Below are 72,089 nucleotides of genomic sequence, written 5' to 3' on the forward strand. Positions count from 1 at the left end.
AGAGAGAGAGAGTAGGTAGTGGGAGAGGGAGGATGGGAGTGTGTGTGAAAGACCTAGAGAGTAGGGCATGGGAGAGGAGATAGGGTGATAGAGAGAGACTAGGTAGTGGGAGAGGGAGAGTGAGAGAGAGTAGGGGATGAGAGAGGGGAGAGAGAGAGAGAGAGTAGGGGATGGGAGAGGGGAGAGAGAGAGAGTAGGGAATGGGAGAGGGGAGAGAGAGAGTAGGGGATGGGAGAGAGTAGGCGATGGGAGAGGGAGTAGGAGAGGGAGAGTGAGAGAGAGTAGGTGGTGGGAGAGGGAGAGTGAGAGAGAGAGTAGGGGATGGGAGAGGAGAGAGAGATTGAGAGAGAGTAGGGAGAGAGAGAGTTGGTGGGATAGAGAGGGATGTGTTTTGACATAGTGCATACGCACTATGTGAAATCACCCAAAAACGGTCAAAAACCAACTTTGGGGCCCATTTCATCCATTCTCTACTTTTGGTCTATTGTGCATTCTGTTATTTTGACAGAAATCATGGGTTTCAACATAGCAAACACTATTTGAAGACTTTTTGAAGGTAGCAAACACCAAATTCAATCATTGGATATGCGATTTGAAGACTTTTTGAATATTCCTTGTATAGAAAAGGTTAGTGCAATCATTTTTAAATATTTTTTGTTGATATATAGATACAATAACCTCTCTCACTTTTTAGAGATCATACTCCGTTTTGATTTTGCGACACCATCTCAGGTGATGTTGAAACTTGTAGTACTGGCTAGTACAAAGTTGCCAGCTACCAAATCTCTCTCACCTTTTGTCGTGGGATCAAACTATCTACTCTATTAGCTTTGGGTGGCCAGGTAAACCCTATCCCCAACCTTTTCCCATCCCATTGAGTGCTCAAACGTTCTCGAGCATGTCAAACCAGAACGTCCCTAAGGGTCACTAAATGCCATAGAGCTATGATCTTTGATGGGGCATATCTTGGAGCTCGTGCGAGGTATGGATGTGATTCTAGTTCCTATAGGACCATGTTGTAGAGACCTATAATAACCTCTCTCACTTTTTAGAGATCATACTCCATTTTGATTTTGCAATGCCATCTCAGGTGATGCTGAAACTTGTAGTGTTGGCCAGTACAAAGTTGCCAGCTGCCAAATCTCTCTCACCTTTCATCATGGGATCAAACTATCTACTGCATTAGCTTTGGGTGGCCGAGTAAACCCTATCCCTAACCTTGTCCCATCCCATTGAGCACTCGAACATTCTTGAGCACGCTGAACTAGAACATCCCTAAGGGTCACTAAATGCCATAGAGCTGCGATCTTTGATGGGACATATCTAGGAGCTTGTGTGAGGTATGAATGCAATTCTCATTCCTATAGGACCGTGTTGCGAAGACCTACAATAACCTCTCTCACTTTTAGAGATCATACTCTATTTTGATTTTGCGATGCCATCTCGGGTGATGCTGAAACTTGTAGTGTTGGTCAGTACAAAGTTGCCAACTGCCAAATCTCTCTCACCTTTCATCATGGGATTGAAATGTCTACTCTTTTAGCTCTCGGTGGCCGGGTAAACCCTATCCCCAGCCTCCTGATGTCCCGTTTAGTACTCAAACATTCTCAGGCACGCCGAACTAGAACGTCCTTAAGGGTCACTAAATGCCATAGAGTTGCGATCTTTGACAAGGCATATCTCGAAGCATAAAACATGGTAGAAGACTTGGAATAGTGCATGATTTGGGATTTGCAATATTTGGTTTGTGTTGTGACGATTGCTAGCATGTGGCATATAGATTACTGCTTTTAGGAGCTAACGGGATGGTGTAGTGTATTGTTTGGATTGGCGAGTGTTAATTGATAAGTAGGAATCCAATGAGTCCTAAGTGTTCTATTCATTCTCATGAGAGATGGGTTCATGCAAACCGCTACTCATGCAACAAGGGTCAATGAATTTGACTTAGAAACAACATAGTTGAATCTTGATAGAAATATCACAATTTTATATGTTGTGGAATATATATGTTACTTATCAGTTAACAAGCTTAAGGGGATTACTAATTAATGGTTCATCAAGCACAACACTTGATGAAGCTTTTACAAATGGAGTTGCAAGAAGAGTGGTTTTAACCATGGGGGAAACTTTTTAGTTAAGCGCACTTGAGTTGGATTAGTACTAGGATGGGTGACCTCCCAAGAAGTATTGGTACTTCACCTCTCTAATCATCAATTAGATTCAATATGTGTTAAGTGTTCTATTCATTATCATGAGAAATCAGTTCGTGTAAACCACTAGTCATGAAACATGGGTCAATGAATTTGTCTCAAATACCACATAGTTCAATATTGCACTTCGAGTTCTTGTAGAAATGTCTCCTACTTATCAATCAATGAGCTTAAGGGGAATTCTAATGAATGGTTCATAAGGCACAACACTTGGTGAAGGTTTTGCAAATTGTGTTGCAGGAAGAGTGGGTTTAACCATAGAGGAAACTTTATAGTTAAGTGTGCTCAAGCGAGAGTAGTACTGGGATTTGATTGTTTCCTTGTCTCTTATGTTTTGACAAGATTATCTTATGCATTTGATCTACTTTACGGAATTTGCACAAATGAGTTGGCATTACCATGTGACAACTCTGCTGCATTATGGAATTTGCTAATTTGCATGCCTCAGGGTTTGAACCAGCAAGTGAAACTTTGAAATCTACCTTCCCTTGTCCTAACCTAATCATTGGATGCATTGGTTTGGTCTTTCTCACTAGATTTTTGGTACTTCCTTTGTTAAGTTGACCTAATAGGGGCAATTAGGCTTGTATAACAGTCCAGTTTTGGAAGGCTTGTAAATGGCTTCAGCACTTTCCCCTTTGAGGATATAAAAAACTCAATAAAGGGTACTTGGAATACTAATTAGTTCCTAAGGTATTTTGGAAGATATGGTACTTGTTGCCTAATTTGACTTTGGAAGGGCTAGTAGCCTAGATGCTGCATTATGAGGACAAAGTTATGAAATTCATGTTTGGGTTGCTATTTGGCCATGGTTCCTCGGTTTTAGTGTTGGGATGAACCCCTTAACATGTTGATCAACCTTATTTGTGAGAATCCACCATTCATGGGTGTGAAGCCAAGTTTGCTAGTGTAAAGTTGTATGGATTAATGACGATCCCTTTGTGTTATTGTTGTGTCAAGGTGTAGAAGTTTGGGTGTATAATTTGTCTTGTTGGATTGACATCAGCATTGTGCTTATTGTACCCTAACCTCTACATCATTCTACCTATAAAATTCTATCTTCTATAAGGTACAACATTGACCAATTGTGCATATAAGAAAATATATGCATTGGAATACATGTGAGTGCCCATTACAATTGGTATTCTATGATGGCAGATCTAACATATGGAATTAATGAAACATTGAGAATTCTATTAGGCTCTGCATCATAACTAAACCTTGGAATTAACGTAATGTATTGTTTTCAGTTTCAGATTTGTTATATGTTTGTAATAATAATTTATGATAAATGTTTAGATGCATAACATAGAAGGCAGGCTTTAAACATGAACAAGAAGATCATAAATCAATATGACAATGACATAAGTTGAAAATGATAAATTTTTGGCTATATGTAATCATTTATGTTTTGAATTGAATTTTTTTTTTGACTCCTAAACTATGATTATTTCTAATATATATATTGATGCAGAGTGGCACAGTGGAAGGATACAATTCCTTTACCCTTTAGGCAACTAGGTTTAAATCACCAACAATCTCCTTAAAGAATCACCAAGAGTTCTAACACTTAGACGTGTTTTCTAGGGCTTCTCCCAACCTCTAGGACCTCAAACCAATCCTTTCAACACAACCCACAATTTAGAATGGTGACCAAACAATAACTTTGCAAAAATAGGGCTACTGGGTAAAACATGAAATTTTAAGGTTTTCACTTGAACAATCTATGCAATCACTGAAGGTATAGTTAATTTTGGTGAGGTTTAATACCCCTAACAACATATCCCAAGACCAAAACTTGATCCACTCCAACACTCCAAGGATCCACCAAAGTACACAAACCTAATAGGGCCCTAAAAGGCTTGGTTTTCAAAGGAGGACCAAAAGAATGGGTTCATGAATCAGGTGCATGGATTATGATTTCTTCTAGGGACTATTTAAACTCCAAATCCACCTTTACTTAGTTTATTTCCTTCACCCACAACTCTAACAACTCAAATTTCTACAATTTAGGACCAAATACATGCAAATATTTGGCCTAGGGCTTGCAAGTAAAATTACCTTCCCTTGATTTTTCAACTCCAACTTTTTGATTCTATAAGAACACTCCCATGGCTTTCATTTCCATTGGGTTTTGTTCCATTTGAACTGTATAGTTTAAAGCTATAGGTCCATTTGCACAAAACCCTCCTAACCCTAGGGTTTCTGGACTGATTTTAGAAAAAATGCTCTAACTTTGCTTAGAAAACACCAATAAACCTCAAATAAAGTGTATGGGATAGATGAATCAATAAATTTTCTCCTTTGACAATTCAACCTCCTATCCCAATCTGTACAGCATGTGTGGAAGTGAGAATGTAACAAATATGAGCCAAAAAACTAGTAAATTTTATTAAAACTTGCAAAAATTTGTACATTAGACCAACCTGTTCTTTTGGGAAGGTTGGGTGTTACATTTAAATGCTTCTTGACCGATTAAATTCCATATAAATAGTTGGAATCAGTTCAAACTTCTTCCTCCCTAATTAGCAACTTTTGAGAAAAAATTGCTTAGAAACTTTTGTTGCATTTTTGCAATTTTCAAACCAAGAAGTCCTAAGACATTCAAACCCACCTAAGACTTACCTAAACCTATTCTAAGGACTTTTCAACCTTCTTTGGAGTATATTCCTTATTCTAAACCTATTTTTTCCCTTATAGGTCTCTAAGGATTCATGGTTTATATGAACACCAAATGAACCTTGAGCCTTTACAAATGGGCTTGTTATGAAATGATCTTATTCCCAATACCTAAAAACCTTATCAACTTGTTGAAGAGACACCTAGAAAGGTAGTATGATGTAGAGTCCTTGAAAATGCTTCATGAAGACCTTGAGTGCCTTGAGTAACCTAATATATATATATATATATATATATATATATATATATATATATATATATATATATATATATATATATATATATATATATATATATATATATATATATATATATATATATATATATATATATATATATATATATATATATATATATATATATATATATATATATATATATATATATATATATATATAAGTTATTTAAAATGTAAAATAGACTAGTAGTAAATTTAACTTGCTTGTAAGTTTTGTGGCCTATCTACACCTAAAGAATCAAAGGCATCACAACTCTCAATTTCAATAACCACAATATTACAAGAAATCCATGCAGTAATCTAAGAAATCTAGAGAGTAATTGCCTAGTAGGGAACCTGAGAGATCACATAACTAATAAGGGTAAAAGTGGAATAAATTTTATTCTATTTTTAACACAAAATTGAAGCACATACATTTCATTTTCAATTCTTCTAACATTAAATATTTTGATATATCTCATTGATTAAATATATGAATATTCTATATTAACTCAACAACCAAGTTCTTATAGGTTCCCAAACATCACTAATAGAAACGCATACATAAGTTCCCATAAGTAAAAACCATCATAAATATATGAACAAGATTTCATTATAAATAATTGAATCCATTATTACAATTAGATAGCATAAAAATCACATAAGCATACCAAGGACAATCATCTTGATATACCCATTCTTCTTTATTGCAACTAAGCATGTGTACATATACATATTACAAGGAGCAAGTAATCATTATATATCATGTTTTCATATACTTCTAACATTTTTCTCCTCCAACATGATCTCTATACAAAATGGATACATAAGTATTATATCATAGTCATGATACAAAAATATGATGTTGCAACATCTAGTCACACACACAAAAAGATGCAAAATTGGAATGTGTAAAGAAAGATCATCCAAGGCTCTTGAAAAAATCTAGAAAAATACTCAATGGATAAAAGACTTTCCACCCAACCATGGAACCTTACTGCCCCACTCCCCTAAGCTAGGAGATAACACAAGGCCCCACACCAAGTTCAAACATAAGCAAAGGGATAAAATAACTATTTTAACATTGATAAAGTTTATTGTTGATCAATATTGTATCAAAAATTCAAACTGATTAGGTATTGAATTAAACTTGATAAACAAATGATAGAGAAGGAAAACTTTAAACATGAACAAGATGATAAATCATATGACGATGACATATTGGAAATGATAAACTTATACTTAAAATATGATAAAGTTTATTGTTAATCAATATTCTATCAAAGTTTCAAACTGATTAGGTATTGAATTTAATGTCATACATGAACATATATAATTTAATGTCATACATGAACAAACATATAATATAAAATGATAACCAATAATGTTATGTACATTAACAAACATATAATATATTATGATAACCAATAATGTCATACATCAAATATAAAATGTCATATATACATCAAATGTATATCGAATATGTCCACTGACATAAAATCCAACATATATGTCCATTGATGCCTATACATATACATTTCTATCAACTATATCTTCTCCTTCCCATGAGGGGAAGGAAACAAATCTCTCAAGGTCTTTTGTCCTCGTGTGGAGGGAGACGGTGGCGATGATGGGGTCTTCCTCACACCCTCACTTGTCCTCTTGTTGAGGCTCTTCTCTAACTCGAGCTAATAGAAACAAAGTAGATATGAATCAATAATTATTATACATTGAAATCAAATATATGTACACGCAAAATTAATTATTTTCTTACTGCCATCAAATAGTCACTCTGCAAATCCACCTCGAAGGCTTGTGGATGATCAGGTGTAACGAGACCCTACGACAATTCAATCAATATAATCACTTATAAATAACATTAGAAATTTTGATACTAACTATTATAAACAACAACTAAAACCAAGAAAATTCTTTTATACCTCAGTCAATGGTTGTGAACTAGCCATAGCTGTAGCCACTCCATGATTGACGAACTACCAGAGATGAGGAGGAGTGTGCGATGTCATGAGCTACATGTCATACAATACACGTTACATGTAAGATGAAACATGAAACAAATATAATCAAATTAATTAAATTAACATGAAACAAATGTACCTCTATGAAGCTTGTATGATGTCTATGCTTTGAGTCTGTAGTAAATGTCGACGGTCTTGTAGAGAACTGATGGACATGCATTTTTTTTTTCAATCCTTAATATGATTACTTAATAAATATATGTATTAATTTAAATGATTAAATTGATACATACCTCTGGACTCGTGGACGGGGCAAAAAATGGGGCCAGGGGATCGCTACTAGGCTTGCTAACACTTTGACCCTGAATTTTGAACAATGTCAATAGATGCTAATTAATTAATTATTCACTATACATATGAAATGTGATAAAATTAGTAAATTATAATTGTAATTTACTTGTGTGTCTATGCCAAATGTGTCATTCAAGAACTGATCAGTGATGAGCCCATCATCTGCATCATCTCCAACATGAGTGCCAAATGTGCATAACGATCAGTATGATGTGCACATGTGACCGCAATGCACAGAAGGCTCCCCCTCAACTAATGAACTCGTGTAATGGATGAGGGTCTGTGCCAAAGCATTAATGATCCCTAGAGAACTGGCCTCTACATGTTCCTTCACAATTGAAGGAATAGTCACATGACCACCCTATGGCTTGACCATAGGTGCCCTAACTACATTAGGGTCACAACATGCCCCCAGCCTCTCAAATGATGACCCCCCCCTCTACCCTGAAAGTCTAATACATCAAAATAATTGGGGATCTCCCCAAGGACAAACTCACAATACAATTTCTTTAAAAAATACATGGGGACCTCATGATTGTTGCAAGGAGGGGCATCAAAAACCATCCACCATCTATCCCAAAAAATATTTCTAATAGCATCATGTATGCACCAATGGATGGGGAACCGTTTAGTATCCTCTCTAATAGTATTTTGTTCACCGATTTTTCTAAATAATGCACATATTCTACCTTTTGGTAGTTTTTTTTTTCTTTAACATCTTGATATGACAATTTATTTGCATAAAATCTTTTTTGTTCATCCCTCTTAACCCACCAAACATCTAACTGACCACTAATAGAAGCTATCTGGGTCTTAATGGATTCAAGGGATGATGCCAATTGAGCTCTCATTGGATTGGTTTGTCCACATTCTTTCAATCGACCAATGAGTCCTAATTTGTTTTTGACTCTTTCTATTTCATTTATTATATTTTCTTGTGTGCTAGGTGGAGGTCTTGCAATTGGTTCAGGTTGCAAAATTTTTTGATCTTCTTGTGAAGGGTTTTAGTTTTGATTTTCTTGAGGGTTTTGAGCTTCTTGGGGATTTTCCGGTTCATTATTGATATTTCCTAATAATAAATCAATTGGAATCCAAATAAATAAACAAATCTAAAGAAAAATTGTAAAAACCCTACAAAATAATATAAAAAACCTACAAAACAATATAAAAAACATATCAAACAATGAAAAAAAAATTAGATAACATACGGCATGCTCGTGATCTTGAACTTCACTGACGAGGAGGCATATTGGCAAGGCGGGTGGTGAAAAGTTTGATTTCTTACAATTCATGTATGCGTTGTTGTGAGGAGAGGTAAGAAAAAGAAGTGAAAATGAATGGGATGTGGGTATGCAGCCCATTTATTATTTTTTTCTTTTTTAAAAGTGCGTATGCACTATTGAAAATTGAAAAAAAAAAAAAAAAGCGTGTCACCTTTTTGGCACCACAGCTTGGTGCACATACCCTATCTCACAGTACCTTCAAACATTTCATCACCATCAAATCAATGTGAACATCAACAATAATAACTTCAATACATCCAATCACTCGGTAGACATTTCCAACATAAAATTAACTCATACATCAACTTCTTTCCAAAGTGTTATCAAATTGTTCCTTGCATTACCGACTATCAGTAAATTTCCATTATTTATCTAGGAATAATTTAGTTATTACTGAGTTGCAGTAAATTGTAAAAACATGTAAATCAACTTGCATCACAAATAATATTCACTCAATTTTGACACCAATATTTAATGTAGAAAATCTATTAAGGGAAAAACCATCTAGGACCATAAACCAAAAAAATTCACTCTTCTGAAGTGATCTCTATTAGAAGAATGCCTTGTTAAAGGTTATATACACTTTGTTGAAGTGACCTTGTTGGAGGATTTCACCAAAAGATCATCTAGAACTTATCACTCCTTGTCTAGGACTAAAAAGAGTGGCCTGATTCAAAGGACATACAAATACCACTAATCAATGTTACCATATAGGATTTCACAAACTTGTTAGGTCCACTTGGTGCTTTCGACATTTTCTTCTATGATGGTTAAACAATAATAGTATAAAGTGATACGTTAAGAATATTCAAATCTTTATGCTTGCTTTTTCTCTATATTTTACTCCCTCGGTTGATTCTGTCTTCTACAAACTCTTCTTCTTCTCTTCTCTCTTCTCTTCTCAGTTTACTTAGCTCAACACTTAGCTCTTTTCTCCTTCAATAATTTCGCTCTTCACAACATCCTTCAATCATATCTCTTTCAACTTCATCAACTCTCAAACAACATCACAATGAAATCACCACCCACTTCAAACCAACAACCTAAAACTGTCATTTTCTCCTCCTTAAATAAATTTATCAATGATTCCAGACCCTTCCATCTTTTTCTACTTAATTAGAATTGTCGATCTTAGGTTTACAATGATATTCCTTCATACAATGAACTTAGACACATAGAAACTATAAATTTACATAGAAATTTCTGTCCAACCTTATCCTTCTTCATTTTCCTTCATCAAGTTCTTGATTTTTTGACATTGTAGAACTTGCAACAAACTTTGACTCTCACTTTATACCTTCTCGAACTTTCCAAATTTCCATCAAAAGTTAGCCTCATATTCCAATTTCTCAAACTTGTTCATCTAGTTGACACTCAATAAACATTGCATTTACTCAAGCAACATATAACTCTGTTAATATCAACTTTCTTGGGAAACATTGTGTTCTCCCTTTCTTTTTGCAATCGCTCGGGCAATATTGTAGTTATTCGATCAATATAGTCTCCCTTCATTAACCTTGTGACTTGGTTAAGCTTGTGATTTTCAACATATGACAACAACTTGCTATTGTAAAACGATCAAACCAATATTACATAATCATTGTCTAGCTCATTCAAGTACCCATTGACCTTACATATCAACTCTATCTTCATCATACTTTCTTCAAATCCTCTTCATCAATCAAATGATATGGTACTTTCCTAAGATAGCATGATGTCTAGACAATCAAGACTTTGACATAAATGATAATATAACAACTAGTATGACTCTTTTACATGCATTCGTAGAATCACCACCTAACAATCAATTACAATATCAGTTGGGGCTAACAACATGATCATCTTAAAATATTTCTCAAGGCTTTTAAAATATCTTGATCTATTATATACATATACATACATACATACATATATATATATATATATATATATATATATATATATATATATATATATATATATATATATATATATATATATCAAATATCACTAATATAAATAACAATATTATGTGTAACCATATAACTAGATGAGTAGGTGGCCGATTTTTCCTTGCTTTGGCCATCTTGCTTACTCGTGACACTTAACATGAAGAGAAGAGGGAATGATCACAAATTTCATTGATGGTGTATACCTTGCTAACATTCTACTCTATTGAATGAATGTACGAGCAACATTATTTACAAATACCTTTGGGAAATTGGTTAGATTAGAGGGGTCAAGTTCTTCTATTTCAATCCCCATGTGATGGATAAACTTTACAACCTTGGGAAAATATTCAAAGACATTATTTCCCATAAATGACTATTTGACGTGATGCATTCTTTTTAAGCTCCAAATCAAAGTGTTCTTGGAATGATTTTTTCTTTCTATCTTGTTAATCAATTGCACATTTAATTTATCTAAATACTAACACATGGTCCAACATGTGCAAATATGTACCAAGCCAACATCTAATGGCTAGTAGGGACATTGAAATTTTGAATTTGAAAATTTAGAACTTTAGACCGAGTCTTGAATCCTTCAAAATTACATCTAAATGTTATCATATCTATCATAAGAATAAAGTGTAGATCTCAAGATAGAAATCAAATATATAAATATTTGTGAATAGGCCCTTGATCTACTAATGATTTTGAATGGTTTTGAACAAACCTATCAAGGATCATGTCTTGATAAGGGCAAGAACCTGACATCATACCATACACAAATTTGATGGAATGTGTACATGTTAGTTCTTGACTCTTAATCAGAAAGGTTTCAATCTATAGACTCATGATCACATATTAAATAACTAATAGTTCACTGTGAATAACATGAAATTCTCCTAATTTGTGTGTATGCATGTGCATGTGTGTGCATGCGTACACACATGCATGAAAATATAAGAAATTAAATATAAATATATTGAAATAGTTATAAATCATCTCATCAAATAAGTCCTAAACTATGTGGGAATTGCATGTGTATGCAAATATCTTTATAACAATATTTAATGTCTTAATGTTCTTGACACATGCACTTTTATAGCAAATATGACTAATATAGTTTTTTTAATAGGAAGAACACTATTACCACCTATGTTCCAATTACTAGTCATTGAATTTTCGCTAATTAAAAGTTGGCTATAAATATATTTAAAGCATTAATTGTTGTCATTTTCTTGAAAAATAGTAATTAGATCAATTGTGCAATTTTATTGGTGCCAAGAGTGCACAATTATTAGAGCATTTGTAATTTATTGATCAATTGCACAATATTTAAGGTTTTGAATGACACTTTGAAATGACCACACTTTTATCCTTATATGCATAACACACACTTGTCATCTTTACTTTTGGAAATTTGATTGAAAAGCTCATTGTTGAAGATCAAAGAGGGAGATTGTTGTTAAAAGAATGTTTTCAATCATTTTTTTGTCATTGATGTCAAACTTGCTATTTGTAGGAATGGAAATTGCTTATAAGATCCAAGTACTATGACTTAGTTGATTGATGAAGAGGATTTGATTAACAAGATGTAACAAAAGCACCTAAGGGAAAGGTTGAGTTATGATGTTGTAATGAAATGCAAGGATTAGTTAAGACAATCGTTAAATAATGTATTGATAACATAATCAAAGATACAGAAGTTGGCCACACTTAGAAACATTGGAGGAATAAGTTGTAACAAGGTTGACTGCAAAGCTTAAACTAAGTTCATTAGTGGGTGCCGAGCAAGCCAGTTGAAGCCAAGCAAATTTTCAGTTGGAATCAAGCAAAAGGAAAATCTAGTGTGTGCTGAGTGATCTTCAAGTGTCGAGTGAAGTTCAAGTGCCGAGCATTAGAGAATCTTAGTTGGTGCCGAGTGAACTTCAGGCACCGAGCATCGGTAAAAGCATAGTTGATGCTAAGTAACACAGTATGTGTCAAGCATCAAGATTTCAATATTGTTGAGCTACTACATTATTTTAAAAATCGAAGATTAGCAAAATCTAACCTGATATAGTTGTTACCTAGAATTTTGTGAACCGTTTGGAGGATAAGGATGATGAGATGATGGCACAAAATTTTATGTAAACCATTTTTGAGTGAATTCAACTGGATTCTTCATGATGTTTTTAGAAGAAACATAATATGGGTTATATTCAATGTATCATACCTAATCCATATGAATTGAAATCAAAGTAGGGAAGAATCAAGCGGGAAAAGGAGTTCCAGACTTCTATTTAAGAAGTCATAGACCAAGAAGCAAGAGCTGCTAGAGTGCCAAATTGTGAAGTGGTTAGAAGGGTATCAAGGAGAAGACATCTGGGAGAAGGAAGAACAGAGCACAGAGACTCTACTTCTACAAGTGGTCAAGAAGAGATGATTGTACTGGTACATTGAGCATGGAGACTTAAGGAGACTAAGCTTGAAAGGAGGGCAAGCTATCAAGAGTTGCAGAGACTGAATGCTAGGCAGATGAAGAAGAGTTGAGATTTGCAAGTTGAGTTGTATTCTGTAATCAAGTCAAAATCCCTAATTGTTACTCTCTAGCAATTATATCAGTTAGGATAGAAGGAAAATCCTATGGGCTTAGGTTGGCCTAACAGCCATTTGTAAATCCTTTAATAGGTTGACATTCCAAGTGAATGTTCTAAGTCCTCTAATCAGACCCACTTCTAACAAGGTGGTTAAATCCTTTAACTAGGTCACATTTAACAGTGTGTTGTAGCCTTTAACAGGGCAAGCCTTTCATAGGACATCACTTCATAAGAGTGAGAATTGAGTAGCATGTTACTGGTGGTTTTTCCCAAATTGGGTTTCCACATAAATCATTGTGTTATGTGTTGATTTGCTTATGTGTTATGCTTGCATGTTGATTTACAATAACTTGTTGAATAGGAATATTAAAGCTTGGATGAATGGGTTGAATGGGCTCACTACACTTAGTGAAAAAGTTTGAATAGGACATGTTGGACCTTGAATAACTGATTCACCCCCACTCTCAGTTATTCTAAAGCATTTCTAACACTTTACTACCCCAAAACAAGAACAATGATTTTAAGCACTTAAATAATATAGAAAAAATATTTTTTCATTTTTATAAAAATCTAGATAATATCTAAAAGTTAGAAACTTAGATAACGTGAATGCATCTAAAATTGAGGTCACCCTTTGATCAAACAATCACATAGATATAGATAGAGGGAAGAACTCAAATTAGAGAAAATCCATATAATATTTAAAAATTAGAAACTTAGATAAAATAGAGGCCACCCTTTGATCGAACAATCACATAGATACAAAAAGATGGAAGAATCAATCTATTGAATTAGAGAAAAAAATGATTGAAGTAGAAAAAAACACATAGGGGAAGAGATTGAGTAGTTGCCCAGACTAGCTTTGCGCACCTATATCTCCTAAGCCATAAGTCAAATTATGTTGATTTTTTTGGTGTGCTCCCACACGTGACTCAAGAGCTTAAAGCTAAGGTTTCAATGTTTGGGCATTTACGGATCTCTCTATAGAGGTCATAGAGTGCGAAGTGGTTGAAAAGTATCATTTTAAAACACTCGCTCAATACCCATTATGTTCATCCCACAATAGCTACTCACCAAAACAAATAGTACTTTTGGTACAAATGGACCTATCAACAACCAAGAATGCTAAAAAATGATCAAATATTAGTGCATGTGTGATTGGCTATTAGTACATATATTATCAACTATTAGTTCTTTCCTGCGGAAGGAGGTGCACACTTTTCTTACTTGGACTGGTCCAACAACCAATAAAAATCAAGAATTCAATTTGAATCCATCGAAACATTATAGTAAATTTTCTTTGTCTATTTTTTATTATTTTAAATTATGATTTTTCCTTTTTTTTCATTGGTTTGAGTAAGTAGAAAATTATTTTTTCATTATAATAAATACAAAATTTCTTGCATTGAATTATGAACTATGGAAAAAAATAAGAATCTTCAATTTCCCAAAGTTTCTTATCAAGAAGTTTCTTATTTGTTTGTATTTTCTCTCCATCGCTATGACTATACTTTATCCACCGCCGACATTGTCATGGAAACCCTAATTATATAGAAGCTACTTTTTCAATAGAACATGACTAGATGGGTCCTACTACATCCATAGAATTCCAGCAAAATTCTTTTATTGAGAAGTATGAACCAACAGATCCCTCATATTTGAGTTCCATTATTCTTAGTAAGTTTAATTTGGGTTATCTTATATGCCCTATCTTCCTATTGAAACTGCCTCTTTAATATGAGAGGACAAGCTAGATCTTGTTGTAGACACTAAAAAATGGTTCACATCTACGATTTCATCACATTTTCATACTAACTTATCCCATTTTCTTATTCTACTAACTCTAATCTTTTGACAACTTGATCATATCTCAACAATGTATGTCATCAATTGTATCCTTTTTCACATCAATTGCAGATAATTTCAGAACCATTTCAACATCATCAAAAATCATATCAAATCAACTTAGAATCATATCAAATCAGCCCAGAATCACCCCAAATCTACCTAGAATTAGTCTTAATCAACTTGGAACGTGTTAAAAATCCCAAATCTATCATCATTTGTCCAATCCTAGGCATTTTTGTGGCTTTTAATGCCTCAAAAACCTATCAAACTATCAATCTAACCTTAGTATTGTCATGGCTCTTAGTACTAGGTCAAATCATCATTCTTGTCATTCGATCATGGAAATTGTCAAGTTCCTCAGTGTCAGATAATGACATCATCAAACCATCTTAATAACAGTGACAACATCCATTGATGTTATTATGATCAACCATATTTATCAATCTTGATCCTGTAGCATTTACAATATTGGTTAAGTGTTACATGTCCTTAATTCATGTCATGTGTCCTTGGTATGTTATCAATTTTAATCAATCAATCAATTTGACCATGGCTTTGGTCTACCCGTCATCATCCTAGTCAATCTCAATAATAGTCACATTTTCATCAAAGGATACTGTCACACTTATTTAATCAAATTGGCCAATCATTTACTAATGTTCTCTATAGGATTAAATAACCCATAATTTAATCCTATGTCATTTTACTAATTATTCTTCCTAATTATCATCCTTAATTAATTAATTGATTCATCATTCACAAACCATGAAAATTCACAATTTCCTAAGTCATATTTTCCACCATTAATTCCATTTTTGCTAATTTCTATTTGTGTGGAATAATGGATTTTTAATTCAAATATTCCACATAATATTGACATCATCGTGACACATGGGCATGACACATCATGGATTCTCCATTTAGACTTGGCTAAGATATGTCATAATCCATATATTCTTATTCCTTATGCATGTCCATATTTTGCTTCCATTGTCATAGATTCTTGGCTTTAAGTGGGTTTGAGGTGTCATATGACATGTCATAGATCCTCTCCCATTTATAGCCATGTTTGACTTCCAAGCTTCACACAATCCTACATTTGGCATCTTGTGTCATATGTGTCATGGATTCTCAAAGGAATCTCTTGCCAAGTTGCATATCCAAGGTGACAAGTCCAATGCTCTCATCTTGTGTGTTGATTATAAATTGAGCATTCTTCCTCTCATTTCCGGTCTTAAGTCCTAAGCCCTAAGTCCCTAGGTCCTTGGTCTTTTGCTCTCTCAAGATTAAATCACTTCTTCTAGTACTCTCATATCATTATCATAGGCTTTTTCTTCTTAATTGTGTGCATTATAGGCAATTGGAGCTACATCATATGGAGAAGAAAGAAGGACATGGGAGCTACAAATGAAAGAGGGGGTTTCTAACTTTATGTTGCTTCCTTTTGTTTATTTGGCTTTCATGGCAGACTAGAGGGTGTCAATGTATGTTTATTTAATTTGTGATTTTCTCATAGTATGTTAGACATTAGCCTATTTTCTGGTCCTACACTTGCTACCCACAAAAAATTCTTTCATAATTTCTTCATTGAGAAACATGAATCAATGAATCCCCAAGATTCCCATTTCACCAAAATTGATTAGTAAGGTCGATTTTACTGATCTCAAATGTCCTATTACAACATAAATTGACTCTATTATACAATAGGGTTAGCTAGATACTACTCACAATAACCATCTATACCCTGCTCCCAAGATCCCATTATAGCATAGGTAAGAAGCATGCTACAAAAATTTGTGAAATGTTTCCTATCAATTTGAACTATCTATATTTAACATATCCATTTATTACATATCCGACAATCATGCATTTCCATGAGATGACGTCTCTGTGAAAGAATAATGCATTGTTTATTCTTTTGTATTTTGCATGCATATCTACGAGTGCATTTCCAACTGTAAAAATCATTTGACAAGAATGTTGCCCGAGTTTTAATTATATTAATCCAATAAAAAGTCTATTCAGTTTATATCATTGATCAAAGTTAATGAAGAGGCAAAGTCATTTTGTCTCTTTGTTTATGACTTCGAAAATTTTAATCTCCAGTCTTTTCAAATTCCAGAATTTGAAATAGTCGGCACTTTCATGGAAGCCGTATGTTGTAGTCTATATATACACTTGGAAAATTAAATAGAGGGGTCGGCAAACTGATTAAGGAAGTAATGTAATTCCATTTACAAGGCGGAAGTTCTGTTTGTTGTTCCATCTTCATAGTTTATTTGCATCTTTGAATAGAAAGTACACTTATATGTTGAGACTGTAATTTCTTCCTGAATTCTATTTCTTGTTAAGTGATTGCAGTATTGGTGATTCTATTTACCTTTCATCGTATAGGTCTGCTTCTATTCATCAAGTAGAATTCGCATTTCATATAAAATAGGATAGAATTAGTCAGATATCAAACTCATGTGATGATCTGTAATCGACATTCTACTGAGGGTTATAGGTTATCTCCATTTCATCCGGCCTGAATTGCTTGTGCCGACAAAGTAATTCAGTTAATTTCATTACTCAGTGTATCTGGTGATTGATAAAAACAAATTCATTGAATATTTAATACAAATAGGGAGTTGTACCTGTTAATTCAGAGGGCAGTAATTGTATATATATGCTGACCCATCTGTTGGTGACATTCTCTTGTTTTCTCACCTTGGGTGTAAAGAAGAGTCAGGGATTATAAATCTAACGAGAAGACAAACTGTTAACCAACAGTTTTTGGCGACTCCGCTGGGGAGAACTTGAGAAGATTTTGAAAATAAAATATTATAAGTTTTTCTCAAAATTATAAACACCCTGGATTCCAAATTTACCAGGAGTGCAAAACAGAAGGGAAAAATTGATCCAATATACGAAGAACTGAAGAAGGCCAACTTCCCTATCTTGGAGGATAGATTCAGAAAGGGAAGAACAAGAATAAAGGAGGTTGAAGTCAAGAATCCTGAAGAATTTCAATTGCCTGTACAAGCCTCTTCCAGACCCAGAAGAAGCAAATCTTCGTCTCCTCCAGTAGGTAGAATTTCCATTTCTACCACTTGTAATTCATTGTTGCTACATGGTATTGCTATTCCCCTATCAGTTTCTATTCAAACACCTGTGCAGAATTTAGCAATAACAAATATGGCAGTTCCATGGGGAAACGCAATAGGACCATTGAACCTTGCAGATAATCATGATTTACCAAGAGCTTCAAGGAAGAATTTTCCAAAATTCAATGGTGATGGCACAGTTTCAGCAGAGCAACATCTAAGTGCTTTTCATAAAGCCTGTAGTGTAGTTAATCCTCAATATGAAGACACTGCAGTGAGAATGTTCGTAGATACTCTTGTAGATGATGCTGCAGATTGGTTTCAGGATTTGCCTGCAGGATGTATAACAAATTGGAATGACATGAAACAAAAATTTGAAGACAGGTATAAAAGTACTGAAGATGCTCAAGTCTTGTTATTACAGATAGCTCAGATAAAGAAAGAACCATCTATATCTATGAGGGATTTCAATGCAAAATTTAATAAATTGGTAAAAAGAATTCCAACTGCTAGCACACCTACAGTGGATAATCAGAAGACTTTCTACATCAGTTCTATGCCTCCTGAACTCAGCTATCAAATAAGAAGAGCTAATGTGGCTGATTTGCAAACCGCTCAGGCATTAGCTGTAGAAATGGAGGATGATATGATAGCTTCAGGGAGATGGAAGAAAGATCTACATACTGGATCTTTTAATAGTACAGCTGGCACTTCAAACAGTACTGAAACAATGTTGCAGAAGTTATCAAATGAATTAATTGCATTAAAGAAACAGGTCACTAAGCCCGCTCATTCTTTTCATCAGCCCTATCAAGGTGGAAATAAAAATTTACAAATTCCTGCTCCACAACAGAGGTTAGCTATTGAGGATCCTCCTAAAAAGCATGTAATGTGTGCTTTTCACCTCAGAGCTGATCATGATGGAGACACATGTGCAGATATGATCAGGTATAGACAAATGGAAGAAGAGAAAGAACAAAAAATAGAATATCCAGAAAGTGATGATGACCATGCTCAACATGGCGACTCCGTAAATTTATTTTGTGAGTATGAGTCGGATTCAGAAAATAGAGGTGATTGTTTTGCTACATTGGATGGACCACAGCTCACTGTGATGACCAGAAATCAGAAGAAGAAAAATCAAGCATCCAATACTGTACTTACTAAGAATCAGGCATCTTCAAGTAAAATTGGTAAAGATAATAATATACCATTTACTTCTTCATATAAAGATTACAAAGGTAAGTCATCTGATTCTTTTGACATCATACAGTTTTGTGAAGAAAGTAAAGTTCAGATTTCTCCCATTGATTATTTGAAATCAAATCCTGATCAACTTCAAAGATTAGTGGAACATTGTACGAATAAAGTTGATGGTTGTGTTAATGCTAATGTCAATGATAAGGCTTTAGATGAGGAAGTTGTCTCAATTCCTAAGTCATTTCAGAAAGAAGAGTCTACTATTTTGGCTACTTGTTCGAACTTAAAACCAGGACCCTTCTATATATCTCTTTTTATTAATGGCAATAGATTGAGTAATTGTATTATAGATTCAGGGGCTTCTGATAATGTCATGCCTGCATCAGTAGCTAAAGCATTGGGATTGCCTTTGACCAAAGCCTTTGGTAGATGTTATTCAATGGATGCAAAGCAAGTGCCCTTAGTCGGCCAAATAAAAGATGCCCAAGTTGCCCTTGCAGCCTACCCTTCCAAAAAATTAAAACTCACCATACTTGTGGCTGATATCCCTGCCAGCTACGGGATGCTTCTCAGTAGAAGCTTTTGTAAAGATATAGGAGGAGAAATTAAATTGGACTGGTCTGCTGCAACTATTCAAGTAGGGGATAAGAAAGTGAAGTTAGAGCCAGAAGAAAAGGCCAAGTTTACTGTGCTCAAGTCAGATGATCCTAGATCACAAATACTTTTTCAGGAAATGCAATTTGGTAATTACATGCTTTTCTCTGATGATTCTAATGTTCAGGAAGAAAAAGATCAGACTAATTCTGATGATAAACAAATATGGACATTGGAATTTGATGGTAGCTGTGCTAAAGCCGGTTCTGGTGCAGGAGTGGTCTTGGTTGCTCCTAATGGAGAGATTACATGTTTGGCTTATAAGTTAGATTTCAAGAACACTAACAATACTGCAGAATATGAAGCACTCCTTCTTGGTATGGAAGCGGCTAAGCAGAGAGGAATCAAGTTGCTAAAAGTGCAAGGTGATGCTGAATTGGTGGTAAGACAGATCAGAAAACAATATTCTGTGAAAAATAATAGATTGAGAAACTACAGGAATAAGGTATGGGATGAGATTGAGAGTTTTGAAGCATTTTCAATAGTTTCAATACCTAGAGATCAAAATGCTAGAGCAGATTCTCTTGCCGTATCTGTATCTTTGTTGTTACCTCATCCTGATTTCAAAGATCAAGTGTATAGAATGGAAGTCTTGTTCAGACCTAGTGTACCTGTGTTGGTTAACAGTTTGTCTTCTCGTTAGATTTATAATCCCTGACTCTTCTTTACACCCAAGGTGAGAAAACAAGAGAATGTCACCAACAGATGGGTCAACATATATATACAATTACTGCCCTCTGAATTAACAGGTACAGCTCCCTGTTTGTATTAAATATTCAATGAATTTGTTTTTATCAATCACCAGATACACTGAGTAATGAAATTAACTGAATTACTTTGTCGGCACAAGCAATTCAGGCCGGATGAAATGGAGATAACCTATAACCCTCAGTAGAATGTCGATTACAGATCATCACATGAGTTTGATATCTGACTAATTCTATCCTATTTTATATGAAATGCGAATTCTACTTGATGAATAGAAGCAGACCTATACGATGAAAGGTAAATAGAATCACCAATACTGCAATCACTTAACAAGAAATAGAATTCAGGAAGAAATTACAGTCTCAACATATAAGCGTACTTTCTATTCAAAGATGCAAATAAACTATGAAGATGGAACAACAAACAGAACTTCCGCCTTGTAAATGGAATTACATTACTTCCTTAATCAGTTTGCCGACCCCTCTATTTAATTTTCCAAGTGTATATATAGACTACAACATACGGCTTCCATGAAAGTGCCGACTATTTCAAATTCTGGAATTTGAAAAGACTGGAGATTAAAATTTTCGAAGTCATAAACAAAGAGACAAAATGACTTTGCCTCTTCATTAACTTTGATCAATGATATAAACTGAATAGACTTTTTATTGGATTAATATAATTAAAACTCGGGCAACAGCTGGCTCCGTCTGGGGATTCAAGTATGATAATGCTTGAAAGAGCTCAATTCATCTCTGGTTTCGCACATGGGTCAACAACTGGATGAAAGGAAAACTAATCTAAAAGGGAAAGAAGCAACAGGGACAAAACAAACTAATCTAGAATGGGAAAAAGGAAAACCTATCTAACTAACAACTATGTAGGGGTTACCTGCTTTCCATTATTGCATTTGGTACAATTTCAAGTCCTGCCCATTGTAAGAGTATGGTAGCCACTCACCTGAAGGATAAGCCAGTTTGAATGAATTATTCTGATTCACCTGTACAATTTGAAATGGACCTTTCCACAATGATTGGAATTTTGAATGCATTCCTCTAGGCTCACGTCTTTTATCCCGCAATAATACTAAATCACCTTCTATCAACTTTCTCGGCCTTGCTCTTTTATCAAACAACCTCTTGACTCTGCTTTGGTGTTCTGTAATTTTATCTACCATTTTTGCTCTTTCTTCCTGTAGCTTTGTCAGATACAAAGTTCTCTTTTCTAATCCTTCCTTGAACACACCATCTTCAATTGTAGTCTTCAATTTACAGGTGGCTAACTCAAGTGGTAATGGTAAGACAACTTCAACACCATAAACTAATTCAAAAGGTGAAATCCCAATAGCTCTTTTTGGAGTAGTCCTATCAGCCCACAATGCATCATACAGTTTCTTGTGCCAATTCCTTTGATTATCTGAGACCAACTTCTTCAAGATGTTAATTAAATTCTTATTACTGGACTCTGCTTGTCCATTACCTTGAGGGAAGTAATCTGACGAATGACCAACCTGTATTCCATTATCATAACAGAAAGCAATGATTTCAGCAGAAGTAAAGTAAGATGCATTATCCATTACCAGTTTTGCAAGAACTCCGAATCTAACCAATATTTGTTCTTTGATGAATTCACAAACCACTGTAGAAGTAGTCTTCTTCATTGCTTTTGCTTCTACCCATTTACTAAAATAATCTGTGGCTGTTAGGATATAGGTATGTCCTTGACTTGAAGGAGGATTTACAGGTCCTATAAAATCTAGACCCCATTGCTGAAAAGGAGCATCTATTATCACTGGTCTTAATGGTAAAGCTGCCAATTGTGGCTTTCCTGTAAACCACTTACATTTCTCACAATTTGCAACCCATTTATACGCATCTTTAAACATACCCGGCCAGTAATAGCATTGTCTGAGAATCTTAAAGGCAGTCACAGTAGAAGAGAAATGTCCCCCACAGGCTTCATCATGAAAAGTTTTCAATAACCTTACCTGCTGCTCTTTATCCACACACCTTAAAAAGGTGCCATCTATAGCTTTCTTGTACAAAACATCATCAAATATTACATACTTCAAAGCTTTATTTTTTAGATCTCTCTTTTTTTTTGTTGTTAAACCATCAGGACACTCACCATATGTTAAATAATAAGCAATGTTGGAAAACCAAGGATCTTGTAAACTCACCATGAGCACTTTATGATCATCTTCTTCAATGTGTTGACTCTCTGCCATAGCCCTGCAAAGTGCATTTCCTCGTACTAACTTTGTTGGCTTTATGTCTATATCGAACTCCTGCACTTTAGCAATCCATGTTCCTCTATGATTACAACCCACTTCTTGTTGAGTCAAGATACTTTTCACAGCAACATCAGGCACATGAATAACTGAATGAGAATGCAGAATGTAAAATCTAAAAATTTTCAATGCCTTTACAACTGCATATGCATGCTTCTCCATGTGAGAATACTTCAATTCCTGATTTTTCAGAGGCACACTCATGAAAGCAATAGGAGCTTGTATGCCTTCTTTATTTTCCTGCATTAGTATGGCTGAAACAGTATGTTCTGAAGCATAACAATATATGATGAATTCTTTACTATAATCAGGATGAACTAAAACTGGCGCATTTGCAATAGCCTCTTTTATATTTTCAAAAGATTTCTTACCGGCTTCAGTCCATTTAAAATTTTGATTTCCTTTCATCATATCAACTATACTTTTTACAATCTCAGAAAATTCAGGCACAAACCTCCTTAGAAAATTCACCTGACCAAAGAAGGATTTAACTCCTGTTTTACTCAAAGGTAAACTTAACTGTTGAATAGCTTTAATTCTATCTGGATCAATTTTTACTCCTTCCTGAGAAACAATATGGCCCAAAAGTTTACCTTCAGTAACGCAGAATACTGATTTCTTTGGATTCAATGAAATACCATGATCTCTGCATCGTTGCAATACTTTTGCCAAATCTGCAATGTGATCTTTTCTCTTTTTAGAAAACACAGTCAAGTCATCAAGATATATCACAATAATCTTATTCCTCAAATCACCAAAGGACAAATTCATGGCTCTCTGGAAAGTTGCACCTGCATTTATTAAACCGAAAGGCATTCTGTTATAGGCAAAAGTGCCCCAAGGTGTAGTGAAAGCTGTTTTATATTGATCTTCCTCCTCTACCTATATCTGATTGTATCCTGAAAAACCATCAAGCATGGACATCATTTCTGATCCTGCAACCGTCTGCAATAAATGATCCATGTTAGGCAATGCATAGTTGTCCTTGAGAGATGATTGATTTAAATTTCTAAAGTCTACACAAATTCTTATCTCTCCATTTTTCTTCCTCACAGGCACAATATTTGCCACCCAAGTAGAGTGATGAATAGGATAAATAATCCTGGCTTTTAGCATTTTATCAATTTCTTTGAAAATTGCACCTTCTACCAAAGGATTATAATTCCTCTGTTTCATTCTGACAGGTGTTGCTCCAGGTTTGAGGGGAATTGTGTGTTTGAATTTTCCATTCATAAAATTTTTCAGATCTTCATAACTCCATGCAAACACGTCTTGAAAATTAATCAACAATTCTCTGACTTTTATTCTTTCTTCTGGAGTACAACACTTCCCTATGTTTATCATTTTTGGGCAATCTTCTGTCCCTATATTGATTCCATCAAATTCCCCACAGGTTTTCCCTTTTTTGTTTCTTTCTTTCTGTATGTAAGCATCATGTTTATTGAAATTTTTTTCCAATGAAACAAAGTGAGAAGGAGTTCTATTACCTTTTAATTGAACTATACCTGATTTCATTTTTCTTTCATTATCTGATGAATGTTCTGCTTGCAGATCACTTTCAAAACAAAGATTTGCAAAAGGGCCTGTACCTTCAATGAATTGCTGAATATGTTTATCATCATCAAACACTTGCCAAGATTCTTCGTTATCAGGTTGTTGCCCGAGTTTTAATTATATTAATCCAATAAAAAGTCTATTCAGTTTATATCATTGATCAAAGTTAATGAAGAGGCAAAGTCATTTTGTCTCTTTGTTTATGACTTCGAAAATTTTAATCTCCAGTCTTTTCAAATTCCAAAATTTGAAATAGTCGGCACTTTCATGGAAGCCGTATGTTGTAGTCTATATATACACTTGGAAAATTAAATAGAGGGGTCGGCAAACTGATTAAGGAAGTAATGTAATTCCATTTACAAGGCAGAAGTTCTGTTTTTTGTTCCATCTTCATAGTTTATTTGCATCTTTGAATAGAAAGTACGCTTATATGTTGAGACTGTAATTTCTTCCTGAATTCTATTTCTTGTTAAGTGATTGCAGTATTGGTGATTCTATTTACCTTTCATCGTATAGGTCTGCTTCTATTCATCAAGTAGAATTCGCATTTCATATAAAATAGGATAGAATTAGTCAGATATCAAACTCATGTGATGATCTGTAATCGACATTCTACTGAGGGTTATAGGTTATCTCCATTTCATCCGGCCTGAATTGCTTGTGCCGACAAAGTAATTCAGTTAATTTCATTACTCAGTGTATCTGGTGATTGATAAAAACAAATTCATTGAATATTTAATACAAACAGGGAGATGTACCTGTTAATTCAGAGGGCAGTAATTGTATATATATGTTGACCCATCTGTTGGTGACATTCTCTTGTTTTCTCACCTTGGGTGTAAAGAAGAGTCAGGGATTATAAATCTAACGAGAAGACAAACTGTTAACCAACAAAGAATAACCTTTTAATTATGCTTTGATGGATATCCATGACCTACTCTAAAGCTCCATTTTGGCTTGGCAGGGAAGAGTTTACTAGGATTTACTATATAGAACAAACTCGTATTGATTATTAATCAAAAGTGAGGGGGGACACATCTAGTGACTCGGGTTGATGGTAGTTGATTGAAATCAATTAGATGTACAAATATAGAAATGCAAAAGTTTACTACTGAAGATAGTATTGAAATGGAAAATGATTAACCCTACCAGGCTATATTGTTTCATACTTGCAATTTTACTGATTTTATCTTGTATACATTCCATCAAACTGTTTGCATGTAGTATTGTTTTGACACAATATCAGATTTCTCATAGTCACAAAAAGAGCCCACAAGAAACAAAATAAGATATGTGCAAGATAACATCAAAGGATATGTGCAAGATAATACAATATGAAGAAAAAGAGAGAATGTACTAGACAATTCATGTTAAGAACTAGGTGAAAGCACATATCTACATATTATTCAATATGTTTTGAAATCAAAAACCATGATTTCCATTTCAGACAATGTTTTCCATTTCAGAAAATTAGATCATAAATCATGAGAAATATTAGTAAGATCATGTGTAGAAACAACTACTGCAGCCACCAAATAGAAGATAATAAGGCCACCAAACATTATTGACTTCGAATGCATGGACTGATGTTTGTGTGAACATTGTTAGTTGTCTTCCTTCAATGCTATGCAACTTATTCTTAGGCAGTTGTACCAAAATCCACCCACTACTATAAACCAATACACCTTTAGTAGCTAATATCATTCACAACCCCACCACACCCAACTTCTCCACACATCTTCCTTGGCAATGCATCTACCTCTAACCATCTATGTCTTTCTCCTCTTCATCCAATTCCCATAAACAAAGACCCTTTGTGTATACCAAAATCACCTTTCCATCATACCCACTTAACTTCCAATGACATAAATGATTAGCATAAGGCCCGTAAGGCCTTTCTAGATGGCTGATAACATCCCAATGCTTCTCTTTCACATCAAACACTACAACATCAAATCGACATATGCTCACCCCAAGATAGGTGGAATTAATCTTGTAAAACCTATTGCTTGAGCAAACCCTTCCCCCATTGGGTACACTCTTTTGGGCATGCTCATCTACACTAGTCTAGGAATTGATATTTGAATCACAAATCTCCACCACCATATTGTTTTCCTCTCTTGTGATTACACTTCTTCCAATAACCAAGATGCAGAGCCTTGTGGATACATCAAAGGCCAATCCAACAAAATCATATTGCTTGAGTTAAAAGGGAGGAGGAAGCTCTTTACATGTCTTTGTAACAAGATTGCAAATGTAAAATGAAGTAGGTGCATCATCCTTAGAGCAATAGAGGACACTCTTGCAAGCAATGACAACATTGATGGGATTAGGTGCCAAAAACTCCAAGGAGCCATGAAAATGAAGGTGTTATGATAGGATGAGGATGGTGATAATAAGTTGGAAATGATTTTACCAATGCTACTCCTATTTTAACTCACAGAGCTCCTTCATGTATGACACTTGCTGCCTTCTATCAAATAACATTTTATAGGTAAATATTCATCCTGCAAACACATCGAATGAAAAAAACAACATATATGGCATTGTTTTCTTTGATTAATTTTCCTCATATTTATTCGCTAGCGATAGAAATTGTCATTTTCCTTTTCTTTCTTTCTTTTTCTATCCGCTAAACCACATTGTCATATCTTATGTATTTCTCCAACAATTTAATTAAATACTTTTACCATTATTTTCAATTTATTTCACTCATTATGGTCAACTTTCATTAAACGGTCACCAAAATTCTGACATAATTAAACTGAGAGGCTTCCTCCAGTGGGAGTAATCTTCAATGTAAACTTTTTCCACTTTTTTAAAAAATTGACAATCATTTCAATGTTTTAAAGTTGGTGTCACTTCTTGCCACACTGAATTAAAATAAAAACTATGAATAACATGAAGTATAGCATGGGCCACGATTATCTAGTGAATCCATCCATGTTCGTTCAACTTTGGGGAGTGTTACATCTGCCAAATGATAGCTGGCTTAGCTAAGTGTTTTGTTTGAAAATGCTGCCACATTTATTGAGGAAGTCAAGAGTCACAGTCAAACTTTTGAAAAGTCAAATTTCAATGTTTCCATCTGTTACACATGAAAGGAGTTGTTTCCACTAAATAATGATAATATCATATATTCCTTACCTTATAATACTGTTGGAGGAATACTGCTGGAGGAAAGAGAAAGGGACATTTTAGCTATGCAACTTATTCTTAGGCAGTTGTACCAAAATCCACCCACTACTATAAACCAATACACCTTTAGTAGCTAATATCATTCACAACCCCACCACACCCAACTTCTCCACACATCTTCCTTGGCAATGCATCTACCTCTAACCATCTATGTCTTTCTCCTCTTCATCCAATTCCCATAAACAAATACCCTTTGTGTATACCAAAATCACCTTTCCATCATACCCACTTAACTTCCAATGACATAAATGATTAGCATAAGGCCCATAAGGCCTTTCTAGATGGCTGATAACATCCCAATGCTTCTCTTTCACATCAAACACTACAACATCAAATTGACATATGCTCACCCCAAGATAGGTGGAATTAATCTTGTAAAACCTATTGCTTGAGCAAACCCTTCCCCCATTGGGTACACTCTTTTGGGCATGTTCATCTACACTAGTCTAGGAATTGATATTTGAATCATAAATCTCCACCACCATATTGTTTTCCCCTCTCATGATTACACTTCTTCCAATGACCAAGATGTAGAGCCTTGTGGATACATCAAAGGCCAGTCCAACAAAATCATATTGCTTGAGTTAAAAGGGAGGAGGAAGCTCTTTACATGTCTTTGTAACAAGATTGCAAATGTAAAATGAAGTAGGTGCATCGTCCTTAGAGCAATAGAGGACACTCTTGCAAGCTATGACAACATTGATGGGATTAGGTGCCAGAAACTCCAAGGAGCCATGAAAATGAAGGTGTTATGATAGGATGAGGATGGTGATAATAAGTTGGAAATGATTTTACCAATGCTACTCCTATTTTAACTCACATAGCTCCTTCATGTATGACACTTGTTGCCTTCTATCAAATAACATTTTACAGGTAAATATTCATCCTGCAAACACATCGAATGAAAAAAACAACATATATGGCATTGTTTTCTTTGATTAATTTTCCTCCTATTTATTCGCTAGCAATAGAAATTGTCACTTCCCTTTTCTTTCTTTCTTTTTTTGCCCGCTAAACCACGTTGTCATATCTTATGTATTTCTCCAACAATTTAATTAAATACTTTTACCATTATTTTTAATTTATTTCATTCATTATGGTCAACTTTCATTAAACGGTCACCGAAATTCTGAAATAATTAAGCTGAGAGGCTTCCTCCAGTAGGAGTAATCTTCAATGTAAACTTTTTTCACTTTTTTAAAAAATTGACAATCATTTCAATGTTTTAAAGTTGTTGTCACTTCTGCCACACTGAATTAAAATAAAAACTATGAATAACGTGAAGTATAGCATGGGCCACGATTATCTAGTGAACCCATCCATGTTCGTTCAACTTTGGGGAGTGTTATATCTGCCAAATGATAGCTAGCTTAGCTAAGTGTTTTGTTTGAAATTGCTGCCACATTTATTGAGGAAGTCAAGAGTCACGGTCAAACTTTTGAAAAGTCAAATTTCATTGTTTCCATCTGTTACACATGAAAGGAGTTGTTTCCACTAAATAATGATAATATCATATATTCCTTACCTTATAATACTGTTGGAGGAATACTGCTAGAGGAAAGACGAATGGCTAACGTTAGGACTGTATTATTGCATGACTATTACCAAGTCTTAAAATAACATTTGCATGATCTGTTATAGAGCTGAGCAGTGAAGGAACTAAAACACATTTAATGGTAATGAAGTGATGAATGACTGAAGCATCTACATGATAGATCATATATAAGTTTGCCTATTCATTCATTTTATGGCAGATTTGCAAGTGGAGACATCTTAGCTTTCTAGAAGAGCTTTTTGGCATTATAAGAATTTTTCTACAAGTTTCTATTTTTTTTTTCAGCTATTGCTTTTTAGCTTCAATTACAAACTAAGATTTTAGTTATCTATGACCTCATCTAAATTTATGGACAGGTTTCAATGTTCTAGTCAAATATTCATTATGTTCTCAAATCCAATTATAGGTATAGTTTTATTGAAGAATAAACTACTTAGTTTCTTCCAGATCATGATTGCATTTCCTTTTCAATTGTAGTATTTTGTAATTAATTGCCTTTGGTTTGAAAAATTTTTCATTTATATTTATATTGATATTTATTAATATTCTTTACATTTTTCTTTGCCTTTTCACTTTGGCTTTCTTTCCACATCACCATGCTTTTATTTTGATCTCCACCTTTGATCGCTATTTATTTTGGTATGATCTTTAGTCTCTCAAAGCATTAGATGAAACCTCTGATACATTGACATATTTTGGCTCTGTAAAGTACACATAGTTGGCGAAATGTGTATGTAGTTCTTTTTACCAGTCAATTTCATCTATTTGGAGATGCATACTATTTTTTCCACAAATATATCTTGTGGATATCTGTCTAAGATTAAATTTACCACGAAACCATTTTGTCAACCAGTCTCTGCGCCTTTGTTGATCTCACACATTAAAGTCTATGATTCTACATTTTTAATGCATGTTAATGGGGCACTCTTACAAATGCAATTGATAGAAATCATTATCATCAGCCTTTTTAATAAACTATTTATATTTGTGAAGTTAAGATATTTTGAAATTGGATATCTCTCAACTTAATTTACAAAAAAAATTAATTAAATTTTTAAGTATGCTAGTTTATTATTATTATTTCTATATGTTTTAGTGACTATTTATTAATATTTATTTGACTTTAAAAAATTATTTAAATTTACTATATTTTTATTTTTTTCCCCTCAATTTTAAGTCTTGATATTTTAATATTCTTAATTGTATTATAATGCATAAATATAATAACGAGATTGTAAATATAATTTATAAATAATAAAATCATTGTATTTTTGTTCTATGTTAATATTTATTATGTTATACTATATAAACAATCAATTTTAATAATCTATCATGCAACAAAATCTCTTTACCAATAAATAAACATCTTACTCTCTTTCTTTTTTGTCTTTGGATTCATTTTAACGACTCTTGTCTATGATCAACATTATATTAATCATTTCATACTAGTGATAAACAGATTTCACTCTTTATGGAAATAAAAGTCTTCATTCAGATTTACATGAGAAATTTGATTTTGAACCAATATTACTCCAAGTCCACAGGGTATGTACGCCCCTTTGTAATGTCAAGCGCCTCTCAAAAAAGAGTACGAAGTAGTCCCATATCACTATCAACATACGTAAATCCAAAAACTATAGCATAGTGTCGTAGACTATAAAACCCCCTTTCCTTTCCTTTCCATTCAATATAATTATTATACAAGTTTCACTTTCATTTCATCATTTCTTACCTCTACAACAGCAAGTGGTTTTTTTTTTTGTTTAGTTTATTATTAGTTAAAAATATCATTGAAGTGGACTGCGGCAACATTGTACAGTTATCCAGATCGGAAAAAGTAAAACTTGGGAAGGAACAGCGAGTACAGAAAAGGAATAAAGAATTCCAGTATTACAAAGCGCCGTAGTGGCAACAATTTTCCCCTGGCCCATATCTCGTCAATTAGCGTAAATCTGGAAATAAGCCCGGTCTTCAGTCCGTTTGCTGGAAAAAATCCCCTCTTTCCTCTGGCAAGAGAAAATCAATGTCTTCAATACTGAAAACCTCGTCAGGTGGAAGAAAATCATCTAAAATTTGAGACTGGCCGCTCTCAGAATCCCGAAGAAGCGAATCAGACGGTCTCAAATCCGGCTCCTCTAAAATCTTTTGCCCGTCTACACTCGACTGCGATTTTGAACCAGACAATACGGCTGTATCACCATCAACAGCAAATTTGGCCGCAACACACTGAATCTGGGCGGGAGAGAGCGAAGAGGCAGATGGAATTTCCGGCAGAGATTCGGGGAAATTAAACTTTGCATTTGGTCCTCTGAGGCAGTAAACTGCAGAGTCATATGCCCGCGCTGCCTGTTGAGGATAATCGTAAGATCCCAGCCAAATTCTGTCTCTGGAATTGGGCATTCTCACTTCGGAAACCCATTTCCCCCATTTTCTCATTCGGACCCCCTTGAAATTTTGTGTCTGGTGTGAGTTTTGGGTTTTCTGCCTTGGTGAGGTTTTACTTCTAACTATATTTGATAGCAGGGAACGCGGAGATTCGAACTCGGGACGAGCCTTGTGAAAGAAAGCTTTGCTAAATAAACAAGCGTGCAGTCAAGTAGTGTAACAGAGTTACTGGGTGAGTTTGTGAAGATTCCAACTTTGGACGGAATGAAGGGGAATTTGGCTGAATCGATGAAAAATGGGAGATGATTGTGTGCTTATGTCTGCAATAATATTCAGCGGGCACCGCCTTGAATCTGTGTGCGCGGATTCCGGATTCAGCAGCAGAAAATGTTCAAGTCTTCGAGGTTTTGTCAAACATGAATTTATAGCACGCCTGAGAAGAGTAGACATTTGCCAGCTACAATCCGGTGGCTTTGATGGGGAAGTAGAGGCTCTATGTGTCTTTCGTGGTAACTAATACATTTTTATTCGGTATAATTCGACTCAATAATATATTAAATAAATAAGCAGCGGGTTAAAACTTTGTTTTTGAGTGTAATTTTTGTAGAATAATTTTGTCAAATAAGTGTCATGTGAAGTTCAAGTTTAGACACACATGGAGGTGAATCAGGTAGAGCATGAATTATAATACTAGGTTTAAGTAGATGAGGTGGAAAAAAAATTAGAAATAAATAGAACAAGTTATAGGGATATATAAGTTTTAATGATTTATTACTTATAGTTAGTCTAAATTCATTTATTGAGAAATATATAGTCATCTATATAGTTTATAAGGAAAAATGACTTTCCATTCAACAATTGATTACTAATATCATTTAATTTATCAAATATTATTTTCTCATTAAGGTCTTACATTTCATAATGTAATCTCTTATTGTAATTGTGAAAGTTGCATACTCTTATGTACTCTTTTATTTTGGGGTCAAGTTTGACTCAATTTTCATTAATGTAGCTACTAGAGTACAATTGGCATGTTGTTGAGTAAATTTTGATACGTTAAAGGAATCTAACATTATTTCATTTGCACTCATTTCTAACAACCAATCTTGTTCTTGATTTGGTCAATACTCAACCTGTAATCGCTAAAGAATGTTTTAGTAAATTACAAGCCCTATTTTTTAGCATTTTAAATTTCTATGCCAAACTACATCTTACACTTAATCAATTTTTATATATTTATCAATCATTTATCCTTGATCAAATCATCATTTAATCATTTATTCAATTGTATCTTATTGTTTGACCACCTTATCCCAAGTCTTTATTTAATTAGAAGAACAAGTCCCCTTTTAATTAAATAAAATCCCCTTTATCCTTTGTGTGCATATAAAAGGAATTTCCTAGTTTAAAATGCACACTTTCTAATGCGAGGGGGATCTCTTTTGCTTTTTAATCTCCTCCACACATCTTTTGCTTATTAAACATATCCATTGATTTTGCCTCTTGAGAATATTCTCCACCAAAAGTCAATGAGAATCATTCTCCACCATAAGTTTTTTGTTCGTAATCTCTAACCGTTCATTGCTCTTTAAAAGGAGGCTCTCTCCCCACTCTCTCATATCTTTGGAGTTCATGTTATTGTTATGTTTTTGCACTTTCACTTGAGCACTTGAGTACTCACATTCTCATTCTCATTCTCATTTAGTTTATTTTCATACTAGCTTAGTCTTTCTTTACTTGCATTTGTAGCTTATATCACCTAGTCTAATTAGGGGACAATAATCTTGATCTTGTTTGATTAGCTTTACTTTCCTTGTTCTTGCATTTTGCATCATAGATTAGCTCTTGCATTTCATCTTAGTTACTCTCATTTGCATTTGCATTATTAATTGAAGCTCTTTGGATATTAGCATTATTGCTCTTATTCCATTGAATCTTCCATCTTGCAGCGCACCTTGCAAGGATCATTCTTCTTGGTCCATTTAAGAGCCAAAAGCATCATATTTCACTTATTTCCCTTGCACATTACAAGTAGGAAGATATAAATTGTCATTCAAAGTTCCTAATCAATAGAATGCCTTGAATAAAATAGTTTATAAAAGTGTGCTCACATTTTAGCATATATTTTTGGTGCCCAATATGAGGCTCACACACACTTTTGCATATTTACTTTAGTTTTTAAGACCCTTCCCAATTCAATGAAATAAGAAAAAACAATAGTATAACTCTCATTTGTCATATACATTATCTATTATATAATTAAACATAACATATTCATTTACTCGCTTGTTTGTCCATATTGCACTCCTTACATAATATCATGCTTTTATTTATTTTTTAATTGGAAAAATATTTTTTTCTTTATTAATCGTTGCTCGCTTTCTACAACTAAATCTTTATACTAGGTGAGGTGGGACGTAAGCGAATGGATAAGGATTCTAAATAGGTACACTATCTCATTCGTGGGGACAGGCGCGTGAAATCTATGTGCACCAAAGATTCCACATTGTATAGGAGGAGACGACTAATTTAGAGCACGAGAGGAATGGAAAATTGAGTGTGTTGAAATAAAGAGAGTGAAGTAGACAGTGCCAACAAATTCCAATCTCCCTCCAAGTTGGAGGCGAGTGAGCATCATTCACCGTTTCACACTTGAATAGCTAAAGGCATTGAAATTTTTTTCCCGCTTTTTCAATATAAATACCTATAGTCCATGTACTTGCCAACAAGGATCATATATAGAGAGAGAAACTTTCATTACATCTTGTTACTAAGCAACCATTTTATAATGAACAAAGCAATGCTAGCAATGATTAACACATCAGCTACTCATTGATAGCATTGCTTTGTTCATTATAAAATGGTTGCTTAGTTACAAGATGTAATATAGCAGTCACTAGAAGGCTAAACTAAATTGTTATTTTATGTATAATAACGATTTTTTAATTTTGTTTATGTACACATTCATTTATAGAAGTTCAAACAAATTTAAGAGTTTTATAAGTTATTTAAGAAAAGCGAATATATATATATAATAATAATAATGTTTTTTTTGTGTTTAAAAAAGAATGATTCGATTATAGATTTTGAAAATTTATATTATGGTTCAATTATGATCTTAATATTATTTTTATTTTGTGTAGAATCATATTAGGAGATCAAGGTTGAGTGTACACTTGTTGACATGCCATGTACTCATAAAACTTGATATGATAACTTGCAAAACTCTACTTAACACTTCATCTAATTTTTACTCATTTTCTTGATCACTTTTTGTATTTGAGACTAGCATTATTATTTCATAATAACTTGTGTGACTGTCATATACATTCTCCTAAGGCCAAACCACAAAATTGTAAGTATAGTAATAAAATAAAATTCTTTAATCCTACTTTATCTATTAGAGTGATATTATAGATTTAGATTCCTTTTAGTGCACCATATTCAAAACTTTGACTCCTTAAAATGAGAGGATGTTCGTTAATGAAATCATGTATGTGGATGAATAGATTAACTGTCTTCAAATACAAGGATATGAAGGGTACATGGTGGAGCAAACAAAATTTGAACAATTAATGGGGTTTACATTTGTGGTAGTGGGATTGGTGACAATTTGAATTAATGAAAGCACCATGTGGATGAATCAGACTCTAGACAATAGGTGCATGAAATCCTTTCCAAGAGGTGCATATTAAGTAAATTCTACTCTTGTGGTGAGAACCAATTGAATGGGGGTGAGATCAAGGGGTTTCCACTTCACATGAAAGTAGGACAATGCAAATGACAACATAGTTATTGTTGTTGTCTATTGTGCTTTCTTGATGGCTTCACATAGTATGTAAGTAGAAAGTTTGGCTGATATTTTTGGTGTTGATCTAACACTTGTACGACCAACCCTTGTAGTACATGTCACAATTTGTATTTCCTATTTCATGAATGATATTTAATTGTTATCTATTATTTTTTAGGGTCATATTTGTGATTTATCTCAAATTTACAAGATTCTTGTTATTCTTGTTCTTATCTTATTTTTCCTTATTCATTATAAAATATGTGTTTTTTAATTGACTTTTTCTTTTTCTACATAAGAAAACTCTCTCTCAATTTATTTATAATTTGTTTCAATCTAATTTTTTATTATTCTAGGACTCATTGACTATGAAAGCCAATAAAGGAGGAAGGAGCTCTTGAGAAAGAGAGGCAACCTCAATTTTTCTTATGTATGCATTTAAAGTAGTTTACTTTGTATGCATTTCAAAAGCTTTAAAATTATAAGTTAAAATATGTAGGGGTTAGCTATTTCCTATATTCAATAGATTTTATTTGAGCTTGGACCAACTACTAAAGCATGTATGATTTCTGCTCTTTAGGCTCTGCTAAACCAAGGTGGATCAATCTAAGGATTTGACACTTCTCATATTCTATCTATGTTACAAATCCTTTACAGCAGATTTGGTCTACAAATTTCCAATAATTGCAATTCATTAACAAGTTTAGAGTAGCTAGCAACAAACATGACATATTATTGCAACAAGTGATGACCAACTTTATATCCCATTTTACTCATGACTTTGATAATTCTAATTTTAAATATTTAATTAATACAAAGTTGAAATTGATTTGCTTGACTTCTAAATTAATGACCAATGCCTTAATCCATTGTCATAGAGTCACATCAATTAGTGCTAATAGATCTATTCAATTGACTTGCAATTAAATGTATCAATTGTTGACCTCCAAATTCTCTACTTACAATATCCCTCACATACTTCTAATGACCCTATCATTCCATTGAAGCATTTACTTAGTTCCTTGAATTAAAAGCAACAATGAAATAACATACAACTCACTTATGATGCATTTGAATAAAATGAAACTTGTTCATTCATTTTCAAAGTCAAAATTTTGAGACACAAATACTCTACAACTTTCCTTGTATTAATCTCTTTGAAAATCATACATGCTTTTGATAAAATACTTATGACAACAATATCAGATCAAAACAAGTCTTTCATTCACTTCAAAATTCTAAAGAACATAAGATAAAAACAAGATACTAGACCAACTCAAACTGATATTGGTCCTCATCTATCTAGAATTCATGCCCTTCTTCCCAATCTTAGAAATCCTTTTATAGAATAAGGATCGAAACAAGCTTCAGATTGGGAAGACACATGCCATTACATGGATTAAAAATAAGTTACAGAGAAGCCAAATATTTGTTTTAAAAATATTCTTTACAACTAAAAGATGTGGGAAGTAGCTCCAAATTTGACAATTGACATCTTGATATTTAGGTATAGTCTTGGTTTGTAGTGCAGGTGTATCCCTAGAAAGCCAACACAAAAGTAAGATACCTTGGTATAATTCCTATCCTTCCTCTATTATGTCTTCATTTGTCCTCATTAGTTGTCTTCTAACTACTTCCCACAGGCAAAGTTTTGATCTCACCAACTATCTCCTACACATAAATTTTTGTCTTTGTTGGACAATCAGTTCCTCTAACAGTCTCCAAATCATTAACAAATTTGTTTGGCCTAGCATCTATGATAGCCTGTAATTATGTTACAATTTTTTTCATATCTACTTCAATTTTGAACAAAAATCAATCAAATCCGAAAACAAATTATCATCAACATCCCCATAAAAAATAGTTGCAACCTTTTCCAATGTCATGATATGGTTGAATGATGTTGACCATTCTTGTCAGTCCTTCAACTTATTTTCATTATCAACAATGGGAGGAATGAAAATATCAATGCCTTAATTCATTACCTTCACTTTACCTTGAATTACTTATGACTTGGTTGTAAAGAAACCAATCAATTCTCTCACCATTTCTAAGGCTTCTTTTATTGTGAATATTTTTTTAGGGAACTCTAGCTTCTTAGCCATCAAAATAATTAATTTATCAAAAAAAATAATGTATGGGCTCCATTGATTAAAGATAGGGGAGACTCATGTCAGAGCTTCTTTGCATACATATTTTGCACTTTGCAAAGAGATAAAGACATTGTGAACATGTTGGGATACTCTTTTCAATACCTCTATCTTGTGACATAACATTTCTTTCAGAGCATCTACTTTCAACATATTTGTTGGTGTTTTGGAACACTACAGGTTTCAAATTGCCTCGATGAGAACAAGACACATCTAGAGGCAGCTAACTCCCATCTTCAACATGCCATTTCAGACACTGGGCCAACTATAAGGCTTGACCCTTCTTCTACTTCACGCTCGACAAAACCTAGGCGGGTGGACCTCAGATTTAATTAATATGGTACCAATTCAAAAACATATTCCTGAATCTATTAAGCAGATTTAACCCTTATATCTCCTAATAACTCATACAATGACATAGATCTACAGTAGCTAAATGCAAGATAATGCAATGCATAAGCTGAGTGAGGTCATTTTATTTTGGCTCTTCAACATGAAAGGGAAAACCTTTTGATTAATGATGTTGAATTCAACAAAACATGACATGAACAACATAACCCTATGATCCTATCAAAATGACCAGTGCCTTATCTATTGGGTAGTCACACAAATCCCTAACACACATCCATGAAAGCCATTGACATATGCCATACATCAGGACTTCCTGATTTATCTATCCACTTTGTGAATTAGACATTTGCATCTTTCTAAATCTCATACTCGACCTATCCCTTCATGAGATCTGCAATCCTATGATGATGAATCAAGCATTTACATAATCCTTTGAGTCATAAGCAAAATAAATCAACATATACAACCAACAGATTACAACTGAGTTTCATACTCTTTATTTACAAAACACAAAAGATCACAAACAACATGAATGGGAGACAAGATATTAGAATAAAGACTAACTTGCTGCTGAATTTTATTTATTTCTTTGAAACAAATACAAGAGATGGATGAAATTGAAATGCCAAACTACCTAACAAGTTAGAACTATCTATATAAAAACTTAATGTTGTTCAATAAAAGAGAAATTGTTGAAGAATGGTATCTCAGTAGTGAGTAATTTTTCTCCCCAAAACTGGAACCTGTACAATGAGAAAGAAAGAGAATGATATAGAGGAAGGAAATCCCAGATTTGCTCTATGTCTGACATTTGTCCACTTGAAATTCCATCTCCTACCATTGAAAATAATCTCTCTAATCTCTCTCTACAACTGCAAATCAAATCCCCATCATTTTGTCTTTCCAAAAGTAAGAAATATCTGAGATATTTGATTGAAAAACATAACTGATTTTGATGCCAAATTTTTACTCAAGGAAAAAGTGAAAATCAGTAAAAAATGAACTCTAGAAGCATAAAAACTTTTTAAGAATTCGTTTAGGCTTCAACCAGCTTCAATGTTTGCCCCCAGCTGATTTTAATGCTCCATGATGAAAACTGCCCATTTTGTTGAGAATGCCCTGGAAATCACAAATTCACTTATAACTTGAACCGATGAGCACCTGTACAAAATATGACCTCAAAAATGGATAGCTCATCTCTTCTCGATTTTGACGGTATATTGGAATGCCTATTTTGGTGAAAAAATCCCCCAGTTGTGCCCCTTTGAAGTTCAAGCTCCTATTCATGACTTCCATAACACTTTGCAAATTTCAAAATTTGACATTTTATAAAGTTTGAACTATGTCATAAATAAAAAATTTATTTAAAAGGAACCTACACATGATTCAGGGAAGGCATAATAAAATATTAAAATTTTTACTTTTTCAAAAAATTTCACCACATTACTCTGGGTCAAACTTGTTGACTAACCCTCACCATGTGTCAACATGTGATTGGCTGACTGCTATGACACCTTCCATCTAGATGCCATGTGGCATCATCTCATTGGTCTTTTATTTTTCCTCGTCACTGTGCCACATCATCGATTGCTGTCACTATCCTAGTCAGCATTTTGCCATGTCATTAATGACATAGTGACCTTGTGACATGTGTCACTCTCTGCCATGTCAGCACCTCAGGAAGTGTGCCACATTAGAAACCTCTGCCACATGTCATTGTCAGACTTGTCCACCTCACCACCAGCTGACTACCATGTCAACACCAAGTGTCAATCTTATATTGGGTTTGACCTACACAACTAGCACCACATCATCATGCCACCTCAGCAATCACTATGTCGCCATTGTAACCAGCGTGCAACTTTGTCTTGGCGACATGGCAACCATAGTTAGATCCACCACATGTCGCAATCTGGTGCGTTAGAGATATCTATTTGCCACATCACTACCATTTCATCTATCTGATCATCAAAAGTTCACACTTCGCCAAATTCTACTTTTTCAGGAGGTCGCTAGATGGAATTTCCACTTTCTGGCTGGTCGCCATGTCGCATGCTGGAAAACCTCACTGTTTTTCGATAGCGACATGGTGACCACTAGAATTCTTCACTTTTATGGCAACTGTTCTTTCTCAATGACTTTTTCCATTTGCTCCATCGGTCAAACTATTGGCTTTTAACACCAGTTGGCTGTCCTTGTTAGGTGGGACCCTCCTTGTGTTATCCGGCTTACAAAAGTGTGCATCTTTCAAGAAACTTAACATTGGAGTGGAATGGTATTTAAACATGTAAAATTCCTACCATTTTCCCAATGTGGGATTAAAGGAAAAGACCACAAAGGTAAAACGAAACATCAATCTAAAAGAAAAGGGACGTGACATGTTATCCAAAACTTGAGATTGCAATAATCTTTAAAGTTTAAACAGAGGCGACTAGCCTTCCAATTATAAAACTTCACCTTAATAAAACTAGCAGCGTCAGGACATGATAGTTTTTCTAGAATATCCCAGTGTGAGTAGAAAGGTTTGCAATCTGAAACCATAGATAAGCTTGAGGGTGATATTTAGATTCATGTGATCACAGAAATACGTTTGAGCATTAGTGTTGTCTAAATGATCTCCAAAAATTCCCCATAAACTCCAACAGTATCAAAACCATAGAAGAGGAGGATAATGACGCTTAAGAATGTAGAGATTTAAATACACTCTCTCAGATCCTATTTTCAAGCTTCATAAATCTCAGACTGTTTTGGTGTTGTAAACACTTCAAATAGGCCTTTCTGATGGGCAACTCTTTAGTGTGAAATTACATATAAGATGAAAATAGTTAGCAAATGTTCTCCAAAGCTATGGGCACATTTTTTCCTTTGAAGAATAACATTCTCCATTGAATTATTTTAGATTTTCCCCTTCTAGTTGTAATATCTTTCACAATCTTTTATTAGTGTCTGTAGTGCAATTCGGTGAGGTCCCTCTCCAAGAATTGCATGCAATTGTTGAAGATATTCTAGAAAATAGACATGAACCAAAGAATAAGCTCCTGATCGAAGTGTTTCATCTATCTCCCTCTTGAGGCCCGATTTTGTTGGACTACACCCAGAAATAATAGATATGTAGTCAGAAAGAATATGAATATGATATCTCCCAAGAGTCTTATGGTGTGCCATATGGTTAGTAGAGAGGTAAGTGATGGCCATCTAGAGATTCCATGTTGTTGGCATATCCTCTTTAATGTTGTTTGACACACTCCAATGTTTTTTGCAGCATCCCTAAGGATTCCAGTGAAGTATTACCGAAGAAGGTGATAGCTAATAGTTTTCTCAGTTGTTCCATGCTTTCAATCTAGATGCTTCTTCCCAACACTTCCCTGTAATGATTGCCGATGCAAGTCTTGTCCAATTGTTTCACCTCTACTGAACTGTGGATGCCCAATCAAGCCCTCGCCAAAGGATAACTTGGGATCTAAATGAATTGCTTCAAAGCCTATATCAAAAATACTGCCTGATGCAAAATCCTGCCATTCAGATTTTCTACAGTGCTCATTATTATTTCCATTACCTTTCAGTTCAAATAGTTACAAATCTGAAATTTCTACACATTAATTGTATCGTAACAAATAATTTCTTCAACCAAACTTGTTGTTCTGAAATGTCACTTTAAGTAACTGGAAAATAAAACTCAAGCACATAGTAATCACTTTCAGTATAATTGCTCTACAAACAAATAGCTAGGGTAGCAGTCAGGCCAAACATACGTGCATAATGAACAAGAGGATATTCCATGATGCCAAAGCTCTTCACATCACTAGAAAAGTATTGATGTTTCAAAGAAAATACTTTTTCTGGAACCCTCTACCCTATCTCCAAATGGTGCTCAGAGCATGCATTTCTGAAAGGCAGCAAGCAGGCTTCTCTCACAAAGCATGCCACCTCATGAGTTGACAAGTATATTCCTTCTAAGCTCTTACTTGAAACATAACATGTCTCTGACCTCTAAAATGTAATGCACCATGAATTTCATAATTTTGGTCAACTGGGTCAAAGTTATAACAAGTCAAACAGGGCTTCCTAGAATTCTGAGCAATTCACATCAGCATGACAATATTAAATGACTAACTTTGAGGGATTCAAAACCTAGTCAAACAGATTCAAAACAATTCAAAATCTGACACATAGGCTCTTTGGTATGGACACCAGACACTCCCAAAGTAGCAAGTCATGAAACATTACTGGGTACAAGATATTTGATTGCAAACAAAGCCTCTTGTTGCTGTTTGACATTTGAGCAAAATGCAGAATTAGAAATTACTCAAAATGGGACTTCACAGAATGATTTGGAATGGCAAAATAACATTGTGGATCACATACATACGTCAAATGAAAGGTATTAAGCCACTCAAACACCATCTAGGCCTCAAACTGACAACCGACTACATATGCATAGAAAGCATCCATAGGGCATTGATTCTTCAAAATTTTAAATATGTGATTGAAAATTGACCATGCAATTTTGAGTCCCAACAAGATCATTTTGACTCGGAGCTCCAATCTTGATCACGACAACTACTTGCTCAATTCCAACTACTTTTTCTTTTGTCATGGGAGCAACCTATTCACTGTCTCCTTCTTTTTCAATCCTCATCTCACTTTTGTTCTCCTCCATTTTCTTGAGTTGTTCCTTGAGAGTGAAAACCTGATTTTCTAACCCTTGTATCTTTTCCTCAAGCTCCTTCACCCTTTGTTCTAACATGTGGCTCTTCTTGAGATCCTCCTCATACAAGTTCCTAGTGTCAATGTATTCTCTAAAGGTTTGGGTAAGCTAGTCTTCAATTTTTCCTACCTTATTTTTGTTCATGAAATAAAAGTGCTTCAAAGAACTTGATATTTCACTTCCAGCGGTTGAATCTAATGTCCATATAAAAGCATTGCCTTGGGTTGTATCTTTAACATCCATTAATCATGGTTTATTTGTTTCAGGAGCAAAGCTCCACATAGCTAGATTTTTACTATCAATGTTAAAACGTGGGCCTTTTTGTAAACCTTGTGCTCCAAAGGATTCATAGGAAATTGCCTTGTCCTACCTCCTAATTTGATCCAGCACAAAGGTTGTTCCCAAATCCCATCCAAGCACTAATCACTTACCACTTCTCTACACCAAATCTTGAGCCTCACTCATTGTCATTGTTTTACTAGTTGGATCATATGCCAAGAGATTTTGTATGAGCTCTTTAGTCTTCTCCTCACTCTCCCCTAGCTTTTGTTAGAGTAAATAATTAATTAATTATTAATTATTTATTCTATTTACTTAAGCTTACTTAGGTAAATTCATTTATTTAATATTTAGTATTTAATGCATGTAGTGGTTAGTTGTTGACAACATGGGAGTTTGTTCCCTTCTAGCATGTTCCACCTTTTGTGGATGTGTGCTGAGTTGTCATCCTTATCTTCTACCACCTTCTAGCTTGTTCTACAAGCTTCCATGAGCTCTTTATAAGCAGGCTCCCTCATTGTATTTCATATCACATCACTTCTTGTATATTGTAAATACATTTTTCTCTTGTGTTTGCATACTTGTGGTCTCTCATGTCCGTTTAGGGTTTTTCCCTTGCTCCATGCTCTTCCTCTCCTTGGCTTCTCTTTGACAAGTTTCACATGCAGGTGATCTTGGGCATCTTCGGAGTTGGCTTTCATCAACTCCAACAGTTTTAACATCAGTATTAGCTCTATTTGACCTTATGCAAGAAAATTTTAAACTCCTATATTTTTATGAACTCATCATCTTTTAAAGAATTATTCTTCTTGAATGATCCTATCATCCAGCCTCGTTACATTTAGTTGCAAGTCTGATAAGGAACTTTCATCTATTTTTTTTCTTGCAAGTAATTTTATCTCATGTCAGCAAAATATTGACTTTTTCTAGGCATCAATTGCAATGTTCTTTCGTTAACCTTTTAAGGCATATGGACAATTTTATGTCTCTTGTTCCCCTTAGCCACCCATGTAGATGTCTTAAGTTGATCTCCTTCTTCTAACTCTACATCTAGTTTTGGAGAGTTTGAGTTTACTCTTTCTCCCTCTCCTAGATCTTGTGGTAATTGTGACATAATGTGACAATAATTTTACAACAATTTTTAAAGCCTAAATGGATAGGAACCTTCTAAACAAAATCCCTCAAAACTAGGATTATTTTTCTTCGTCTGCCTCTCCACTCTTTGAATATCTTCAAATTTCCTCAACCTTTCCTCCACATCACTCTCAATCAAATTTTTTATTATTATATCTTCTTTAGGTAATTTTTTATTATTTGGGAGAGTGTAGTTTCTTATTTCTTTCAAAGCATTTCTCATTACACTTTCAGGATCATATATTTTGTATGGCGTAGAAGGCAAATTGTAGTGCCTCAGAAATTCATGAATCTGATTAATAGATTCTTTTTCAATTTTAAAATCTCTAATCTTAAACATCTACATAGAAAATTTCCCTTGTGAAGCTCAGGGCCTAAATATTCCCTATCTATCATAACGAGATGCCATAAAAAATCCATTATCCCCAACCTAGTAGGTATATATTTCAGTAGTATGTGTGGGTTTGGGGCATGCATAAACTCTCATGACTGAAATTATTTGGAACAAAAATGCATTTCTCTAGTTATGATCTAACTTAGCACCATCTTTCAATAATGCAAGCCTCAACAATCTCTTTAAAATGTCTATAATTCTTTTTTTCTAGACACCCAACATCTTCATAACAACAAAGCTAAAATTATTGAAAAATGAAACAAAACTAGAATAAGGGTAGTGGCTATCCCATACCTAGGTCCAGAGTTGCATTGGAAAGTCTCCATCAAGGTTTGATGTTTGATCAATGAAATCAGTGCTGAAGTAGCTAATATTCTTGTACAAAATGAGATGCATCAACAATGACTAATGATGGAATCTGAAGTTTCCAAATTCTCCCATCTTGGCAGCTACAATTTGTTCTTGCATCTTCTCAATGATATACTTCACATAATCATATTCAATGTTTGTGAATGGATCTTGAATGTTCAAATCGATAAGGTAGGGCCCTCCATACACCATATCCGACCCATCAATTCCAAGCACCTTGTGCAAACCATAGATTGTATTTTGCATATAATTGCAAAATTTTTCTAATGGTAACATCTTATCCACCTTTTTTGGGATATCCCAAACTGATTTGAGCTCATATGAAATACGGGGGATCATCACCTTGCCAGTATAAAACTTGACATTTCTTTCAATTTTTTCTTGGAAATCATGGATATCAATGTCCACGCTCATTTGACTTTAATTCCAAAAACTTCAATGAAGGAGGCACGATCAAGTGTGCATAACATACTCCCAACCTTCTTATGAAAGGACTTTGTTGCAGGATTATAGGATTTTATAAGGGCTTTCAACAAGTCTACATCAACATATACCTCAGGAAAGATGAGCTTTGCCAAATTCCTCCTCCACAGGTTTGAGGTTGGTGGCTTCTTAAATATGTTATTGTAGAAAAACTTGAATAATTCATACCCATTTGTATCTGGGAAAATAGCATCTCTGCAATACATGTATGGATCCCATTTATTAGCATATTTATTTTGGCTTTCTTTGCCTTGTTTTGCCTATTTTTTAAGGCGATACTTGAATAATTTCCACCATTTTGGATTTTCCCTCATCACCTCCAGTTTCAAACATCTTTCTTGCAATTAAATCTTCTAAAATTTGTATAGAATAATTTAGCAATTCGATAACCTGAGCACTCTGCAACTCGATGATTTCTTAGACTTTTGAAATTGGTACATTTCTTGGTCACAGATAATGTCTTTATGTAAGAGCATGCTCCATCAACTTCATTTGCTCCAATAAATGTCTACATGCACGAGGATTCAAATTTGATAGTAGGAGTGTCACTTCATATTTTGGTGTCATTAACTGCCAGCTAAGCCTTCTTATTTTATGAAAAAAAATTTGATTGGCTACAAACCCTTATCATTTTCATATTCTGCAAAACCATTTTATGTATATTTGTCTTGTTAGGGCTTCCACTTTTATGATCCACTGGATCTTTCCTTTCTTCGTAACTCTGTTGACCCGATTGCTAAAGACCTCTACTCTTACACCCAATTGTTTATTGCATAGTCTGGGACCTTAATTGTCAAACTTCCTTTGAATGTGAACTTATGCTAGCAATCAAAAACTCCTCATCGTAGCATCGAAAATATTTGAGAATGGTTTTTCGATCTTATGCTCAGCTTGAATTGTAACTTTGGGAAGCATTAGAATGTACCTTACAACCTTATGCTTAACCCTTAATCATAGCATCAAATCAACCCTTATAACATACTTATGATCCTATGCTTTCCTTTGGAATGTAAGATCATGAGACTTTATAGCTTAAAGGAACTATCCTTTATGCACTTATGCTCAAGAACTAAGTACATCGTCAAATGACTTTATAACATGATTTACTCACTTATGTTTCCCTTCAAAACGTATCATCATGAATCATTTTTAAACATAAGGACTTTGACCTATGATGCTATGCTTGAACTTTAGATCATATGATTAGGAGAAACTTTTACCCCTAAGGAATAGACTTAATATTTTACACTCCAGACCTAAATGTAAAGTCAGGGTGCATCTTCACCCTTACTAAAATCAAATTACGATGATATGTTCAACCATTGGGTGTAAGGTTAGAGCCTTTGCGAAATAAAATTTACGATGAAACCCTTACACTTAGTCATGAGATCGGGGAAGACTATGGAATATTCCCACTAAGACTTACAACCTCCCACTCAGATACATGACTTAGGAAAGTTAAAATGTCAACCATAGGATAAAATTTTTGGCTAGGTGTATGACATTGTTAAAAAAAATTTAATCATAACCCTAAGTTATAAAGGACGACTTAAAATTTTAACCCAACCTAGGACACATGTTAACCAATTTAGGGTTTTTCTACTAAAATCTCTACAACAGAATACATGAAAACCCTAATTGCATACATATACCTAATTTTGACAATGTTTTGCAAAATTCTTTGGAATGGTAAAAATACAGGCTATTAGACCTTATCATAGGGGTGTTTTCCCCAAACCTTTGTAGAAGAAATATGGGGGGAAATTGCATGAAAGGGAGTGGGAAAAATTAACCTCTAGCTATGTCTAATTAGGCTTCACATAACAACATCGACCCTCAAAGATGAATAGATGTTTGGCTCGATTTGAGACGAGACTAGAGTTGGCAATTCAACCATAAAATATAGAAGAAGATACTTGCTACTTGTCTAGTCATGCTTTGATATGAAAGTTCATGGGGCTTCAAGTCTCACTTCCCTTTTTGGTATCATGGGCTTAGTGTATATGGAATCCAAAAAGTGAAATAAAATTGATGTCGATTGTAAACAACTACTTTCTTGCTATTTTTTCTTGCATCACAAATAGAAATATGACTTTTGAAGGTGACACTTACTTCTACAATCAAGTGGGTTTGTTCATAAAACTATAGCATGTTTGTTTCAACCTTGCTGAGGAGATTCCTTCTTGGGTTCTGGTCTAGGTAAGGCTTCCATGGTTTCCTTTCAATTTTTGGAGGCATGACATCTTCTACTTAGTGGCTCTTTTTCTTGGTATAGTAGTTGGCCCCTCAACACATACAATATATAAAAAAGTATGTTCTTGAAGATTGCACTTATCCTGAAGATCTTTAACTAATAACTTAACATTATGCTCTTCCGAGTCTATAGTCTTCACAAGGGGAATGTTTCTAGTAGTTCAAGTTCCTCCCTTTTATCTTCCATTACCATTTTCTTCCTCTCCTCTTGAAAAAGCTTGATTTTTTCCATATTCTCCTCATTCACTAGAGATATCGACATGTCATGATCAATAAAGCACTTGTAGTCCACAAGAATAGGGGCCCTCTCATTCTCCACCATACCACTACCAATGTCCAATTTGTTTCCTTTATTCTCACCATGAGTAGGAGAAGAAGTTTTCTCCTTAGTCTACATAGATGACTTATGCGAAGCATGAGAAGAAGCCTTTAATTTTGGAAAGGACATAAGGGATTGTTCATCCTCCTCGAGAGTCCAATCATCATTACTAATCTCCTCCTCCTTAGTCTCCATGCCATGCCCACTCTTCCTATTTTAAGCCTTGCAATAAAGTTATTGAAGCCTTATTTTGGAAACACTTTATGGGATTGGTTCCTACCTATTGTTTTAAAGTATCCTCATCTTTGACCTTTGGGAAATAGTTTCCTTGAGACTCGCTGAACTAAGTCGAAAACTATAAAGCCCCATGACATCTTAGACAAATGGAGATTTATCAACTAAAAATAACCACATGAATGGTCTCCTAGAGGCTACGGGGAGGAATATCAAGAACTTGTGAGAATCCTTGTAGGTACGATATGCAGTTCTTTAGAGGAATGGGATAAGCTTTCTTGGGGCCTTAACCCAAAATATATTTTCTATTGCCTCTAGATATCATGAGTTGGTAAAGAAAATCTTGGGGAATGTTGGAGTGCCTTTGTGGAAATAGGTTTAGAGTAACTTTTCTTGGCCTAAGTGTAATTTTTTAATATGGTTGGTGGTCTAGAACATATGTCTTACTTGGGACAACTTATGTAAGCATGAATTTTGGGGTCCTTCTATGTGTGTTCTTTATAGTAGTGGTGAGGAAACCTCCTCTTATATCTTCTTCCACTATTCATTTTAAAGAGAATTCCATCATTAAACCATCAACATCAACATCAACATCAACATTAACATTGGTGGAGGCTTTAGAATGAGCCTTGTTTTTTTGTTTCTACCTTGTTGAAGTTCTAGGTCTACTCAAGCCTCTTTCTTGTATATTACATGGAACATTGGTCCCACACTTATTTTATGGAAAATATTGATGGAATGAACATAAATATTTTCAAGGTAATTAAATAATGAGCTATCAATTATGTATGTGAATCATTGATGGACAATAGGAAATCCTTTTACTCAAGTGTGATATATCTAGAGATGTAGATCCTAGGGACTTGCCTATTGTTCAATGGTTAATTTGGATGGATATAAGTCTCATTTCTCCTCATCTTGTGCACATATCATCATGGAAGGAATAATATTTTATGGGAGGGTTGTTGGGACCCTCCCCCTATTGGAGTTTTGAAGGTTAATACTGATGATTGTTCTAGAGGAAATCCTCCACATGGAGGTATTCAAGGAGTTGGGAGAGACTATTCTAGAGTGGTCCAATTGTTATTTTCTATTTATAAGGGTCATCACACTACCCATTTTATAGAAAAATTTGATATCCATTATGATATGGAGATGTTTGGGTTGTCGAAAGATTATTCGTGAATCTGATTCACTAATAGTTGTTGACGTGATAAATAGAGGGGAAACAAAGGATCAAAACTAGAAATTAGTGGGTGTGGTCAGATAGACTACTGGATTGAGAATTACCTAGATTATGTTACCTTCTTCCATATCCCCCAGGAAAGGAACGAGGTAACAGATTATTTGGCTAAATGGGCTTCAAAGAAAATGGGAATGTGGGATGTTAAGGATTATTGTCAACTATCTTGTGAGTGTTATGGTTTGCTAGAAAATTTAGTTATAGAGGATATGTAGGATTGTTGAGAGGATTAGGCTTGGCCTTTGGCTCAGGCGTATATTTGTTGTTTTCTTCTTTGTATGTTCTTTTTTTATTCAATAAAATTTTGCCCCATTTTTCAAAAATATAAAATAAAAATGTAAATAATACATAAAATAAAGAAGCTTCAAAATATCTTTGATGTCATCAAGGGAGGTTTGTATGCTTAAACAATCAATTTATTTGGGATATTGTTATATAACAATTAAAACATCCTCTTGACGTTAGTTACCTTGTAAGGAAGATCTTGATATAAGAATTGAAGATTATTTGGAAATGTAGAGGAAGCTTTTTAAGGATTCAATACATAGAAGAAAGATGGACTAGGTATCTTGTGCTAAGCATAATAATGTTGTAAGAGAATCACACAATGCAAAATATTTAATTATGTATGCGATTCACTACCTTAAGTTGGAATTAACAAAAGAGGGAATGTGTATTTATTAACAAGAACATGGTTCAAAAAGGAAAAATAAATGACCCTCAAATGCCTAAGGCAAGGGGAACGTAAAAATTACTAAAGCTTATTAATCATGGGGAAATGATAAGGTGAATATCGAAGAATTTATAGATAGAAATGAAGATCTAACTTAGAGTTTATAGTGCTAAACAAAGCGTATGAACATGTGACATGATGCCAAATCAAATTCTTAGTGCCCCATTATGATGGAGCATAAGTAAATAATAATAAAAAGTTAAAAACTATTAGATATAAATTACATAAAAATACCAAATATCTTTTATTGGATAAGGAGGGAAAGAGCCCTGATCTAGTAAAATTTAGGCACAACAAAGCAAAAATAACAACTAGATACAACAAAATTGTTAAATAAATAAAGTAGTGAGAAGAAATGTATCTTCAAATAAGGGCATACATGGCCTATATTAATTTGAGAATATTGTAGAGGCTAAATGCATAAGAATAAGTGTACATGTGTATAGATAAAAGATTAAGGGAATAATGCCAACTTTGCACAAGATTGTGTCAACTACATCACTATGTATAAGTCCCCAAATTCGACACAAATGTTATTACAAAATAAAACGGATTTTTTAATTTCTCCTTTCATCTAGTAATAATTATAAGATAGTTTATGCACTCAATGAAAACACTTTCAAATGTTTGTTAATAGGGAAAAATATTAAATGTGACTTGGTGTGTTATATTTTTACTCATGACATTTTTACTCCATGTAAAAAGATCTTTGGAATGTCAAGTACATTTAATAATTTTTTTTCATTTAATAAAGTGATTCCAAAAATAATTAACATAAGGTTTCCAAAATTCCTCTTGTTTAATGTAATGCAGATCCATTAGGATGACCCAATTGTAATTTATTTGAACTTGCCCTATGTGGCTTTTTTTAGTTTCAAAGACTTTTAGAGTAGTATTAGATCTTATCTTTATATTACTGTTAGTATCATGAACAATGCTTTAGATATGGTTAGCATTTTGGTTGATTTTTAGATAAGAACTGGATTTGGTTATGTAGGTATTGTGGGGACATATTTTTAAATATTAAATGTTGGGGTTGTGAATGTGTTGGTTATTATGTAAGGGGTAGTCAATTGCTAATGGTTTCATCATTGTTTTATTTTTTAGGGTCAAGCAAATTAGTTGAATTTTCCAAGATAAATTTCTACTTTAATAGATTTTAAAGGAATATTTTGTACTTTCCAAATTGTTGCATTGACTCTAATGTCTCAACTAAAGTCAATCATCTAAAGCTTGAGGCATGCCTAATCAACAACTATACCACATATGTTGATTTTTGTAATTTCAAATCTTATTTGTAATTGAGCTAGACCCCTTGCTTTGCTTGATTATTGATAAAAAAAACAACTATACCAGATCAACACGTTTATGTTAAGGTGTCATGCAATACAAAAGGAAAAAAGTAAATGTCTACCTCATAAATAAAAATTACTCATTTTTTATTGTACTTATATCATACATAATTTTATTTTTCTTATATAACTTCATGTAACAACAAATTTTATTTTATTATTAATAATGAACCTTATATTTTAATATAATATTTCATAAATTGATAAATTATATTAATTAAATTTTAATTAATTGTCTTATAAAAAAATTAACAAATTGTCAATGTAGTCTTAGTTTATCAATTGATTATGTTTCAAGCTAAGACTCATACTCCTATATCGAATCAATTCATTTATTAAAAAATATATGAAATCATCATTTGAAAAAGAGTTACCAAAAGGTAGGGTTGTTAATTCATGGGGATTATGGTATGTAATATGAAAAGTCATCCAATGATGTTGTCTAAGTTTTAGACAGCTATGAGCAATAACACAGATGTAATGTGGTTCACCCAATATGAGTTACATTGACTAGAGAAACAACCATTCGCTTATTTTATTATCCAAGTAAAGGACAACGGATTACAATCTGATGATTTTTTACATTGCAATCACTTATTTATCAAGTGTACACTAACTCTCTCATCAATTGTGAAGTATCTAATGAGTTGTAACATGTCAACAAATTAAACCCTTTGACATGTGTTTGAACCAACTCAACCCTAAATGAATTTGACAAAACAGATTCATATAATTGCTTAACCAAATGTGTGGTAACTTGTACTTTGAATATATGGTTCCCCAAATTGTTATGCTCCTGGACATCTATATATTATAGATGATTTCCATAAAAAATCAATAAAATTTGAAAAATGAGAAAAGAGAAGCAGAAAAACATCCCTTTAAAAGGCAACTCCCACGGGGCACCCTCCAAAAAAACAGGATGCCCGCTGAGTGGAGAACTCCAAACCGTCACTAAGTACAGGATACAGAAAATTTAAAGGCTAATTAAGGGATTGCACTATTACACAGCGACAAAAATACTTGGTAATAGTTGCAGCATTGCTCTTCGTCACTTAACGTGAATTTAGAAATCCCAGAAATCTTCTATCTCATTGCTGGGAAAAAATCCGTCTTGTTGTTCTCCCAGCCAAATAAAATCATTGTCCTGTAAAGCTTCACCTGGTGAAAGAAAACCCTCTAAATTTGGGGAATGGGTGCTCTCAATATCTTGAAGAAGTGAATCCAACAGAGCCCAATCCTCCTCTTCTTCTGAGATCTGTTGCCCATCTATACATGACTTAGCTTCTGACCCACAAAATACAGAGCACTCATCCCCCGTCTGCCGCATTTCTTCTCTGGCGAACTTTGCCGCAACAGATTGAATTTGTGCGGGAGATAGAGAAGAAGCGGATGGAATTTCAGGCAGAGAGTCGGGGAAATTAAACTTCGCATTCGATCCTCTGAGGCAGTAAACTGCGCAGTCATAAGCGCGAGCTGCCTGTTGAGGCGAATCATAAGATCCCAGCCAAATTCTGACTCTTGAATTGGGCATTCTCACTTCGGAAACCCATTTCCCCCATTTCCTCATTCTCACCCCCTTGAAATTTCGAGTCTGGTGCAAGTTACTGTGGGGAGTCTGCTTTGGCGAGGGTTTACTACTTTTAACCATATTGGAAGCAGAGAATGCCGAGATTCGAACTCGGGATGTGGCTTGTGAAGATAAAATTGGCCAAATTCACAGTATAGTGGAGTGTAGTTGCAGGTTGAGCGTGGGAAGGTTCGAACATCAGACGTCCTATTGTGGGATTTGAGTGAATGGATAAGGATGCAAAATGGGCGTAGACATATATATATGCACACACAGAATCTGCTCTCTTAGAATTGCGCGTAAAATCCGTGGGGCCAAAATACCTCATTTTCCAGAAGAAATTATTGGTCCAGCATTATTTTAGAGCACGAGGGGATATGTGGCATTGCCAGCAAATTGCAAACACACGCGAGTGAGACAAGGCGTTGAATGCTTTATCCGCTCTTTGAACAAATAATGTACAGTTGTTGTCCTCTTGCTTATCTACAACGACAGACAGTTAATCGATAAAGGAAGTAGACTTTCCTTGAAAGTTCCCTTGTATGGCAACTTACGCTAGTCAAGTAGCATCCTGACTTGTGTTCCTGGTCAAATGATTATGTGTGCCACTCCTTGTGATACTGTATAAAGTTTTTATTACTAGTTCCGAGATGCTTATGTGTGAACTTTGCAACGTGAGGGAATTTGGCAATACTTGATTGCACATTTCACCATTTTATATTGTAATTTTGAGAGGCCCCCACTTTCCTTCCTTTAATGTGCAATGGCTTTGTCGCTTATCAAAGATTCCATGATTTAGTTTCTGGTTTGTCAATTGTTAAGTGACACATTGTACAAATGGATGGCAGAGAATGTTCGGAGATCGATTAGTTTTAATGAAGACCTAACTCGCTCAATTTCTTTGTTTTCAACCGCCACAATAAAAATATCCGTTAGAAATTTTAGCAGCTTAGGAGGAGAGCAAAGTTACCATGTGTTGTTGAGAAGCTATCTTTCAATCAATCACTAGATCATTGACGAGCTTCTCATTCAATTATTTAATAATAAGAATACATTGTTATAAAGTTGTTAGGTTGATAATATGTATAGTTTATTTAATAATACACTGTTATAAAGTTGTTAGGTTGATAATATGTATAGTTTGTGTGAGTCATTGTATTCTTTTTGTCGTGACTAACAAATTAGTTTCTATCATAAATTGAGGAGAATATGGTGTACGAATTCTATTTTGGAAAAATAGACCAATGATGCAAAATAAACAAAGACAATTTATAGGTGAATAGTCTCAATGAACATTTTGAAGATGAAAGATTATACAAAATGAGAACTTTCTTAATGCAAAAATTTCAAGACAAATTCATCGTTTCTCTCTTGGTCCCTTAGATCGTTGGTCTCATTGACGTCATTAAAATTCCTTCATCCATTCGAGGACATTTCTTAAATGTTGTATGATGTCGCCGCATGTCTTCTTTATTTCATTTTTTTACTCATTCCCAACAAATGTCACAAATCAAAAGAGTTGTTGATTTTGATATTTCATAATGGTTTGAAAAGTCACTAAGTAGAAATCACTCTAACATCTAAACCCACTAGGTGTTTCCTTAGATAGGAGATGAAATCCAGTGCTTACTATTTCATTACTTTGGTGATCGACACAATGCTATAACATTGTTCAAACTAACAATGTTTATCACTTGCACAATGATACCATAAGAAATCCTTGAATCAAAATTTGGATAGCTCCGCTTGACTCTTCAAGTAGATGGACCCTTCTAATATTGACTTGGAAGAAATCGTCATTTGTGTAATAGTAGTGCTTGCACCAACAAGGTGCAATGGTTACGTCGCTACCAAAAAAAACTTTGTGTAATATTTTTGAGACTACAAAAAAGTTGGAATAAATGAACATTGTCTTTGTTCAAAATAAGAAACAAATCATGAATGAACGAAACATATAATTCAAATTGGCAAGCCTTGTAAAAATGCTTTTGCAATGAAAAAAAAGGTGTAATGGTTATGTTGGTAGCAAGATATACCATGTGTTATTTGTTGAAATATCTTCATTATAATTGTCATGATTCAAAAGTATTACAAGATTTTATTTTTATAACTTCAAGGAAATGTAGAGGTATTTATTCTTGTCTTGTCCTCTAGAATATCTATGGCCTCCTTATTAATATGATATAAAATTTTGCATTCCATAGAAAAGAGGGTTAATTTTATCAAATTTTCACCATTTTCTTAAGATTTTCATGCAAAAAAGAAAATAGAAATAAGTATCAAATGGGAGACCTCATCTCCAATAACATATGAACCTTAATGGTGTAATGCTCAAAATCTTACCAAGAAAACTCCTTTTTAATTTTTTTAAATAATCTATCTATTTTTTATTCCTCTAGTAGTAACTTTTCTATCCTAAACAAGTATTAACTTCATGAGAATTAGCAAGATGCAAAACTTCAATATTAGTTTCTTATACAGTATTTCTCTATGCTATGTGTAGTTTTCTTTTTTAATATTAATGTCAACATCCTCTCAAATACAATATGTCATGTCTAGGGTATATTTTAAGAAACCCCCCTTTAGAAAAGGTGTAAAAATCTAGTGAAATGCGTAAAACTTCCAACAAAAAATTTAATTTTTTTGGCAAATTTTTTTGGATTACAAAGAAAATATAATAATCTCTATTGGTGAATCATTCATATTGCCTTAAACAATGTGAAAATTTGGGGCGAATAGTGTTATTTTTTAAACCACAAAACATATATTGGCAAATAAAAATATTTTTCATAGTAAAATATAAAATTTGTGGGCAATTTATTTCATTGTACTTGACAAAAAATGTACACATTGACGAATAATTTTATTTTCAAAGTTAGACATTAATTTTTTGGGCGAATTATTTCATTGTACTAGACTAAAAATATATGCATTGGGAAAACTAATACTAGATATTAATTGCATTGACACATTTTGCACCACAAAATATCTAAATTCAATTAGATCTTACAAAGTTAAATTTGTCATAAAATTTGAGAAAAAAAATCTAATTATTGCAAATTTGTAATTTTTATGTTTAATCTTATAATAAACTGAACTATAGCTTTATAATGTTATAATAATAATAATATTTTCATCGATTTTATAATATTTCCATTCCCCTGCTTTGGAAAAAATATGAGTTATGGTACCAACACAATCATGACACTAAGTGGTATAATGCAGAGATACTTTGGTATGAGTTCGCCGACAATTATCATCATGTAATGTGAAAGCTTAGGTAAAATACAATGTGTGTTGAGATAATGGGTGTTGCACACATTGCATAATATTGTTATATTTTATTATTTTATTTTATTATGTAATGTTGTATCTAGGAGCACTTAGATGGACGCGCAACATGTAAAGATTCCTATAGGATATACTCGATGAGTTGTATTGTATCATTGTAATAATATTTCATGTAATTATTTAATATTGGCAAAAAGAACTAAAATTCCAATATTAAATGTGGGGTCAATGGGTTAGGTAGCACATGGTTTTAGCATATGGTTTATGTAATACCACTTGGTGTTTAATGGGACTTGCTACTATATAAGCAACCACAAGGGTAGTTGTTGGTGTGACAAGGAGAAGACAAAAGGCAAGAGTCGAGCGGGATGAGGCTTGATAGGTTAGCCAAGAGAGCATTTGTGAAGGTTGAAAGCATGGCATGGGATGTGTGGATTCATGCTTGTTCACATAGATCGCTCGGTTGTGGCTATGGCTTTGAAGGCTTCCATGGTTGTATTGCGATGGTGATTTTGTTGAATAATAAATGGTGATGGATGCTTTGGAGGCTAGGTTTTTCCCTTAATGAGGGTTTCCTAGGATATATCTTGTGTCACATTTTGTGGGTATGTTGTTTATTCTCTTGCATGTGGATTTTAATTCCGTATTTTTTTTAGATCTATTATGGGTTATGTGGAAACAGTAATATTCTTTATTGCAAATTTCATTACAAGTGGTATCAGAGCTATGGTTTTATTATTGTAGCCCTAGATTGAATCCATGGGAATGCATGAGAGGATAAAAGAAAGGGCAAGATATATGAGTTATTTATTGCAGATTTGAGGGTATTGGATTTGTTGTTATGATGAGATGTTAGTAGATTTTGGGCATGTGAAATTGTTGGACAAAAGGGTTTTTTTTCGGATGTTTCATTTAAATGAGGTTTTAGGGGGTAGCTTGCAAAAATGATCTCCTGGGTAAAAATAGACCTCATGATTGGATTCGGGTCAATGTTTCCATAAATTTTGATATATAATATGCCCTAGTTTGGCCATGTTTAGAGGAAATGAAAGAGTTGTTTTAGTTTTAGCCTATAATGACTATCAAATTTAATCCCGTTAGTATTTTTGTCACAAAAAAAGATCGCAATGAAAATGTTAAAGAGACTGTCTTAGTAAAATGACACAACTTTCTCTCAGGATATCAAATTTTAGAGTTCTTACAGGTGTTAGAAAGCTAATTTAGAGCACTACAACTTGGTGTAGGTTTGGTTATAAGATTTTGATATTTTGTTAGGTTTTAAGATTTCAAAAGTCAGATGTTTAGTTTGAGCACAAATTAGGGCATAACTTGGGCATACAGAGTCAAATTTTGGACTTCGAGTAGTCAACAGAAAGCTCTTGGAGAGCTCTACAGATTGACTCAGATTTGGTGTAGGTTTGACATGATTTATTTGGTGATATATTAATTTGAACAATTTATGGTATATATTGACTATGGTAACATTGTGAGTTTATGACATTGTATGTTTGGAGATTTAAGATTTGATGTGATTGTATACTCAGTTCCAATTTCAGACTGGTCTCATGATGATATGGTTATCAATATTTGGTTTGGATATGTATGATGACTTGTTGGATTTACAAGTTGTGTAGTATTGTCAACTATCTATGCTTACAAGTTGCATTTATAGCTTGGTTATGGGTTGTATTGGCCCATTGATCTTGCATTATTGATGCATATTCATATTGGTGGCTTGGATTTGGGTTGTCTATGCCCTAAGTCACATGATTTTTTGATTTTTTTTCATATAGAAGGGATGAGATGGTGTTACCAAGTACAGTCATGGTGGAGGATTTTGGTTGACTATTTTATGCTGACAGGCTAGAGACATTGAGAGTCAGATGCTCGGTTCATGGATGTGATCATGGTGCCATGGGTTTTAGAATGAAAAATTATATAGGTATATCTTTGATGTTCATTAGTTTGGATTCCTAATTTGGTTATGGTGGTATATCTTCTTGGTTGAGGATCATGGTTATTTGATTTCTGTTAAGGAGCTCATGATGTGCACTTTGAGTTCTTTGATGGTTTGATTCCTTGGTTGATTCTCATGGTTAGAGAATATTTCTTCATCATGATGTCATGGATAGCTTGGATACACGATTTAGTGGGAGCTTGTGACAATGATGGGGTGACAATGTAGGATTAGTTCCTGGTTTGGTTTGTATCTTTTTGGGTTTGGAAATCTTGGTTTCACTTGGTACTGACACTTTGGTTGTGTGAGTGTAGACCTGGAGGATCTTCATGTTGGAGATGGATTTTATGATGACATACGTGACTCAGTACCATGGTTGAGTGGGAGTTGTTGGCATTGATATATTTATTGAGTGTTTGCAGATGTTGGAGGTTTGTCTTAGATCATGTTGTTGTAGAAGCACCTTTGACATTTGCATGCTGCACTCGGTTATCTTCATGGTGTATGAAGATGGTTAGATCTTGAGGACTCATGGGGTTCTTAGTTATCTTCATGGTGTATGGAGATGGTTGCATCTTGAGGACTCACAAGGTTCTTGGTAAAGGTGTGGTTTATGCTTTCATTTGGTATGTTATCCTTAGTGTGAGGATGGTTTCATTATTATGTCATGATATACTCTTGATACACATTTAGAGTTGTGACATGTTATAGTATGTTCACATGGAGCATGTTATCTCTTTGGTTGAGATGGTTAGATCATGTTGTCATGTTTATGTTCCCGAGGCTATGGTTGGAACTTTCACATTGATCTTAGTTTAGTTTCTTGGTATTGAGTACATTGATCATAAGCTAGACACTTCATGATATTGCTATGTTGCATTTGGAGTTGGCATGGATTGATTGGTTACAGGTGCTCATGGATACTTAGAGATGGTGGTGATGTTGATTTCTCTTGGATTAGAGAAGTATTTGTTGGGACGGATGATGGTTTCAACAGGAAGTTTGAGGAGCAGTCACCTGATATGGACTCTAGAGGAGATTGTTCTTAGATGATTCTTGGTTGGAGACTTGGATATCTTGATGAGCATTCTCATTCCCCACTCTTCGTCTACTCAACAATTTACTACTTGAGAGGTATAGCCCATTGTTTCTCTCGGTTGCATTATATTTATGCTTGTCTTTCATGGATATGGATCTTGAGCTATGATACATGAGTTAGTTCTGGAGGGTTCATTTGAGAGATGGTTTAACATTGGTTATCTCCATTTGTATATGTTGTTATGCTAGTTGAGTTTGGGAGATCGTTTTATAGTGGGCATATTCCTTGGATTAAGAATGGTTATTCCTTATTTTAGGAATGGTTTGAGTTTGATCTTCTTGTAAGAGGCTTACATCCATGATTAGTTATATAGTATGGTTTGGGTGTTGTTGGGGCTTCTTGTTGGGGTTTTATGGAGGAGATCTTACTTGCATAGTTCACATCTAGAGGTGTGTGTAGAAGGACATGATTCAGGTTATGATTTGCATGGTTTCTCTTTGGTCTTGGTTATCTTCTTGGATGTTCATTTTTCACTTACATTGCATTTGAGATTGGTTAGATATTGTGATCATCGGTTTGTGCTCATGTATGTCATGTGAGAGATGACATGGTTATTCTTTTATCTCTTTCCTTTGTTGGTTGTGGAGAACTTGGGAGAGTGTTGAAGACTTGTTATGAGAGTTGTTCTTGGAGGTTATTAGTTTATGTATTGTGGATGTCCTTGAGACTACATGGATTCACTTCCTTGAGATGTTGTGAGTGGATTGGTTATAGATTTGACATTATCTTTTATAGTGGGATCTTCTTAGTATATATGTGGTAGGTATTGTTCTTGAGGCTTGTGATTGTAGGTTATAGATATTGGATATGTTGATGATGTGAGACTCACTTGGTATACCTTCGGAGGTATGGATAGTTGGATGGGTTTGGCACTTGTTGTGGGTTTTATTTTAGCTACAGATATTTTGACAACTACGGATACATGCGATTACCTTTGGATCAGATTTTTGTGCTTGGCATTTCAGTTTGTACAGGATTTTATGATCTTCTACTGCGACAAGTTGGGTGGCTTTCTCTTTGGATGACTTCTATGTATGTTCGGTGGTAGTGGCATAATAGGAGGTGAGATCATTCATGTTTGAGATGTTGGATACTTTGATTTTGTTGTGGGTACCAGGATGGAGCACATGGTATACTTTGATCCATGATGGTGGATGTGTTGGGAGGGATTATTCCCTTGTTCATTTATGTGGCTACAGATTAAACCTATGCAATGTATACAACAAGTGGGAGATTGTTGAGATAATGGGTGTTGCACACATTGCATAATATTGTTATATTTTATTATTTTATTTTATTATGTAATGTTGTATCTAGGAGCACCTAGATGGATGTGCACCATGTAAAGATTCTCATGGGATATACTCAATGAGTTGTATTGTATCACTATGATAATATTTCATGTAATTATTTAATATTGGGGAAAAGAACTAAAATTTCAATATTAAATGTGGGGTCAATTGGGTTAGGTAGCACATGGTTTATGTAATACCACTTGGTGGTTTTGTGGGACTTGCTACTACATAAGCAATCACAAGGGTAGTTGTTGGTGTGATAAGGAGAAGACAAAAGGCAAGAGTCGAGCGGGATGAGGCTTGATAGGTTAGCCAAGGGAGCATTTGTGAAGGTTGGAAACATGGCACGGGATGTGTGGATTCATTCTTGTTCACATAGATCACTCAGTTGTGGCTATGGCTTTGAAGGCTTCCATGGTTGTATTGCAATGGTGATTTTGTTGAATAATAAATGGTGATGGATGCTTTTGGAGGCTGGGTTTTTCTCTCAATGAGGTTTTCCCAGAGTATATCTTGTGTCACATTTTGTAGGTATGTTGTCTATTCTCTTGCATGTGGATTTTAATTCTGTGTTTATTTTAGATCTATTATGGGTTATGTGGAAACGGTTATATTCTTTATTGCAAGTTTCCTTACAATGTGCATGACTAACTCTACAGGTTGGGTATGCTGATCACATTTATGATCAACATGCCATATTCATTTCAGGAGAAATATGAGAAAGCGGGTCTTCTGCCTCAGATTCTTGAAATCTTGCCATGCGTTTGGAGGCTTCCCTAATTCAAAATAAATAATCGATGCTTCAACTTCTTGGGCACTGGCTAAACAATCAAATATTTGCACCGGCCTAAGGCCAATGTTGTTACTTCCATCAGTTATCTTGTTTATGACAATACATTATTTATTTTATATTTATGTTCATTCCTATGCTAATACAAATGAACACATGCATTGCACATTCAAGGCACTAAGGTGGTATTTTCCAAATATTTGTGCGAAGAACACATTTTTATGATAACTTTTTCTTTTTAAAGTTCTTAATTTATATTAAAATGATTTCTTTAGATGAATTTTTTCTATTTAGTATTGGTAATAATATCTTTATAATAATCATGAAAATAGTATAAATTTAAATAAAGTTGATTTTTTTTTTTTTTATCGATAAGAGGCCAAAAGCAAGATTAATTATTATTATTATTTATTAAATGCGAGTGGATTCAAACCCAAGACCTCTTCAATAAGAGGCTCATAATTTACCATTGTGTTGTAGGCTCTTGCCTTAAATGAAGTTGAAATTAATTTGAATATAAATTGTCTTTTGATTTGGATTAATTTAATTGAAATAGGTGTATTTCTAATAAATAAAATAATTTAATTTTATAATAAAAATTTATTAAATTTAAAATGTATTTCAAAATTAAAAAATTTCAATTTAACTATATTGTTGAGTTTATACAAATACAAATATGATCTTTAGTTAAGAACTTAAAATTTAAAATCTTTATTTATATATTTAATTTGCTTGATTCATCTTAGTTTATATATTTTTGATATATTTTATATGAACATTAAGTAATTGTTATATTAGAGTTCTTAATATGTCATTGCAACAAAACATGTTATATTGGATTAAACCAAACTTAGATTTATTTTAATGTACCAATTGTAATGTACAAATAAGAATGATTTCAAGTCAGTCCCTCTTTCTTTATCTAAATAAGTATAGATCCAACTACCTTTAATTTTTAAAGAAAAATATTCATATAACATAATAACTAATTCTACAAATTATCTATAGAAATCCAAATAGTAAGGAAGGGAGTGTCCTATAAGACAATCTCTAAAATTATATGATGAATTATCTATCTATAGTATACAAGGCTAACATTATGGATATAGAGGTTGTCTTGATGGGTAACAAAGTAATCATATGTGATATTTAAATACCATTTTGCAATATATAAAAAATTATCTAAGAAAATAAAGTTTTTATCTAAACATTAGTATTTTTCTCTTAATAATCTACATACTAAGATTTATATTTCAATAATAGTATCGTAATAATAAATATATTATTTACATTATGGCAGTGTAAAAAGTAATAGAGATTGATTGGATATGGGTAGAGGATGTCTTGATAGGGACATAGGTATGTAGACAGTGAGGTATTTTTATCCTATGTTTATGGTTAAAAGAATAACGGTATGTGATGTTTAGGTACTTTTGTAATTATGTGTTGTAAATTTGTTTGACTCTTACATTTTTTATTTTTCTTTAAAAGAATATTATTATTATTATTATTTATCAATAAACGATCGAAGCCTTGTATTATATTGAATAAGTTAAATTAAATTACATAATTCTCTGCTCAAGTGGGCATTGGTAGGAAAGAATGGAGCAAGAAAATCTCCAGTCTTGTCCAGGACCGAAGTCCTATATTATACACTTTAAAGGGGGCATACCCCACTTTATATGAAACTTCATACAGGTTAATACAAAATTTGATGAAGCAAGTAATAACATATAGACATCCTTTGAAAAGGGAACATAAAACTAGAGAGAGGCAAGGTTCCAAACAAAATTTAGCAAGGATCCTGCCATGAAGAATTAATCCATCTACCATTTGTATGACAAAATACAACTATCTTCCAATAAGGGATTAGTACCAATTCAATATGATCATAAAAATGGGAGGAGTAAAGAGACCAATCAACAAACTGAGAGACTCTTCATACAATAAGAATCCTAAATTGTACCAATAAAGTTAATCAGAAGATTTTATAATATTCTTTATGTGAATTTTTGTCTAGAATCTCATCCCATTACCTAATTAGTTTACAGTTTATACTTAGAGTGGATTAGATATTTAGGGCCCTTATCTAGTTTGATTGAATAGATTAATCAAAATTATATTAACTAAATTCAATAATTTTAGATGTTCATTGATTCTTCTTATTCTTATCGTATACTTATGAGTTTAAGAGGAGAATAATTAAACAACCTCTCCCTAATTGCCCAGGACATTGCAAACCTAGAAACATCATCTATTGGGTTAAGGATCCTATTCCACCTCTCCTGTTTGATAGCCCCTCTGAATGCCATTGTCCTCACTTCCAGAGTGTGAAAGAGGGAAATAACAGACTCCATGCTCACAGACAAACAATAGGGTTTGATAAGAAAGAAGAGCCATAAAAAGATTTAGTATTCCAAGTCTTAAATAATAGATGGTGACTTATGGGTTGTTAAGCATTGATTGATGCCTACTCATATATGTGTGGAGTTATTGAGATACACAAAAAGAGATTATACTTAATGTTTCATGATTGTTTCTCAGATGTCTTATAAATGTAAGTAGATTTTCTTGCTACAAATGCATGTCTAATAATTACTTCTAATAAAGGTGTGTCATTGCTCTAATCTTAGTGTTCTACTTAAGTTAATTCTATTCTGCCAAATATATTAAGTCTTCTCTCTTCACTCCTTTATTTGCCAATTTATCAGCTTCTAAATTCCCTTCACGATAAATATGTTGTATTCTAATATCCTCAAATTGATCTATAATATTAAAAGAATATTCTTTTTTAAAAATATATTAAAAATGATATATTATTGTATAAAGTATTAATTTTAATACTTTTAAATTATTCATTTTATTTTTAGATATTTTTATATACAAATTGTTGGTTGTTATTTACTTTTTATGAGATATTTTTGTAATTCTAAAATTTATATATATATATATATTCAAATCAAGAAGAATTAAAAAAATAAAATATAAATCACATTTTAAATTCTTAAGCAATGAACAAATATATGTTCCTATAAAATAAATAATATATTTGAATTGTAATATAAATGAAAAATCATTCTTCACTTAAAAAATATATTACAAATTCCAAATTAATATTTTAATTAGTAAATTAAATTCTTTCATTTATTACAAATATATTTATTTTAATAAAATTATTCTAAATTAATAATAAATTGGGTTAAAACAAATATTTTCTAAGTTCATGAATTGTAAAACATTTTAGTATCAATATTAAATAACTATCTTTTAATTTTAACACAAGAAAACTTTTATCATCTACAATATATTTGAAGTTCAATATAATTCACATTTTTAGTTTATGCGATCTTCATACACAATGTTATAAAGTCAATATAAATATTTAAAAGTACTATGCCACTAAGCCTTAATTTATTTGACCAATTTCACCATCTATGCGTAGAGAGGACAATTTATCAGAAGGTTTGTCATTGTTTGAAGGAAAGGTGGAATTTGTGAGAGCTTTGAACTGACAACTTGACAGATAAATATGGCCCAAACACGCCACCTCAGTGTCTTGACTGTACAATCTATTTACTTGACAAAATAAAGAGCATGTGTTCATTTGTACTAGCATAGGGATGAGCATAAATATAAAATAAATAATGTTAGAGGCCTGGACATTTTGTTGCAAATAGAGATAACTGACGAAAGTAATGAAACTAGCTTTAGGCTGATGCAAATATTTGGTTGTTTAGCTAGTGCCAACCTCTCTCGGTAAACATTATGTATGCAGCCAACTCGACATGTTGGGTGCGTTGATCACATTTATGATCAATGATACACATTTATTTTGGGAGAAGAATGAATAAGTAGGCCATGTGAACCCACATATTCCTGAAACGTTGCCATGTATCTGGGGTTAACAAACCATTTAATAATATCCATCATAATTATGAAAAGAACATTTTCTTTAAATCATCTATAATGCAAAAAAAAAGTATAATACATTGCCAGATGAAAAATATTAAATGAGGTTGAATTTTTTTTTTAATTACATTGAAGGACAATAAATTTTATATGCGACAGTTGTTTATAAAATGGAAATAGAAAGGTGAGAAACACTCTTCTCATTTTAATTTTTGATGGATTATATATATATATTGAAAAAAGAGAGGTAAAAATTTATTCACTCAAAACCAAGTTACAAAGCAAAGGCCGAAGGCCCGAAACAACATTACATACTTCTGTCCTCTAGTGACACATGATCAATGATCTCACAATACTCAGAAGGTAGCTCATCCCTACCATTAATAACCCATCTACCCACATTCTCTGAAGCCCACTTAGCCAAACAATCTGCCAATCTATTCCATTCGTGAGGGATATGACGAAAGGAAACAGAGTCCAAGGAACTACAGAGACTAAGAATTTTTCTGGCCAAAGAGGCAAGTTGCCAGCTAACATCTTCCAACCTCTAGTTATTCATCATATCTACGACAATCTGAGAGTTAGACTCATAGATAATCTTCTGCCACCCTAACGAGTAGCCACGCTCAATGGCAACTTTAATAGCTAGGGCCTCCATCAGATTATTAGAATGTTGACCCTTGTAAACAGAGAGTAGAAAAACTTCACCACCATCATTGCCTCTACCAATAGCCCCAATACCGGCATGACCAAGGTTCCCCCGAGAAGATCCATCCATATTGATCTTCAAGAACCCAGTCGGGAGAGGAGACCACCTCCCATCCCGGCACACCCACTGATTACCATGGCTCGATCTTTTACTAGGAATGCATCCTTGACAGTTATCTCCCAGTTTCAGGTTCCTCACTATAACTTGATCCCCAAGATCTATATTAACAAACATATCACACTTTGCATAGATCATCTCCTGGAGCCTATTGAGAATCAACTTCCATAATTGGGAGCTACCTAATTTGGAATCACAAAATATTTTATGATTCCTTTCTATCCAAATGTTCCAATGAATGAAGATCAGACCAACCATCTAGGCAATCTGTAGGAAAGAAGTCTTCACTGGAGGTCTACCCAAGCTTTCCCAAAAATCAATAATAGAAGTAGCATGAATACAACTGTGACACCAAGCCTCCCACCACCTATGCCATATCTCTCTCGAAAAAGGGCAGAGAAAAAACAAGTGGGGGACACACTCCTCATTGTATAAACAAAGAACGCAAATCAAAGGTCCCTGAAAACCTCGTTTGTAGAGATTCTCCCAAGTGAGGCATTCCTTTTGAGCCAACAACCATAAGAAAAAGTTACACTTGGGCCACGAAAAGCTACTCCAAACCTTCTTCCACCAATTCACTTCAGCCAGATCATGTAAGTTCTTGTCAAGAATAGCATAGTCTTGAGCCATAGTAAATTTACCTTTTAGACTGGGGCTCCAAGCCAAATTTTCCCTCCCATTGAGAGAGCTACAAAACCTATCCTCTAGAATTCTAGATAGAAGGGCCCAATCCTCATCAGAGCTACCCATCGGCTACTCCTGAGAATCCTTCTAGCAAGTCATCTCAACATGCCCCAGACGCTTGATAGTCTTAAAATGCTCCACCTTAAGCCAACCAACATTAGTGAAAGTTTCCGAAAGGGGAAGAAGCTGGGGATAAGTGGAAAGAATGGGAGGGTGGACATCCCATGAGTCTTGCCAAAACAAAGTATCCGAGCCTCTTTTACAAATCCAGAAGAGCCCCTCCTTAATAAGTTGGGTTCCCTTCTTAAGAGTATCCCAAATACAGGAGCCTTTACCCACCAAAGGAAAGCGTGGCACCTCAGAGAAATCCCCACCAGGAAAGTACTTATGGGTAAGAATATTAGCCCACTCTTGATCTTGATTGTTACACCAGTGCCAGTACAATTTGGTAGCCAAGGCCATGACAATAAGAGCCATCAAGCGAAGCCCAAGGCCACCTGCATGTTTTGGCCTACACACAAACTCCCACTTGACTAGGCTCCACTTCGAGGATAGAAGACTCCTAGACCAAAGGAATTGCCGAGATAAAGCATCAAATTCCCTCACAAAATTAGAAGGGGGAACTTGAACACAACACTTGTAAATGGGAAGAGACTGCACCACAGTCTTTAGCAGAACCACTCTCCCAGCAAAAGATAACCATCTGTAGGTCCAATGACTAATCTTACTCTTGAATTTATCCAGAATCCCCTACCAGTAATCCTTCCATTGAGCACCCAAGAACAAAGGGACCCCGAGATACATCAGAGGAAAGGAGCTAATTTGGAATCTAAGAATTTTAGCAATCCTGTTCTGAATATGCTGAGGAGTGTTAAAGAAATAGATAGACGACTTGTCAACATTAATTCTCTGTCCTAAGGCTTTCAAATAAACATCCAAAGCTTTCCTAATATTCATTGCCTCACTGATTCTAGCCATACCCATCAATCCAGTATCATCCACAAACTGAAGATGAGAATACAACGGAAGGTTGTTATTCCAGCTCCAACCTTGGATAACACCTTGTGGCACCTGAGCTTTTAAAAACTTGCCAAGACCCTTTGCCATGATAATGAACAAGTAGGGAGAAAGAGGGTCACCTTACCCAAGCCCTCTAGAAGCACCAAATAACTCTGAAGGTTGTTCATTAATAAGAATTGAGAAGGAGGGTGATGTCACATAGCTAAGAACCCATTCGACCCACTCCACAGCAAACCCAAAAGTCAAAAGAATTTTCTGTAAGAACTCCCAACTCACTTGATCATAAGCCTTGGTCATGCCAAGTTTAATGAACATAGCTTTCTCCTTTGAAGTAGCCATAGAGTGGATTGCCTCCGTTGCTATCACAATTCCATCCAAAATTTGTCTTCTATCAACAAAGCCACCTTATTTAGCAGAGATAAAAAAACCAAGGAATGGCTTGAGCCTCTCAGCAATCAATTTGGTGATGATCTTGTAGACAACATTACATAATGCTATAGGCCTAAATTGATCTAGCCGATTAGCCTCTTCCTTCTTAGGTATGAGAGCCAAGAAGGTTGAATTTAAAGACTTCAACATCTGTTTATTCCTGTATGGTTCCTGGACCACATCTAGGAGATCATACTTTATTATCTCCCAAAATTCTTGGAAAAAATAAATCGAAAACCCATTTGGAGGGCCTTACCTTTCTTCATATTAAACATAATTTTCTCCAACTCTGGAAGCAAGATAGGGCTTAAGAGGTGGTGTTCATCTCGGCAAAGACAAGGTGAGGTATACAATCCAAAATATCACACTCTTTAGGCCCAACACAAGGATCCTCCCTAGAAAAGAGATCAGAGAAATAATTGACTGCTTCCCTAGAGATGTCTTCACGAGAAAAGATTTGAGTTCCATCCGTTAAGACAAGAGAGGAGAGAGAGTTCATGTGCCTTTGTGCCTTAATAGAGTTGTGGAAAAAGGCCGTGTTCCTATCCCCCTCCTAAAGCCACTCAATACGAGATTTCTGCTTCTTGAAAATCACCTCCTGAAGCTCCCATTCTTCCAACTCCTTAAGAGCCAGGGACTTAGCTTTACTCATCTTAGAGTTCAACCCCTGGTCCTGAATTTGGTGGGTAATATTATCTAGCTTAGTTTGAGCAGCAGTCTTTTGAACATGTAGATACCTAAAGCACTGTTTATTCCATTTCTTAAGCCTGTATTTCACATGTTGAAGCCTCTTACTGAAAGTATACATGGCTGTATCATGATCAGGCATCCCCTCATACCACCAATCCACCATAAGGTTAGGGAGAGATAAGTCTCTGAGCCACATCAACTAGAATTTGAAAGAGGGATTCTTGGTGATTCTATATGGAGTGATGGAAAGCTTAACGGGCCAGTGATTCGATCCCCTCCAGTCAAGAATTTCAGAACCAGTGATCCACTTGTTGTCCATCCAATAAAAAGATACCAAAAATTTGTCAAGCCTTTATGAGATAACCTCACCACCACATCTCTGATTATTCCAAGTAAAGACATCATTAGTCAGCTTTACATCAATAAGAACCAATGAGCTAATCATATCTCTGAGAAAATTTGAGGACTGGTCTAGCCTTGCTAGCTCTCCTCTTTTTTCCTCTAGGCTAATAACTGCATTGAAATCACTCGCCATAATCCATGGAAGATAAGGCTCCAAGGATCAGATTAATCTGATATGATTCCATAACTAAGATTTACCTAGAAAGTCTGTAGGAGCATAAATATTAGATAAGAAGCACCTTTCTCCATTCTCAAAGCTAGTGACAATCAAAGAAATGGATGACCGGCTAGAAATCCACCAAAGTGGGGAGACTTTCCTTGGGTCCCAGAAGCAAGCCACCCCTCCTAAACTATTCAAGGCACCCACTCCTTGCCAAGAGCCTTGGGGCCAAATATACACAACACAATTAGCCAATGCATCCAACGAAAGTTTAGTTTCATGTATGAAGACCATATCAGGAGACTGGGATTCAATTAATCTACAAACAAACTTTTGTCTAGGGATGCTGTTCAACTCCCTTACATTCCATGATAGCACTATTATTTATGGGGGTGATAGAAATGAGAATCAATGGGTCACACAGACCCAAACTCAACTAAATTTTCACCAATTATCTTCACTTTCTCCTGATCAGTCTTCCTGCCACTTTTTGACACTTTATCTAAAGGTCCCTTTTTGAAGGGTTCCTGATGAATGCCTAGAATAAGGGGAGCCTTATTACTTTTTGTAGAATCTGATGTCCCCTTAGACCTAAGGGGGTCAGAGGCCACCAAGACTGGGCCCTGCGAATGTTGGGATCCATGAAGATCTCCGATATCATGCACTAGAGGGGGCAAATCAATATCCAACTGATCAACTTGTAGGTCCCCTGCAACTAGAATCTGATCCTCTCTCTGTATATCTCCTTCTTGAACCTTATGTTGCCTTTTGGCCTCAGAAGAGAGCTCGACTAGGATGCCTTCCTCCTAGACCATGTCCCCAAGAGCCTCAAACCTGTTAAAGGTGCCTTCAATCTACTTATCCATCCAGGTTCTCTTCTTACCTTTGCCCTTACTACAAGATTTAACTTGAGTAAATCCCTCACTATCAACAGGTCCATTAGATACCGTGGCCTTTCCCTTATCCTCCCTAGGGGGCATGGAACATCCAAGGAAGGGATCTTATACCTGGGACATCTATGAAGAAGATGTCCATATTCATGGCATATTCTGCATTTGAATGGTAGGATCTCGTAATCTAACTGCTGAATCTAAGAAACAGACCCCATACAAATCTCCATAGAATCTAGCAATGGATTATTTAAATCAACTTCTACACAAATATGAGCAAAATAAATTATCTTTCGATCTTGAGTCTGTGTAGCTGATCCCACAGGTTTTCCCAGAAGCATTGAGATTGAGTGAAGATATCTTTCCTCTAGAACTCTAAAGGAAGTCTCAGCAAGCGTATCCATACCAGAACCCGAGAGGGGATTTCCTCAGTAGAGTTAAAGCCTATGTGCCAAGTCTTGATGAATAGCCCCACCTGGTTAAAGAAATAAGGGCCACCTTCAAAGGCCTTATTCCTATCTGACATGCATGAGAAGATGACCATAAAGTAATTATTATCTACTAGAAGAATTTCCTTATCTCCTTCTGGGTTTCACACCCGATAGGCCCAGTAGTCCAACATAGGCAATGAAAGACGAAGGCCCAAAAATTTGTAGATAAGGGCATGATTAATACAGTACTCAGCATCCTTCGAAAACTATTTAGGTTGAATGACTAGAATTGGCTAGACCTCGACTTTCTGCAAACATCCATTAATTTTTTGTACTCAGAGCTTCCCATTAGAAGAGGATTATCCTTCCCTTGATTGGGATTTACCATTCAGAGCCCTACTACTGGGATGCACCCTTGAAGCCGACTCACCCATCTCCAAATCTTCACCCAAAGGATGGGCGGAGGTGACATCAAGGTCCCCCATTCACCCTGATCTTGGATAAAGCACGTAGACAAGGAAAAAAATTGGGCAAGAGCTCCTCAACCCCGCACCACCATAGGTTCCCACCAAAAATGTAGCAATGAACACCAAAAACAAATTGAAGCCAAACACCCACGGCCAAAAAGGGAACCTACACATAGAACTCCTCCACACAGAAATCAACTACAAGCAGAAAATGCTAGCCATGGACTAGCAAGATAGACGTCTTAGGTAGCAAGAGAGCACATGGGTCGGGCTAGGGCACGTAGGCCCTAGCAGACCGAAAAGCACTTATAGAAGGCATTGCCCCGACAAAAAATATTTCAACTCAAAAAATATATAAAGCTTAAAGTACATTAGATAATCCATGATGGATTTTATATTAATATTAATATTATTAATTAATTTTATTGTGTAGATAATTGTTATTTAATATGGTCATCTAAATAAAGTATACTATTTTAATCTTTTCTATTTATCATACATGGAATAAGTGTATGCATATTTTCATTAGTTATATTATTATTATTTAAATAAACAAGAGGTTGGGGTCATATATTAAACATAAAAAAGAGTACAACCCAACTCATGAGGCAATGAAAGGATGAAATTGGGTGATGGTCCCTCAATTTAGCCCAAATTTTAAAACATATCCTTTCTTCCACATCCAA

The 72,089-nt window shown here is 34.4% G+C and overlaps 3 pseudogenes across 1 annotated transcript; all 3 read right to left on the reverse strand.

Annotated features, from left to right (window-relative positions):
- Positions 1–27,760: 27,760 nt before the first annotated feature.
- Positions 27,761–31,247, reverse strand: LOC149572168 (uncharacterized; annotated as a pseudogene).
- Positions 30,969–31,905, reverse strand: LOC149572169 (ethylene-responsive transcription factor ERF018-like; annotated as a pseudogene).
- Positions 31,906–51,999: 20,094 nt separating this feature from the next.
- LOC149572170 (ethylene-responsive transcription factor ERF017 pseudogene) lies at positions 52,000–53,561 on the reverse strand (annotated as a pseudogene). Its single transcript, XR_016358957.1, has one exon. The product of XR_016358957.1 is annotated as an ethylene-responsive transcription factor ERF017 pseudogene (transcript).
- Between the last annotated feature and the right edge of the window lie 18,528 nt (positions 53,562–72,089).

Source organism: Cupressus sempervirens, chromosome 2 (genome assembly GCF_028749045.1).
Source record: "Cupressus sempervirens isolate cs-2001-9-10 chromosome 2, ASM2874904v1, whole genome shotgun sequence".
NCBI classification, from domain to species: Eukaryota; Viridiplantae; Streptophyta; class Pinopsida; order Cupressales; family Cupressaceae; genus Cupressus; species Cupressus sempervirens.